Source organism: Triticum aestivum, chromosome 7A, assembly GCF_018294505.1.
Source record: "Triticum aestivum cultivar Chinese Spring chromosome 7A, IWGSC CS RefSeq v2.1, whole genome shotgun sequence".
Taxonomy (NCBI): domain Eukaryota; kingdom Viridiplantae; phylum Streptophyta; class Magnoliopsida; order Poales; family Poaceae; genus Triticum; species Triticum aestivum.
Window position 1 is genome coordinate 336,878,963 of NC_057812.1, and position 72,089 is coordinate 336,951,051.

The window sequence follows — 72,089 nt, forward strand, 5'->3', positions numbered from 1 at the left end:
CCCTCCGGCCAGTACTTGTTCCAAAACGATGCCCCCAGGAGGGAGAACAACACCGATGGCGGCGTCATTGTCTGATCCGGTAGACCCAGATCTAGGGTTTCCTCCGAAACATCCCGATCGAGTTGACGTGACCTGCAACAATGATGCCTCAAGAAGGAAACGACGTCAGAGGTGCCACCATCGTCCGCCAAGACCACAGTCAGACGCGGTTTTCACCGAAAGCCGTGTCGTCTCGATCTGAACGGCGCGGAGCTTCGCCATGAAGATGGATGCCGCCGCCGGTACTCCAGCGGAGATCCTCCATCCCCCACCGTAGCCCTCATCACACCGCTGACCATCCACATGAAGAATCGACAATGGATCTGGGTGAGATCCAGATCCGCGGCCGCCGCCATGCCCACCATCCCCAGCACCACCAACCATGGGGTTATCGATTGCCGCCGCACGACCAGAGAGCCGCCCTGGCTGCGGTGCGAAGCCCCCAACCCGAGGTGCCCCAGCCGCCTCGAGTGGTTGCCGCCACCTCCTCCTGCCTCAGTGCCTTGGCACCGGATGCCACTGCCACCACGGCCAATGCCAGCGGCAGCGACAACAGGATCTTTCGCTATGGGATGGGGGCTGGAGGCGCTGGGATCTGATCCCCCTGGCGCCGCCCTGGGTGGCAGTGCCAAGAGGTCTTTTCCTTGGAGGAGTAGAAAGAAGCAAGGTACCTCAAGCATAGGTTGTAGAAAACAAATACACATAATAACTAGCCAACTTGAGATAACTCTCCGTCCCGACAAGTGTCGTATACTAAATCAACAAGACTTATTTTGGGATGGGAAAATACAACCTATCAAATGAACCTAATCCTGATATTGAACGTGAACGAAACAGTCAACTAAGAAACTCTAAACAAACAGTCGAGTGGAGGGTGCGAATGAGTGGGCTTTCAGAAACTATATCTCATCTAAATGAGTTCTAAGCACTCCCTTTATAAGCTATATCTCCGGTCTTTTTTGTTTTTCTTTGGGTTTGTTGAGCCGTGCCCCCAGCAGAACCCCTTGTACCTCGTGTTGTGTGTGTGGTGTGAACCTTCCTCTATACTAGTTGCTATGTGGCGGTTTGCTTTATCTATAAAGCGGGGCGAAAGCCTTTTTCGGTATAAGCACCTAATTGTACATTTGTTTTGATACGATTTCTGTGAAATTGTAGGAAGCATCGTCTAGTTTATCTAGTTAACCCACACGACTCTCAAAGCTAACAAATGATATGTGTTTGATGTGTCAGCTGTCGTGGAATTCAATATGATCACCCGCCAGCAAGAGCGGCTCGCCGCCATATGATATTTAACAGTAAAATTGTTTATTCTGCATCTTTGTTCCGAATACTACTCCCTCTGTTCTGTAATATATGTCGCTGGAGAAAAGCAGTAGAAGTTTTGTAACGCTGCGATTTTTCTGCGGTTTTCATTTTTGCCCCCCCCCCCCGTCGCCACTCACTCGTCCCTCACTCACCTAGGGATGACAGTTTTGCCCATGGGTATGGGTACCCTGGGTACCCTACCCGAAAACAACGGGTATGGGCGGGACTTGAAGAGATTTTGTACCCATGGGTAATGGGTATCCATGCCCACAAAATATATGGGTAGGATATGGGTATGACATTGCACCCATGGGTAACCCAATGGATACCTAGAAACATTTAATAAATGAAAATAATTCCTATGACATGTGGGGTCATCATCCATCTCCTATGGTCCATCCTAAGTCTCAATTCCTTAAATTGGCCATAGCTCATAGGCCCGTAATCACCCGCTTGCCACTCCTCACGCGTCCTATGTGACTCATTGAAAAGATGAAATCTTGACTCTTTGCTACCAGACTCCTATCCAACGCTCGATCCAGCGATTCCCCATTCTCAGCATGACCTCCCACCGTACCGGGTTTCTACTAACCGCCGCTCATACTCCCTTGATGCCTCAAAGAGGCCACCCACCATAGTAGCATGTGTTGGTGATATACTACTCATCCATGATCACTTGAAGTTTAAACCCATTTCTCTACATTTTAAAATTTTAAATGCTATATATTATATCCACTGGATACCCATTGGGTATAGGATACCCGATGGGTATGGGCATGGGTGCCAATTTATCCCCATGGGTGTTGAAATGGGTGGGTATAGAAATTTTCTGTGGGTATGGGTTTGGGTAGAAGGAGGTTGTACCCACCCATACCCTACCCATTGCCATCCCTAAATAAACCAGGACGGAGGTAGACTGGTCCGTCACCATCATGTTTTGTGTCTAATTTTGACTTCAGCGACCCAACCTACATGGAGGGAGTACTGTATATATTGGCGCGACAACCAAACTTATATATTCGAAACTGAGTGTTACTTACATGTCATGAGTTCAAAATGAGAAAGTGGAACAAGTACAGCATGCCCAACACATGTTAGGATCCTCTGCAGTAGCGCACCATGCTATACGGTCACTGCCATGTGGACCCAGCCCCACATGTCATCCGCACTACAGCACCATATAGTACTGCAGACGATCCTAACCACAGGCCGTCGTTCGCGTCGCACCACCACATGATCTGTCCGGCATGCCGCTCAAGCTAGGGAGGAGTTCATGTATTCACTATGTGTTAATGCTTTGTTCCGGTTCTTTATTAAAAGGAGGCCTTAATATCCCTTAGTTTCCAAGAGGACCCCGCTGTAACGGGAGGGTAGGACAAAAGATGTCATGCAAGTTCTTTTCCATAAGCACGTATGACTATATACGGAATACATGCCTACATTACATTGACGAACTGGAGCTAGTTCTGTGTCACCCTATGTTATGACTGTTACATGATGAACCGCATCCGGCATAATTATCCATCACTGATCCGGTGCCTACGAGTTTTCCATATACTGGTTTACGCTTATTTACTTTTCCGCTTTTACTGTTACAATCACTACAAAATACCAAAAAGATTACTTTTGTTGTCTTTACTTTTGTTGCCGTTACCACCACTATCATATTACTGTGCTACTAAACACTTTGCTGCAGATACTAAGTTTCCAGGTGTGGTTGAATTGACAACTCAGCTGCTAATACTTGAGAATATTCTTTGGCTCCCCTTGTGTCGAATCAATAAATTTGGGTTAAATACTCTACCCTCGAAAACTGTTACGATCCCCTATACTTGTGGGTTATCATGCGCCCAGGCTCCTCGTTGCCTGCCACCCTCATCGGCCTCCAAGGTGACGAACTGTTTGAAGCACGGGTGGCCCTGTAGCTGCTAGATGTCGCGACGAAGAATGTGCACCTCGAGGCAGCGCTCACCACGCAGCGCCTCGCCATGCGAGAAACCGTCGACCAGCACATCCATGTCTATGAGGAAATCGTCTACTTAGGCCACTACAAGGCCAACGAGGACAGAAAGATGTTGGCCTTCTTCCAGCGGCTGGAATCTTTGGACGCCATTGTTCAGAAGCATGTCGACCTAACCACGAAAGCCGCTGCTACTTAGCCGCTTTCCGGTGGGCCGGCGCCCTGAGTCAAGGAGGTGGACGTTGTCGATGGATGCATCTTTCTTCTTGCCTCATGTAACCAACACTGCATCACCTCGTGGCCTTAATGTTTTATTAGTGTATGGCATTTTTATTGAAGTCGTAAATGACATGTGTGATCCCTTTCTCTTATTTGGCGTTAATTATATGTAGTATCACTGTCTTCGTCCTGGTGTACTATCTAGGTCCTGGTTTATTAGCCTCTTTTGTAATTTGTGCTAAATTTCGACAAAAGATTTAACTGACAAAATGTTAGTGCATGTCAACAAAAATTGTATCATTTGATTTGTATTTGAAAATATTTTTCAATGATATAACTTTGGTGACATGCATGAACCTTTTTTAGTCAAATGCATGGTCAAATTTGGCATAGATTACGATGGGGAGCAATTCCCATGGGTATGGGTACCCGCGGGTACCCTACCCGAAAACAACGGGTATGGGCGGGACTTGAAGAGATTTTGTACCCATGGGTAATGGGTATCTGTAACACCCTCGATGCGACTATATCTCCCACGTGTCGAGGCACGACTTAGAGGCATAATCGCATTGAAGGCATATGTCGCAAGTTAGGTAATCTTCACAACATCCCATGTAATATAATAATGAAAGGGTAGATAACATAGTTGGCTTACACTCGCCACGTCAATCAAGTACATTAATAACATTACATCATCCAAACACTCATGGCCCGACTACGGCGCCAAAATAAAAGATAACCCAACATGCGACACGGTCCCAATCAAACCCAACTGGGCACCACTACTGATCATCGGGAAAGGAAACAACATAAAGGACAAGATCTTCATAGAGCTCCTCCTTGAGCTTGGTTGCGTCATCTGCAAGAACTCATCGGCACCTGCAAGCTGGTTTTGGAAGTATCTGTGAGCCACGGGGACTCAGCAATCTCGCACCCTCGCGATCAAGACTATTTAAGCTTATGGATAAGGTAAAGGTATGAGGTGGAGCTGCAGCAAGCGACTAGCATATATGGTGGCTAACATACACAAATGAGAGCAACAAGAGAAGGCAAAGCACGGTCGATAAAAGTATGATCAAGAAGTGATCCTATAACAACCTACGTCAAGCATAACTCCAACAACCGTGTTCACTTCCCGGACCCCGCCGGAAATAGACCATCACGGTTACACACTCGGTTGATTCATTTTAATTAAGGTCTACTTTAGGTTTTCTACAACCAGACGTTAACAAATTCCCATCTGCCCATAACCGCGGGCACGGCTTTCAAAAGTTCAAATCCCTGCAGGGGTGTCCCAACTTAGCCCATGACAAGCTCTCACGGTCAACGAAGGAATAGACCTCCTCCCGAGACATTCCGATCAGACTCGGTATCCCGGTACAACAAGACATTTCGACAGGGTAAAACTAAACCAGCAACACCGCCCGAATGTGCCGACAAATCCCGATAGGAGCTGCACATATCTCTTTCTCAGGGCACACTCAGATGAGCCAGACATCGGGTAGGCCAGCCCAGAGTTGCCCCTGGTAGCCCCGGACATCGCTCAGTTGGACCAACACTCAGAGGAGCACTGGCCCGGGGGGGTAAAATAATGATGACCCTCAGGAGCGTGACTCCCAAGGGAAAAGAAAAGGCTAGGTGGCAAATGGTAAAACCAATGTTGGGCATTGCTGGAAGAGCTTTACTTAAGGCGAACTGTCAAGGGGTTCCCATTATTACCCAACCGCGTAAGGAACGCAAAATCCGGGAACATAACACCGATATGACGGAAACTAGGGCGGCAAGAGTGGAACAAAACACCAGGCATAGGGCCGAGCCTTCCACCCTTTACCAAGTATATAGATGCATTAATTAAATAAGATATAATGTGATATCCCAACAAGTAAACATGTTCCAACAAGGAACAACAACTCCATGTTCCAACAAGGAACAAACTTCGATCTTCACCTGCAACTAACAACGCTATAAGAGGGGCTGAGCAAAGCGGTAACATAGCCAAACAATGGTTTGCTAGGACAAGGTGGGTTAGAGGCTTGGTTCAACAATATGGGAGGCATGATAAGCAAGTGGTAGGTATCGCAGCATAGGCATAGCACAAGAGCGAGCAACTAAGCAAGCAAAGATAGAAGTGATTTCGAGGGTGTGATCATCTTGCCTGAAATCCCACAAGGAAGAAGAACGAGTCCATGAAGAAGACAAACGGACGTAGTCGAACGGTTCCTCACAAACGCGACGTTAACGGAACCAACCCGAAGAAGCAAACACCAGAAAAGAAGCACACAACATAGTAAACAACCAACACATGAACATGATATGATATGCGGGATGCGGTATGCGATGCATATGCATGATTTGTCAAGGAATGCATGAACCTGGCCTCAACTTGGAAATCCAAGCGTGCCACTGGAAAGATGAGATGAAATCGCTTGATAACAATATAAAGAACGCCGGAATCGGAGTTACGGTTTGGAAATGGCAAGCAATTCAAATATGACACCGGTCTGCGATTTACAGCAAGTGGCCATCTAAATGCAATGAGATGAACATGCTACAGCACTCAAGCATGGCAACAAAATACATGGCAGGGATGCATTCAAGATGCTTAACAAAAGTCTAGCACTGAGCTACGGCCAAATCATCCATTAACAGGTTCAAACAAGCATGGCAAAAATGCAAATGGCAAACAGATCTCAGACTTAGTGAAATTAACACTTGTCTGGAATTTTAGATCAGGTAGCCCTCTTCGGAGCAACAAAACTACATGCTACAAGACATGAACATGGCAAAGTAAAGTATGGAATGGAGCTACTCAAAGAGCTTAACAAAAGTCCCTTAGTGACCTTGAGCCAAAAGGGATCAGAAAATACAATTGCAAGCATGTGAACATAGCAAAAACATAAGCAGATCACAGACTTAGTGAAAACTGGAGCATGTTGAAAACAGATATCAAGTAGGCATGTTTATGAGCTCGATGCACTCACTATGGTGCAAGTCATGGCAAGACAAGCATACATCCCTCAAGAAGGCATAAAACGCAAGCGAGACATGCTAAGAACAGTAACATAGCATGCACGGATCAACTACAACATCATCGGCAAAATTGCAAACAAGTTGACAATCTGCCCAGATTCACAAAGTAGCAAAAGCAGAGCTCGATTGACTCAAGCTAGGGTGCTCCATAATTGCAAACAAAGACATGGATGGATAGAGCACTACAATATTAACAAAACATCCTTACTGATCATCCTCAAAAGAGGCACGGATCACTAGGAAACAACATGAACATATGGCATCATGAGATAAGCAGCTCAAGGACTTAGTGGAATTGCTAAGTCCCTGAAAACAGAATTAGCAAGTGCACCACTTTGCAAGCTTACACTAGTCACCACACACATCACAAAAATACATGGTTTGCACCTCTGGAAAGATGACAAAACCCTTAACAAAACACATGTAGAGCATCAGGGCATATCATGCACACATTAATCATGGCAAAAATGACAAAAGGCTAAATGGAGCAGCAGATCTGACAATTAACTCAAATAGCCCTCTTCTAACAGCATTTCGGGCATCAAGATGAACTCAAATGAAAATGATGCAATGGAATGAAAAGATGTACTCTCTGAGATGAACATTTTGATATGCTATATGCATGAATCGGAGCTACGGATGCAAAGTTACGGAGCTACGAACATGAGCACTTGGATCTGTGAATTTCGGGACTTAGTGAAATTATACCTCCGCGAAAGTCAACGCGGGACGGAGGGAACCGGGATGGAGCGGTGCAGATCTGAGACGGGACGTTTGGTTGGAGGGATGGATGGATCTGATCCATCTTCTCCGGATCTGACCGGAGAGGAGCTCCGGCGAGGTTGGAACTCCGGCGAGGTGGTGCAGATGGCCGGATCCGGCGACCAGCGGCCGGATTGGGGCGCGGGTGACGCGAAGCGGCGGCGAGGGAGGCGGGACCGGCGCGGGCGCGGCCGGTGGACGGGGCGGCTTACGCCGGTGGCAGAGCGACGCGGGGGCGCGCGGCGTGCTGGGTGGCGGCCGCGGCAACGCCGGAAAGGCGGCGGCGGAGACGGGCGGCGCGCGGGCGCGGGAGTGCGGCGGCGGCGGATCTGACGAGTTCCGGCGACGGGGCGGCGGGGTCGCGGCCTCCGGCGAGGTTCAGGTGGCCGGCGGGAGGCGCGGAGGCGGCGGAGCAAGGGCGGCGAGGTGCGAGGCGACGGTGCGAAGGGCGGGCCCGACGCGGCCCGGTTCGGCGCCGGGGCGGGCCGGATCTGGGCCCCGGGCGGCAGCGGCGATGTGGGGTGCTGGCGGCGGTGACGTGGCGCCCTGCGGTTGGCTCGGGCGGGCGGCGATGTTGATGTGCCGCGACGTGATTCGTCGGAGTGAGGTGGAGGGCGTGGCCGGACATGTCCGGCGGCGCGGGACGAAATGTCCGGCGACGCGCGGAGGAGTTTTAGGGTTTCATCCGCGAATATTTCGGAGGGGAACACATATATATAGGTAGAGGGAGCTAGAAGAGTCCAAATGAGGTGCGGTTTGCGGCCACGCGGTCGTGATTGAACGACCGAGATGATGGAAGAGGTTTAGGTGGGTTTTGGGCCAAATTGGAAGGGTGTTGGGCTGCAACACACACGAGGCCTTTTCGGTCCCTCGGTTAACCGTTGGAGTATCAAACGAAGTCCAAATGATACGAAACTTGACAGGCGGTCTACCGATAGTAAACCAAGGCCGCTTGGCAAGTCTCGGTCCAATCTGGAAATGTTTAATCCCCACACACAAGAAGAAGGTAGAAATGGACACCGGAGGAGAACGAAGCGCCGGATTGCAAAACGGACAACGGGGAAAATGCTCAGATGCATGAGACAAACACGTATGCAAATGAAATGCACATGATGACATGATATGCAATGCATGACACGCAAGCAATGACAACGCAACAACAACGAGTAACTGCACGACACCTGGCACATCGGTCTCGGGGCGTTACAGTATCCATGCCCACAAAATATATGGGTAGGATATGGGTATGACATTGCACCCATGGGTAACCCAATGGATACCTAGAAACATTTAATAAATGAAAATAACTCCTATGACATGTGGGGTCATCATCCATCTGAAGGAAATATGCCCTAGAGGCAATAATAAAGTTATTATTTATTTCCTTATATCATGATAAATGTTTATTATTCATGCTAGAATTGTATTAACCGGAAACATAATACATGTGTGAATACATAGACAAACAGAGTGTCACTAGTATGCCTCTACTTGACTAGCTCGTTAATCAAAGATGGTTATGTTTCCTAACCATGGACAAAGAGTTGTTATTTGATTAACGGGATCACATCATTAGGTGAATGATCTGATTGACATGACCCATTCCATTAGCTTAGCACCCGATCATTTAGTATGTTGCTATTGCTTTCTTCATGACTTATACATGTTCCTATGACTATGAGATTATGCAACTCCCATTTGCCGGAGGAACACTTTGTGTGCTACCAAACGTCACAACATAACTGGGTGATTATAAAGGTGCTCTACAGGTGTCTCCAAAGGTACATGTTGGGTTGGCGTATTTCGAGATTAGGATTTGTCACTCCGATTGTCGGAGAGGTATCTCTGGGCCCTCTCGATAATGCACATCACATAAGCCTTGCAAGCATTGCAACTAATGAGTTAGTTGTGAGATGATGTATTACGGAACGAGTAAAGGGACTTGTCGGTAACGAGATTGAACTAGGTATTGAGATACCGACGATCGAATCTCGGGCAAGTAACATACCGATGACAAAGGGAACAACGTATGTTATTATGCGGTCTGACCGATAAAAGATCTTCGTAGAATATGTAGGAGCCAATATGAGCATCTAGGTTCCGATATTGGTTATTGACCGGAGACGTGTCTCGGTCATGTCTACATTGTTCTCGAACCCGTAGGGTCCGCACGCTTAAGGTTTCGATGACAGTTATATTATGAGTTTATGCATTTTGATGTACCGAAGTTTGTTTGGAGTCCCGGATGTGATCACGGACATGACGAGGAGTCTCGAAATGGTCGAGACATAAAGATTGATATATTGGAAGCCTATATTTGGATATCGGAAGTGTTCCGGGTGAAATCGGGATTTTACCGGAGTACCGGGAGGTTACCGGAACCCCCCGGGAGGTATATGGGCCTTAGAGGGATTTAGTGGAAGAGAGGAGAGGTGGCCAGGGCTGGGCCGCGCGCCCCTACCCCCTAGTCCAAATAAGATAAGGAGAGGGGGCCGGCGCCCCCCCCCCCCTTTCCTTCTCTCTCTCCTCTTTCCCCTCCCGAATCCTATTCCAACTAGGAAAGGGGGGATCCTACTCCCGGTGGGAGTAGGACTCCTCCTGGCGCGCCCTCCTCCTGGCCGGCCGCAACCCCCCTTTGATCCTTTATATACGGGGGCAGGGGGCACCCCTAGACACACAAGTTGATCCACGTGATCATATTCTTAACCGTGTGCGGTGCCCCCTTCCACCATAGTCCTCGATAATATTGTAGCGGTGCTTAGGCGAAGCCTTGCGACGGTAGTACATCAAGATCGTCACCACGCCATCGTTCTAACGGAACTCTTCCCCGACACTTTGCTGAATCGGAGTCCGGGGATCGTCATCGAGCTGAACGTGTGCTAGAACTCGGAGGTGCCGTAGTTTCGGTGCTTGATCGCTCGGGCCGTGAAGACGTACGACTACATCAACCGTGTTGTGCTAACGCTTCCGCTGCGGTCTACAAGGGTACGTAGATCACACTCTCCCCTCTCGTTGCTATGCATCACCATGATCTTGCGTGTGCGTTGGAAATTTTTTGAAATTACTACGTTCCCCAACAGTGGTATCAGAGCCTAGGTTTTATGTGTTGATGTTATATGCACGAGTAGAACACAAGTGAGTTGTGGGCGATATAAGTTATACTGCTTACCAGCATGTCATTCTTTGGTTCGGCGGTATTGTTGGACGAAGCGGCCCGGACCGACATTACGCGTACGCTTACGCGAGACCGGTTCTCCCGACGTGCTTTGCACAAAGGTGGATAGCGGGTGACAGTTTCTCCAACTTTAGTTGAACCGAGTGTGGCTACGCCCGGTCCTTGCGAAGGTTAAAACAGCACCAACTTGACAAACTATCGTTGTGGTTTTGATGCGTAGGTAAGATTGGTTCTTGCTTAAGCCCGTAGCAGCCACGTAAAACTTGCAACAACAAAGTAGAGGACGTCTAACTTGTTTTTGCAGGGCATGTTGTGATGTGATATGGTCAAGACATGATGCTAAATTTTATTGTATGAGATCATCATGTTTTGTAACCGAGTTATTGGCAACTGGCAGGAGCCATATGGTTGTCGTTTTATTGTATGCAATGCAATCGCGCTGTAATGCTTTACTTTATCACTAAACGGTAGCGATAGTCGTGGAAGCATAAGATTGGTGAGACGACAACGATACTACGATGGAGATCAAGTGTTGTGCCGGTGACGATGGTGATCACGACGGTGCTTCGAAGATGGAGATCACAAGCACAAGATGATAATGGCCATATCATATCACTTATATTGATTGCATGTGATGTTTATCTTTTATGCATCTTATCTTGCTTTGATTGACGGTAGCATTATAAGATGATCTCTTACTAATTATCAAGAAGTGTTCTCCCTGAGTATGCACCGTTGCGAAAGTTCTTCGTGCTGAGACACCACGTGATGATCGGGTGTGATGGGCTCTACGTTCAAATACAACGGGTGCAAAACAGTTGCACACGCGGAATACTCAGGTTATACTTGACGAGCCAAGCATATACAGATATGGCCTCGGAACACGGAGACCAAAAGGTCGAGCGTGAATCATATAGTAGATATGATCAACATAGTGATGTTCACCAATGAAACTACTCCATCTCACGTGATGATCGGACATGGTTTAGTTGATTTGGATCACGTAATCACTTAGAGGATTAGAGGGATGTCTATCTAAGTGGGAGTTCTTTAACTAATATGATTAATTGAACCTAAATTTATCATGAACTTAGTACCTGGTAGTATCTTGCTTATTTATGTTTGATTGTAGATAGATGGCCCGTGTTGTTGTTCCGTTGAATTTTAATGTGTTCCTTGAGAAAGCAAAATTGAAAGATGATGGTAGCAATTACACGGACTGGGTCCGTAACTTGAGGATTATCCTCATTGTTGCACAGAAGAATTACGTCCTGGAAGCACCGCTGGGTGCCAGGCCTGCTGCTGGAGCAACACCAGATGTTATGAACGTCTGGCAGAGTAAAGCTGATGACTACTCGATAGTTCAGTGTGCCATGCTTTACGGCTTAGAATCGGGACTTCAACGACGTTTTGAACATCATGGAGCATATGAGATGTTCCAGGAGTTGAAGTTAATATTTCAAGCAAATGCCCGGATTGAGAGATATGAAGTCTCCAATAAGTTCTATAGCTGCAAGATGGAGGAGAACAGTTCTGTCAGTGAGCATATACTCAAAATGTCTGGGTATAATAATCACTTGATTCAATTGGGAGTTAATCTTCCAGATGATTGCGTCATTGAAAGAATTCTCCAATCACTGCCACCAAGCTACAAGAGCTTCGTGATGAACTATAATATGCAAGGGATGAATAAGACTATTCCCGAGCTCTTCGCAATGCTGAAAGCTGCGGAGGTAGAAATCAAGAAGGAGCATCAAGTGTTGATGGTCAACAAGACCACTAGTTTCAAGAAAAAGGGCAAAGGGAAGAAGAAGGGGAACTTCAAAAAGAACAGCAAGCAAGTTGCTACTCAAGAGAAGAAACCCAAACCTGGACCTAAGCCTGAAACTGAGTGCTTCTACTGCAAGCAGACTGGTCACTGGAAGCGGAACTGCCCCAAGTATTTGGCGGATAAGAAGGATGGCAAGGTGAACAAAGGTATATGTGATATACATGTTACTGATGTGTACCTTACTAATGCTCGCAGTAGCACCTGGGTATTTGATACTGGTTCTGTTGCTAATATTTGCAACTCGAAACAGGGACTACGGATTAAGCGAAGATTGGCTAAGGACGAGGTGACGATGCGCGTGGGAAATGGTTCCAAAGTCGATGTGATCGCAATCGGCACGCTACCTCTACATCTACCTTCGGGATTAGTATTAGACCTAAATAATCGTTATTTGGTGCCAGCGTTGAGCATGAACATTATATCTGGATCTTGTTTGATGCGAGACGGTTATTCATTTAAATCAGAGAATAATGGTTGTTCTATTTACATGAGTAATATCTTTTATGGTCATGCACCCTTAAAGAGTGGTCTATTCTTATTAAATCTCGATAGTAGTGACACACATATTCATAGTGTTGAAGCCAAAAGATGCAGAGTTGATAATGATAGTGCAACTTATTTGTGGCACTGCCGTTTGGGTCATATCGGTATAAAGCGCATGAAGAAACTCCATACTAATGGGCTTTTGGAACCACTTGATTATGAATCACTTGGTACTTGCGAACCGTTCCTTATGGGTAAGATGACAAAAACACCGTTCTCTGGTACTATGGAGAGAGCAACAGATTTGTTGGAAATCATACATACAGATGTATATGGTCCGATGAATGTTGAGGCTCGTGGCGGATATCGTTATTTTCTCACCTTCAGAGATGACTTAAGCGGATATGGGTATATCTACTTAATGAAACACAAGTCTAAAATGTTTGAAAAGTTCAAAGAATTTCAGAGTGAAGTTGAAAATCATCGTAACAAGAAAATAAAGTTCCTACGATCTGATCGTGGAGGAGAATATTTGAGTTACGAGTTTGGTGTACATTTGAAACAATGTGGAATAGTTTCGCAACTCACGCCACCCGGAACACCACAGCGTAATGGTGTGTCCGAACGTCGTAATCGTACTTTACTAGATATGGTGCGATCTATGATGTCTCTTACTGATTTACCACTATCGTTTTGGGGATACGCTCTAGAGACGACCGCATTCATGTTAAATATGGCACCATCAAAATCCGTTGAGACGACGCCTTATGAACTGTGGTTTGGCAAGAAACCAAAGTTGTCGTTTCTGAAAGTTTGGGGTTGCGATGCTTATGTGAAAAAGCTTCAACCTAATAAGCTCGAACCCAAATCGGAGAAATGTGTCTTCATATGATATCCAAAGGAAACTATTAGATACACCTTCTATCACAGATCCGAAGGCAAGACTTTTGTTGCTAAATTCGGAAACTTTCTGGAGAAGGAGTTTCTCTCGAAAGAAGTGAGTGGGAGGAAAGTAGAACTTGACGAGGTAACTGTACCTACTCCCTTATTGGAAAGTAGTACATCACAGAAACCTGTTTCTGCGACACCTACACCAATTAGTGAGGAAGCTAATGATAATGATCATGAAACTTTAGAACAAGATACTACTGAACCTCGTAGATCAACCAGAGTGAGATCCGCGCCAGAGTGGTACGGTAATCCTGTTCTGGAAGTCATGCTACTAGATCATGATGAACCTACGAACTATGAAGAAGCGATGGTGAGCCCAGATTCCGCAAAATGGCTTGAAGCCATGAAATCTGAGATGGGATCCATGTATGAGAACAAAGTATGTATTTTGGTTGACTTACCCAATGATCGGCAAGCAATTGAGAATAAATGGATCTTCAAGAAGAAGACTGACGCTAACGGTAATATTACTATCTACAAAGCTCGACTTGTCGCAAAAGGTTTTCGGCAAGTTCAAGGGATTGACTACGATGAGACCTTCTCACCCGTAGCGATGCTTAAGTCTGTCTGAATCATGTTAGCAATTGACACATTTTATGATTATGAAATTTGGCAGATGGATGTCAAAACTGCATTCCTGAATGGATTTCTGGAAGAAGAGTTGTATATGATGCAACCAGAAGGTTTTGTCGATCCAAAGGGAGCTAACAAAGTGTGCAAGCTCCAGCGATCCATTTATGGACTTGTGCAAGCCTCTCGGAGTTGGAATAAACGCTTTGATAGTGTGATCAAAGCATTTGGTTTTATACAGACTTTTGGAGAAGCCTGTATTTACAAGAAAGTGAGTGTGAGCTTTGTAGCATTTCTGATATTATATGTGGATGACATATTACTAATTGGAAATGATATAGAATTTCTGGATAGCATAAAGGGATACTTGAATAAGAGTTTTTCAATGAAAGACCTCGGTGAAGCTGCTTACATATTAGGCATTAAGATCTATAGAGATAGATCAAGACGCTTAATTGGACTTTCACAAAGCACATACCTTGACAAAGTTTTGAAGAAGTTCAAAATGGATCAAGCAAAGAAAGGGTTCTTGCCTGTGTTACAAGGTGTGAAGTTGAGTAAGACTCAATGCCCGACCACTGTAGAAGATAGAGAGAAAATGAAAGATGTTCCCTATGCTTCAGCCATAGGCTCTATCATGTATGCAATGCTGTGTACCAGACCTGATGTGTGCCTTGCTATAAGTCTAGCAGGGAGGTACCAAAGTAATCCAGGAGTGGATCACTGGACAGCGGTCAAGAACATCCTGAAATACCTAAAAAGGACTAAGGATATGTTTCTCGTTTATGGAGGTGACAAAGAGCTCATCGTAAATGGTTACGTTGATGCGAGCTTTGACACTGATCCGGACGATTCTAAATCGCAAACCGGATATGTGTTTACATTAAACGGTGGAGCTGTCAGTTGGTGCAGTTCTAAACAAAGCGTCGTGGCGGGATCTACGTGTGAAGCGAAATACATAGCTGCTTCGGAAGCAGCAAATGAAGGAGTCTGGATGAAGGAGTTCATATCCGATCTAGGTGTCATACCTAGTGCATCGGGTCCAATGAAAATCTTTTGTGAAAATACTGGTGCAATTGCCTTGGCAAAGGAATCCAGATTTCACAAGAGAACCAAGCACATCAAGAGACGCTTCAGTTCCATCCGGGATCTAGTCCAGGTGGGAGACATAGAGATTTGCAAGATACATACGGATCTGAATGTAGCAGACCCGTTGACTAAGCCTCTTCCACGAGCAAAACATGATCAGCACCAAGGCTCCATGGGTGTTAGAATCATTACTGTGTAATCTAGATTATTGACTCTAGTGCAAGTGGGAGACTGAAGGAAATATGCCCTAGAGGCAATAATAAAGTTATTATTTATTACCTTATATCATGATAAATGTTTATTATTCATGCTAGAATTGTATTAACCGGAAACATAATACATGTGTGAATACATAGACAAACAGAGTGTCACTAGTATGCCTCTACTTGACTAGCTCGTTAATCAAAGATGGTTATGTTTCCTAACCATGGATAAAGAGTTGTTATTTGATTAACGGGATCACATCATTAGGTGAATGATCTGATTGACATGACCCATTCCATTAGCTTAGCACCCGATCGTTTAGTATGTTGCTATTGCTTTCTTCATGACTTATACATGTTCCTATGACTATGAGATTATGCAACTCCCATTTGCCGGAGGAACACTTTGTGTGCTACCAAACGTCACAACGTAACTGGGTGATTATAAAGGTGCTCTACAGGTGTCTCCAAAGGTACATATTGGGTTGGCGTATTTCGAGATTAGGATTTGTCACTCCGATTGTCGGAGAGGTATCTCTGGGCCCTCTCGGTAATGCACATCACATAAGCCTTGCAAGCATTGCAACTAATGAGTTAGTTGTGAGATGATGTATTACGGAACGAGTAAAGAGACTTGCCGGTAACGAGATTGAACTAGGTATTGAGATACCGACGATCGAATCTCGGGCAAGTAACATACCGATGACAAAGGGAACAACGTATGTTGTTATGCGGTCTGACCGATAAAAGATCCTCGTAGAATATGTAGGAGCCAATGTGAGCATCCAGGTTCCGCTATTGGTTATTGACCGGAGACGTGTCTCGGTCATGTCTACATTGTTCTCGAACCCGTAGGGTCCGCACGCTTAAGGTTTCGATGACAGTTATATTATGAGTTTATGCATTTTGATGTACCGAAGTTTGTTCGGAGTCCCGGATGTGATCACGGACATGACGAGGAGTCTCGAAATGGTCGAGACATAAAGATTGATATATTGGAAGCCTATATTTGGATATCGGAAGTGTTCCGGGTGAAATCGGGATTTTACCGGAGTACCGGGAGGTTACCGGAACCCCCCGGGAGGTATATGGGCCTTAGTGGGCTTTAGTGGAAGAGAGGAGAGGTGGCCAGGGCTGGGCCGCGCGCCCCTCCCCCCTAGTCCGAATAAGATAAGGAGAGGGGGGCGGCGCCCCCCCTTTCCTTCTCTCTCCTCTTTCCCCCTCCCGAATCCTATTCCAACTAGGAAAGGGGGGGATCCTACTCCCGGTGGTAGTAGGACTCCTCCTGGCGCGCCCTCCTCCTGGCCGGCCGCACCCCCCCCCCCTTTGATCCTTTATATACGGGGGCAGGGGGCACCCGTAGACACACAAGTTGATCCACGTGATCATATTCTTAACCGTGTGCGGTGCCCCCTTCCACCATAGTCCTCGATAATATTGTAGCGGTGCTTAGGCGAAGCCCTGCGACGGTAGTACATCAAGATCGTCACCACACCGTCGTGCTGACGGAACTCTTCTCCGACACTTTGCTGGATCGGAGTCCGGGGATCGTCATCGAGCAGAACGTGTGCTAAAACTCGGAGGTGCCGTAGTTTCGGTGCTTGATCGGTCGGGCCGTGAAGACGTATGACTACATCAACCGCGTTGTGCTAACGCTTCCGCTGCGGTCTATAAGGGTACGTAGATCACACTCTCCCCTCTCGTTGCTATGCATCACCATGATCTTGCGTGTGCGTAGGAAATTTTTTGAAATTACTACGTTCCCCAACACCATCTCCTATGGCCCATCCTAAGTCTCAATTCCTTAAATTGGCCATAGCTCATAGGCCCGTAATCACCCGCTTGCCTCTCCTCACGCGTCCTACGTGACTCATTGAAAAGATGAAATCTTGACTCTTTGCTACCAGACTCCTATCCAACGCTCGATCCAGCGATTTCCCATTCTCGGCATGACCTCCCACTGTACCGGGTTTCTACTAACCACCGCTCATACTCCCTTGGTGCCTCAAAGAGGCCACCCACCATAGTAGCATGTGTTGGTGATATACTACTCGTCCATGATCACTTGAAGTTTAAACCCATTTCTCTACATTTTAAAATTTTAAATGTTATATATTATATCCACTGGATACCCATTGGGTATAGGATACCCGATGGGTATGGGCATGGGTGCCAATTTATGCCCATGGATGTTGAAATGGGTGGATATAGAAATTTTCTGTGGGTATGGGTTTGGGTAGAAGGAGGTTGTACCCACCCATACCCTACCCATTGCCATCCCTACACTCACCGCTCGCTTCTCCCCGTCGCCTCCCTCTTCTCGCCCACCTCGCCGGCACCGCCTCGCCCACCTCGCCGTCCACCATCTCTCCCTGTCGCCGTCATATTTCTCCCGCCTCCACTCGCACCCACTCCACTCACACCCCACTCCACCCACGCCCCACATCCGAGGTCAAAGCTGGGAATTTTGCTCCGGTGGCGAGCTTCTGGGCGACGGAGGAGCCGGATCTGCGTGCGCCATCGCTTGATCTGCGTGCACCTGCTCTGGATCTGGTGAGGGAGGTGGTGGATGCCGTGCGGAGGTGAGCTACTGGGCGACAAACGCGGTTGGTTGGTGAAGAAGAAGGGCAAAGGGGATGGCCGCCGATGCCACCTACGCGAAACGGGTGCTGCTCGCCTGCAACGGCGCTGGCGACGCCGTCTCGCGGGGGGTCGCCGTCGGCCTCGTCAGGCACGGCTGCAGGTACTCCCTCTCACCTCGCCGTCGCTTCCCTTCTCTTCCTATTGTCAGCATTATCTGCTTTTTTCGCGTGGATGTCTGCTTTGTTTTCTAACGAAACGTGTTGCTGATCTTACTGGCTGCCATGGCAGATGAGCGTCTTGAGCAAGGAGGAGCTGATGCAGGTGCCAGGTGCTCCAGGAACTGAATAATTTGAAAATATTCAGCTCATGATACCTTTGATAACAAAGGTAAGACTATGTAGTTCATGAAAAACAACATAAAATTTTCTCGCTACTGTCAGCATTGATGCTTTCTTCGAATTTATGAGAAATTAAGATGCATCATTAAATTAACTGAAACATTTCTGTTAATTAAGATGCATCATTAAGCAGAGGAGTACTTATTTGTAATCTTGCATTTTCTTGATTTTTTTTTTGAGTAAAATCATCTTGATCTGTTTTTGCTTCATGTTCCAGCTGTAGATGGATTTTTTTTACTGCGTGAGTAGATGGATTAGCTGTAGATGGAGTAGATGAATGTTCTCTTTCAGCTGCAAAGACCCTGCTGAACAAATCGCAGATCGTTTCCATTGCCCTGAAGATGTAATTTCGCCTTTCTCATGCCTTTTGTGTTTTGCCAACTTCTAGTCCTGTACTCAAAATTATTCAGCACATGGCAGTCAATGATAGAGCACTTGTAGCTTGTGTTTATACTGAACTCTGTTTATGTTTATATTGAACTCTGTTTCTGTTTATACTGGCAAATTAGATGCAGAGCATTAGAGTGTTGATTTGTGCTGATTTCCACACAAATTTCCAGGTCTTCAGCGGCAAAGGGAGAGGGGCATCAACAGAGGATTGTGAGGAGCGGAGCAGCAGAGGGTCGAGAGGAGCGGAGCAGCAACAGAGGATCAATTCGAGATGGATGCACAGGCGGGGACGGACATGGGGCTCTCGATCGGAGCGGAGGAAGGCGGCCGGCGAGAGAGCTGTGGCCGACGGGACGGGATCTGGCGAGAGAGCTATGGCCGACGGGACGGGATCTGGAGCTCTCGATTGGAGCGGAGGAAGGCGGGCGGCAAGGGAGCTGTGGCCGGCAAGGACGGACGCCGGAGCTGCGGTGGAGGATGTGGGAGCTGCGGACGGCAGAGGGCGGAGCCTGGCGGAGGAGAGGAGCGGAGGAAGAGGACGATCCTAGCGACAATTTTTTTTTTCAAATTGAGGGTAGTTTGGTACTTTCCCCCCTTTTCACCTGGTCGGAAAGAATGCCCCAGCGACAAATATTACGGAACAGAGGGAGTATCATTTAATGTTTTAACAATGATTGAATAAATAAACAAAAAATCTGACTAGGGCGATACAACAACTACGTAACTATGCTCTGCCCCCACAGCTTTCACACAATCTAATTTCATTGCGTCCTACGATCTTCCCACATTTCACGTTAAACTTCACTGAGTGGCAACTACAAAATCAAGGACAGTAGTTGTCCAAACTTTAGCCAAGCAAACATGAATATCCGCTGTTGGGATCACCGTTGGAACACAGCAAAGCCCTCGGAAAATCACCCCTTGTCAATCTGGGATTCAGTTCAGCTCTTTGAAAAAAAAGTTCGTCTCATCTTTGCAAGATATTCACTTGGCTCGCTTTGCACGGCTCATCCATTTCTTTATAGGAAAAACAGACAGTCTCGGTCTTCCTGCTTCCCTTGGAGGTGGTGACTCTGGTGATAATTCCTTCTGCTCATCCGTGTCCTTCTGATCAGAATATGGTAGCAATTCAAATGCACCCCGTGTAAAACCTCGAGCAATCTGGATTGTTTTCATTAGCAAAATGAGTTCGCTTACGTTTATCATTATTGAAGATTCATGGAGGGTGTAAATGGATAAAGAAACGCATGACATGTTATACCTTCAACAAAACCCAAACTTTGAGGGAGCTACTAAGGATCCCTAATTTAGTCCTTTTGCCTGACGTCAAGTACGTGCACATCTCATGGTCCACCCTAAGCAAAAATCTTGGCCACAATTTTGGTTTTTCTGGATCTGGATTATGACCAGAGACGGCCTGTTCATTGGAAAAGATTTAAGACAAACATTCCTTGTCAATAACTGTGACTAAAACACTGAGTACATCATGACCTGAAGTTCTATGTCTGGAATTTTGGCTATATAAGGAGATCATATGTGCATCCAGAAGAAAAAGGTTTATCATAATGCCAAATTATCTAAACAAACATGCGATTTCAATTCCATGGGTCATCAGTATTGTATCAAATTATCTCTAGAAAATTAGCTACATCCAGTGTGAGCATTCATTTCGATAGTGTAACACAAACTAAAGCCATAAACTGAGGACGGACAACAAACAAGCATTGTCTGTAGGACTTACCAGGCGTCGACAGATTTCACGTTCTATCTTAGAAAAGGACGTATCAAGAGCTTCAACACGACCAATACCATGGCAACATGGACAAGGCTCGCTGATCATGAAAGTAACACTTGGTCGAACCTGCATACCAACCAGGCATATCAACATTACTGGCAACATGATAATTTAAAGGAGGGGTGTCGGGATGACTCAAAAGTAATAAACAAATAACAGTAGTAAGTACTCCCTCCGTCCCAAACTTCTTGTCTTAGATTTGTCTAAATACAGATATTTAGACAAATCTAAGACAAGAATTTTGGGACGGAGGGAGTATGTTGCTACACGAACATAATTTCACCATTAAAATAAAAAACAAGAACATTCAGAAACTACTGATGACTAAGCAGTTACAACCTTATTTTCAAAGAGAAAAGACAGTTGATGTTAGCTGTAATCTTTATGTTGTATTTACTTGGCTATTATTAGTGTAGGTCCGCTCGAGCTTTCTTAGTATGTACTCCCTCTGTCCCAAAAAATATGCACGCAGGCAGCTAGTAGTCAATTTGCTTTCTGCATGTACTAGCAGCTGCTAGAGTTGCATGGTCGATTTAGCATTAGCAATCGACTTGCCCATTATCTATAGACCCCAGGGCAGCAATACAAGCAACAGCTTCAGAAAAACACTATCCTGTGTTCAGCCCCAGCTTCCCTCTGCCTCTCTATCTCAGCCTGAGTTCTAACATTCAATATGAAAGCAAGGTGCTGATCCAAGACCATGCTAGCTTCAGTGGGTGGCCGCATCGGTCGCAGCACACAGCAGCATGTCTATAGTCGTCGTTCGCCTTCCACGCAGCCAAGGCGCAGGGGGCGCCATGACAGACCAGAGGTTGCCATCCAGCGCGGGGTGAAGGAAGTCAACGGCGCGGTGTTCCTGCAGCTGACTCAGGAGGAACTATGAGGATTGGAGCCTCCTCATGAGGGTGAAGCTGGAGGGCCATGATCTGTGGGAAGCCATCGAATTCGGCGACGCGACCACCAGGAAAATCGCATGGCGCTTGAGGCCATGGGTGTCTTCCGCACCGAGAACGGTGGCGAATTCACCTTGCTGGAGTTTGCACGCCATTGTTAGCTTCCGCGGGGACCGGACTATCCTGGTCAAGCTGGTAGTTGGTGACTTAGTTCTCAATGTTATCAGCGCGTATGCCCCGCAAGTAGGCCACAATGAGAACACCAAGAGGGAGTTCTTGGAAGGCCTGGAGGACATGGTGAGGAGTGTACCGATTGGCGAGAAGCTCTTCATAAGAGGAGACCTCAATGGCCTCGTGGGTACATCTAACACAGGTTTTGAAGGGGTGCATTGGGGCTTTGGCTATGGCATCAGGAATCAAGAAGGAGAAGATGTCTTAAGCTTTGCTCTAGCCTACGACATGATCGTAGCTAACACCCTCTTTAAAATGAGATAATCACATCTGGTGACTTTTAGTAGTGGCCAACACTCTAGCCAGATTAATTTCGTCCTCTCGAGAAGAGAAGATAGGCGTGCGTGCCTAGATTGTAAGGTGATACCTGGAGAGAGTGTTGTCCCTCAGCATAAGCTGGTGGCTGCTGACTTCCGCTTTCGGATTCGTGTCCAGTGGGATAAGTGTGCCAAAGTTGCTAGAACGAAGTAGTGGAAGCTCAAGGGGGAGGTAGCTCAGGCGTTCAAGGATAGGGTCATTAAGGAGGGCCCTTGGAAGGAAGGAGGGGATGCAGACAATGTGTGGATGAAGATGGCGACTTGCATCCGTAAGGTGGCCTCGAAGGAGTTTGGAGTGTCCAGGGGAAGGAGAAGCGAAGCTAAGGATACCTGGTGGTGGAATGATGATGTCCAGAAGGCGATTAAAGAGAAGAAAGATTGTTTCAGACGCCTATACCTGGATAGCAGTGCAGACAACATAAAGTACAAGATGACGAAGAAGGCTGCAAAGCGAGCTGTCAGTGAAGCAAGGGGTCGGGCGTATGAGGACCTCTACCAATGGTTAGGCACAAAGGAAGGCGAAAGGGACATCTATAAGATGGCCAAGATCCGAGAGAGGAAGACGAGGGATGTTGGCCAAGTCAAATGCATCAAAGACGGAGCAGACCAACTCCTGGTGAAGGAGAGGGGATTAAGCATAGATGGTGGGAGTACTTCGACAAGCTGTTCAATGGGGAGAATGAGAGTTCTACCATTGAACTGGACGACTCTTTTGATGAGACCAGCATGCGTTTTGTGCGGCGAATCCAAGAGTCTGAGGTCAAGGAGGCTTTAAAAAGGATGAAATGAGGCAAGGCAACGGGCCCTGATTGTATCCCCATTGAGGTGTGGGAAGGCCTCGGGGACACAGCGATAGTATGGCTAACCAAGCTTTTCAACCACATTTTTCGAGCAAACAAGATGCCAGAAGGATGGAGACGGAGTATATTAGTACCAATCTTCAAGAACAAGGGGATGTTCAGAGTTGTACTAATTACCATGGAATTAAGCTGATGAACCATACAATGAAGCTATGGGAGAGTCATTGAGCACTGCTTAAGAATGACAAGCGTGACCAAAAATCAGTTTGGTTTCATGCCTGGGAGGTCGACCATGGAAGCCATTTTCTTGGTACGACAACTTATGGAGAGATACAGGGAGCAAAATAAGGCCTGAGTTCTAACAGTTGATGCAGTCGAACTTCTGATTTTGACAGTATTCAGATGCTGACATACAGTGTTTTCTGCCAGAATCCCCATATACTGGAAATTCAGTATAAACCATGACCGTGGGAGAGAACAGAGAAATCTTGAGATGAGAAGAAAACGTTTGTACGTACACTGACAACATGAACTTCTGAATCACACTTCCATCTTCACAAATTTCAATATAGAGAGTATTCTCATTAAAACGATGTCATTTTTAGTCAGAGTTTGCACCCTAGCAAGCATAGGTCAGGCAAATCGTGGATCAGAACGATGGGTGATTAATCAGTTCAGGATACCTCACCTAATATGTCTTAAATTTTATAAGGAAAATGGACAATAAATGTGGCAATAGTGATTTCTCAATATTTTTGTTTATTTAGCCTTCTTTGGATACCCTTGGGTTTCATCAACTTACTATTGCTCAATACGTACTATATAATCAGATAAATATGTGTTCATGTTATTGTGAACCTCTTGGATAACTGTCAGCATGCTGGCAAAGTGATTCAAGCAATTACGAGTTTGCCACTGATAACTCCAAGTAACAACCAACAAGATTTATTGCGCTCTTATGAAAATTGAAGTTTCCAGTATACAAGAACATAGTGTCAGCATGCTGGCAAAGTGTCAGTAGCACATTACCCTTTTTCTAGTTATTTCCATCAAACCTAGCTTTGACAATTCTGAAACACCAACGGTTGAGCGGTCCTTTTCTACTGCTTTCTTCATTTCTTCATAGATTAATCTTTTGTTTGCTGAGGGAAAATGCTAGATTAGATCAAGGCTAAAAAAAAAGGAGCAGCAAAATACGCATAATCTGATGGACATCATTAAGTGCAAGAAACATTGATTAAATAACCAGGAAGGAATTTGTCTCAACCATCAGAAGAAAAATGGGAATGCCATAACAGATTGGTCACGATGTCAACTAACAATTTAACCAACTCTGCAGGATGCCCAAATGGTAGTACAAGTAAAAGCGGTGTTCTCTATTACCTGTAGTGGCCTTAATTCAGAGCATAAGCAAAGCTCTTAAAATTCCATGAAGATTCAGTTTTGAACAGAATGCACTTTTTAAATTACAAATCGTGAATTTCCTGTCAGAAGAGAAATGATGGCACACACAAAAATCTAGCCAAACAATTCCTAACTTTTGCAAAGTATCCAGATCAGATGCCAAATATTCTTATAGAGATACTGAGCAAAATTTAATCATTTTTTTGTTGAAAATCCAACCAAATTTACCAGCATCCAGATACATATAACAACTTAACAGGTAAAGAAGAAGAATTTGTAGGACAAACACCAGACTGAATCTTACTGGCAGGAGTAATGATATGCAAGTGTTTGACTACAAAATGTAATATACTGTTCACTAATAAAAGAATGCCATTAAATGAAATCTTATACTTGATTTTTTACAAAACAATCTAGCAGTTTAACATCAATAAGCAGCATCATTTGCTAGGTAATTTTACCCTAGCATGTGAAAACATGAGAAGGTACAGGTCACAGAATGATATTCAATGAGACTGCATTCTAGTAAATTCTAAAACATCAGGCTGCACAAATGATACTAGTATACGATATAAAATTGTACAAGATAGTCAAGTATCAACGGGTTGGCAGAAAAAATAAATAAATAAAGCAAAACATAAATGCAAGTTTAGTGAGAATATGTAAAACAAATGCACAATCCTGGATATGCATTTACATGACATTATTACTTCTACGAGAGTCGAAACTATATCTTACAATCGTCCGTCATGTCGATAAAATCAACAACAATGATGCCACCAATATCCCTCAAGCGCAGCTCACGAGCAATCTGTGTTGAAGAAATTTCAAGATTAGCAATCAAGTCCAGTACTTTAATAATCTTCCATACTTCAAATATACAATCAACCTATGCAAGCCAGATTTATTATCTTGCTCCATAGCGTGTGTATGGTTGCTGGTTACACAAAACACAAGTACCAGTTGCAGGTATGGTATCATTGTGCAAAGCAATTTTCTAATAGGGATATCAATGCATCAAGTATAATTTGAGTAATAAATGGTACTCCCGTTCCAAAATAGTGTTTACTAGATTTTTCAAAGGCATACTTTTAAACTTTGACCAAGTTTATAGGAAAAAATTATCAGCGTCTAGAATTCCAAATCAATACCATTATTTTAATCATGATTATATTTCATATGGTATATATCCGGTATAGTAGATATAGATAATTTTCTCGGTGAACTTGGTCTAAGTTTCTGAAATTTAACTTCTGAGAAAACCAATGTGCACTATATTATGAACGCAGGAGTACAGAATATGCTGATGAAGGCTGATTGTCCCAGCTAAAAAAAAGAGAAATATGCACTATTTAATCTTAAAAAGCAGAAGGTTATGAAGTAAAATGTGTGCCATCAGACAGTGAATTTTTTATTTAGTACTTGAAATGAAATAAGTAACAATTCCTTTGTGAACCATACACAGATATCACTTCTCAAAATACAATCACCTAAATGACAGTAAGTCAACAACACTCATAAAATGATAAAATCCAAATATTACGCTATTATTTGATGTTACATTCTACCAGAAGGGATGCATTTATTTTTGAATGTGCAATAGCTACGTGTGTGTGAGCAGCCCACTCATTAGGTCATCCTGCCTTGGGATTAGATAACCAACATATAAAAGAACTAATGAAAATTTGTGATATGAGCATGTGATACACTGATGCTAATATATAGCTAACAATATGAAATTAATAGAATGGCCAAACAGAACCAACAGCCCGGACAAACTGACATACTACCGCTATTCAAAACATAAGGCACATAAGTATACATGTGATCAACTTTTTAAAACTTTGACCACTAATGTTGTTGTATTTGTCTTGCAAAATATTTGCATGTCATATTTGCATGTCATATATCATTTTACTAAAAAAATTAAGCATATTATAAAGTAAAAATCGTACTCAAGATCATGCATTGGAGACTGAAAAGTCAAACACCCCTTATATATAAACAGGGGAGTAGCAGCTCTAGCACATACACCAACTGCATCCCTTAAGTGCTACTGCAAAGTCGATAGTTTCATCATAAATATGTTCACTCATAACAAGAAGCAAGAGCAATATTTTCATAGCAAACCTGTGCCGTGCAAGACAAAGTGCAATGAATTGCATCTGTAGCAATTAATAAAGCAATGAAAGTGAATCACGACAGAAGGATAAGTTCATGACACAGATAGATTCTGAGAGACAATTTGGAAGCAAATATACTGTTTTCCTGCAAAGCAAAAGCATAAAGCACATACTTGCTTTGCAGCTTCAAGATTGACATCTAAAATAGCCTTCTCCTGCGACGTCCCTTGACCAAACATACTGTGGCCACCATTCACATCAATGGAAACTAGAGCTTCAGTCTGTTCTATAATTAATGAACCCCCATTCTGTAGCACAACCCTGCAACAAAGGAAACACTATCATATAATAAGGCAGAAATTTATAAGCATCTCTAATATCAATCGGCGTGGCTCCTTCACCAGCTCAAGTTGCCGCGGGAGCTGCTAAAGCTTGACCTAACCAAAGCGTTTGACTCGATCTCCTGAACATTCGTCCTCAAGGTTCTTTGTCGCTATGGTTTTGGCAAGAAATTCTGCGGTTGGCTGTGCATATTGTGCTCCTACGCCAATACTAGGGTCCTGATCAACGGCATGCCCAGCGCACCGATTTGGCACCGGAAGGGCATGTGGCAAGGGGACCCGCTTTCCCCGCAAATCTTCATACTGTCCGTCGACACCCTCTGCCGCTTGGTTCAGCCTACCCTGGACTTTGGCTTCTTTACCCTCATAGGCAAATCCTGGCTAAATCCCTGCACGCTGACGACGTCATTGTCCTCTGCCATCCTTTCAGGCAAGAGTTGTGGTACAGACATGCGAAAAGCTGGTGACTCAATAAGTGGTGGCTGTTGCAGGCGAACTGAATACTCGCTGGTCTCCAATCGCTTGGCGTCCAGCTGTGTACTAGTATGCGATTGTGGATGGCGTCGTGACGAGCGGTGGAGGCAACGGTAGGCCTCCTAAACTCCCTGCAGCGAGACGTGGTACACCAATCGATCAGATCTATCACATTGACCATTGGCACAGCCCGGGGCAAAACAAACACATGGGCAGGCCACAATGTTACATGGGCTGGGCTTCTTTACTTTGGTGCATTAGCTTGATGTGTTTATTACCTAACATCCCGTCATTATCAGAAGGACACTAGTGTTTGAACCCCTGAAAACCAGCCGCTGAATGAAGACATGGACGAAATATACAAGATGAAAAAAAGGGCAACCTGGTGCATGTAGCTCCCGCTTGCGCAGGGTCCAGGGAAGGGTCCGACCACTTTGGGTCTATAGTACGCAGCCTTTCCCTACATTTCTGTAAGAGGCTGTTTCCAGGACTTGAACCCATGACCTCATGGTCACAAGGCAGCAGCTTTACCACTGCGCCAAGGCTCCCCTTCACGAAATATACAAGATGACACCTCATAATTCCGTCGATAATCATCCATAGATGTTGTGCCACCTAACTTCTGGGCAGTTTTAGTCTGTATAAGTGGAGGAAGCCGACTTATGGTGGATTTCGTCGCCTCTGGCTCCCAAGGATGGCCGAATTTCCCCTTCGTCCCTCCATAAATACCGCCCTAGGACATTGCTGCAACTTCGTGTAAACTGATGTGTCCAACGACCGCCGGTGAACCGCTTTTCAGAACCCCAACTCATATTCGCAATACTCACATTGCTGTTCATAGCTTGGTCAATAACAACTCTGGAGTTGGTTTAGCGATTGCATGGCACAGCGTCAACACACATTGTAGTCCGATCGTCAAAGTCAACTCCTATAAAATCAAAGGAGTACCTCTAATCGGAAGATCAGGACACCCAAGTGCCTATCATTGGCAATGGGCAGTCTTCTTGCCAGTTTTGGTCTGACCGCAGGCTTGGCAGTAGCGCGGTGGCAAAATTATCAACTGACATCCTCGCCAAGATCCCTAACCGTCGAGGTGAAATTCGCACCGTGGCCCAGGGGCTTCTCAATGGTGCCTGGATTGACAACATCCTGATTGAGCTTTCCTTGTTGGGGCTCTGAGAGTTTGTGACGCTCTGGCGAGCCTACCAACCCTTCGATGAGCCTGAATGCCTCGTCTGGAGGTGGACTAAGTCTGGTGTCTACTCTGCCAGACCAGGCTATAGGGCAACCTTCCATGGGTCTGTCGCTGTTGTGCCTGGAAACATACTTTGAAGACATGGGCTCCTCGTAAAGTCAATTTTTGGCTGGCCGGTCTGATCGTTGTTGGAATGCGCAGCGCCCTTGCCCACAAAGCGCTGCCACATAATCCTGCTTGCCTGCTCTGCGTCCAAACTTTGGAGACCATGCAGCATCTCCTGGTCCACTACCTGTTCGCCAGGGATATTTGGCATGAGGTCATGCCTTGGTTCCGTACCTCCTCCAGGGGGCCTGATCCTGGCGAGACCCTCATCGACTAGTGGCTGGAAACCAAGCAGAGAACCTCCAAGGAGCGGCGAAAAGGCCTCGCTAGTACTGTACTCCTAACATCTTGGATGATCTGGAAGCACAGGGATGCCTGCACCTTCGGCAACGCACAACCGAACGATCGCACCCTTCTCAGTGATATCCTTCTTGAAGGTTGTGCCTGGGTCAGAGCCAGAGCCGCCGGGCTGGCTGCTTGCTGGCCAGAGGGTTGGGACAGTTCACTCATTCCCGAGGGAACCTCCTTTTTCTGCCATTTTTCCTTCTTTTTTTTCCTTGGCTCCCTTGGGTGCCAATGTCAATTCGGTCATGGGCCAATTGACTTGTTTGGCCCATGATGGATCAGCTATTACAAAACCAACTTCTAAGTTAACTTAACTCTTTGAGCTAGTTCTACGCAGAAATACCTACGACACCAAGCCACTGTAGTTGTTGCACTCTGCTCTTTGGATTGGCTTTTATTAAATTAATTTATTCTTAGTTAGGAAGTGATAAAAGTTATGGTAGCAGCAATGCAGAGATAACATCCACACTACTCCACAAAAGCAGCTCCTTGGTCCAGACGTACTGAAGCTACTTATCAAACTCAAATACACAATTACAGATGCAATTTTGCTCTCCAGTAGAATGGCTCGCAGATACTACACACAGGAAGCAAAAACATTAGCAGCTGTAAAACGAACATCAGTAATGCAGGAAGAGATATCATACCTTTTGCAGAGAATATTGTCGATCTCCTTTTCGATCTTATATTCATCGAATATGGGAGTTCTTTTCTCGTAGAGGTCGACTCGATTGCAGAGCTCAGGTGCAACCTCTTGGAGATAGCCCGTAACCTAGAAACGAAAGAAGAAAAGCTTTTTTTTTACATCAAGAGGTCTGGAAAATGTGATTTTCTACTAAGAATGGACAATATCCCTCAATGTAAGGTAGGGCACACAATACATGTTTTGCTTTTATATCCATAAGAAACACTAATATGTTGACAGTAAAATGTAAATTGTACATTTTCACTTTAAGGTTGTTTTAAGGTACACTAATATGCTAACAGTACAACTATCCATATTTAATTATTATGCTTTGTAGGACAGTGGAGGCACACCTGTGGTCGAACCCATAGATTGTTCTGGCGACCCACTCCTTTGCTGCCTGGAGCTCTACCTCAACTAGGTCAGCCATAACTTGTATTCCCATGAGGCCATAGGCCAGTATATATACATGTACAGGTGTAGGATATGCAGAAAACCCCTTATACAATGGGGTAAATGCAAAAGGCTACATGGCTATATAAATAGTACTCTAACACCCACCCTCAAACTCATGGTGGATAAACAACACCGAGTTTGAAGAGATAGAAACCATGCTGCACCCTAGTCTGGGCCTTCGTAAAGAAATCCGCCAACTGTAACTCGGAAGGCACATACTAAAGAGCAATAACCTGATCCTGCACACCAACGCACACATAGAAAGCATCAAGACCAATATGCTTGGTCAGCTCATGCTTCATAGGATCGTGCACGATGCTAATAGCGCATGTACTGTCAAACAATAGCAGGGTAGGTGTAGTGACAGAAACACCAAACTCCTAAAGTAACCACTGTAACCAAGTCACCTCTGCCTTCAAAAGAGCCATAGCTCGCAACTCAGCCTCTGCACTTGAATGGGAAACTGCAGTCTGTTTCTTCGTCTTCCAGGCAAATGAGAGAACCACCAAGAAAAACAAAGTAAGCAGAAAGTGAACCGCGGTCTGAGGGATCACTAGCCCACGTAGCATCCGAATAAGCCTGAAGCTGCAAGGAACTAGAGCAAGGAAAGAACAGACGGTGAGAGATCGTGCCCCGAAGATACCGGAGAACACGACGGAGATGACTATAGTGAACCGAAGTGGGAGCAGAGACAAACTGACTCAGAATATGGACCGGATAAGAGATATCTGGACAAGTGACAGCTAGATAGACAAGACTACCAACAAGATGATGATAACGTGTTGGATCAAACAAGGGGACACCGTCAATATCACGGAGGTGGACATTGAGCTCCATGGGAGTCAACAATGCGCTCATTTGTAAGAGCAACACAAGCAAGATCCTGGATATACTTTTCCTGGGAAATAAAAAGGCCATCGGTGGTAGAAGAGACTTCGATTCCAAGAAAGTAGCAAGGAGGGCCAAGATCAGACATAAGAAACTGCTCACTAAGACGGGCCTTCACAAAGGCAATATACTCGGGGTCGTCGCCAGTGATGATCATGTCATCAACATAGAGAAGAAGAAGAGTCCGACCATGAGCAGAAAGGTGGACAAACAGCGCTGGATCATGAGCACTCGCTGAAAAACCAGGGGCTGTCACCACAGAGGCAAAACACTCAAACCAGGCGTGAGGAGCTTGCTTAAGGCCAGAAAGAGAGAGCGATGAAGACGGCAGACCATGCCATCAGGAATAGAATACCCAGGTGGTGGCTGCATGTAAACCTCCTCACGCAGCTCACCATTAAGAAAGGCATTCTTAACATCAAGCTGAGACACAGACCAGTGCCGAACAAAGGCCACGGCAAGAAGTGTACAAATAGTGGTCATCTAGGCCACAGGAGCAAAAGTCTCATCATAATCACGACCGTGCTCCTGTTGAAAACCACGAGCCACAAGACTAGCTTTGTAGTGCTCAAGAGAACCATCGGAACGAGTCTCAACCTTGTAGACCCACTTACAAATGATGTGACAGACACGAGGAGGAAGAGAAACAAGATCCCACGTGTCGGTGCACTCAAGAGCAACAAGCTCCTCAGCCATCGTAAACTGCCATCCAGGATGAACAACAGCTTCACGATATGAAGTCGGCTCAAGAACAGCAGCGCTTGCGCTTGGAAAACCAAGTCGATCAACAGGCGGAAGCGAACAAGGACGCAAGCCATAAGTAGGTTGATGAGATGGGGAAGATGGCACATCAATAGACACATCCACATTACGCGGACGACGAGTATAATACCGAGGAAAAGATAGAAGAATACGAGGAAGAATCACTGAGATAGGTGAGGGTGACAAAGAAGACACCGGGGATGAAGGAGCAGAATCATGTGACGAGCGAGGTGAGGAAACCGTGGGAGATGGCGTTGGATATGCATCAGTCGGAGAAGCAGGGGCAGTAGGACGGACGGACAAGGGCTAAACAAGAGTGATAGGTGTGTCAGGAAAAGTGAGGAAAAATATATCCTCCACTGAAAAGGTCGAGGAAGATGGACGCGGGTAGAAGGGACGAGACTCGTCAAAAGTCACATCCCGAGAAATACACATCTGGCGACTAATTGGATCCCAACAACGATAGCCCTTATGCTCATCATTATAACCTAAGAAGACACACTCAACTGAACGGACAATTTGGTGTGTTCATGAGGGGCAAGAACATAGCAAACACAACCAAACAAATGAAGCACCGAATAATCAGGAGAACTATCAAAGAGATGCTCGGAAGGAACGCCACCCTGCAGAGCAGTGGATGGCCAAAGGTTGATGAGATAGGTGGAAGTGGAGACAGCCTCAGCCTAGAAGTGGGGTGAAAGAAGAGGCGGCAATCATCAATGCAAAGCCGTCTCAAGAAGGTGACGATGCTTGCGCTTAGCCACGCCATTCTGAGCATGAGCACCAGCACATGGCAACTGGGCAAGAGTACCCTGCTCAGCAAGGACTCCATGCAACATCTTGGAGATATACTCTCCAGCAAAGTCAGCACAGAACACACGAATAGGCATAGTGAACTGAGTGTGAACCATGGCAGCAAAATGCTTATAGATGGATAACACCTCACTATGAGAAGACACAAAATATATCCAGGTGTATCGAGAGAAATCATCTACAAAGATAATATAGTAGCGATGACCTCCTTTCAAGGCAAAGGGAGTTGGACCCCGGACATCAGAGTGAACAAGGTCAAAAGGACGTTGAGACAGTGTCGCTATGAGGATAAGGTAATTGGACCTGTTTACCAAGCCGACAACCCTGACAATCTAAAGACACACCGCCGGAAACGGATCCAAGAAGACCACGTCGAACTAAGGATGAAAGACGAGAGCCACACAAGTGACCAAGGCGAAGATGCCACTATTGAAAAGAGCTGGTAGACAAGGCAGCAGAGGGGGGAGACTCGCAACGGACGGCAGATGAAGCCAGTCAAACTCCCAGAGGCCCTGAGAGTCATGATGTCGAGGGCCAGCACCAAGGAGAGCGTCAGAATGACGGTCCAGAACGGAACAATAGTGAAAGTCGAGAATGACACGACAACCAAAATCAATAATCTGGCCACCAGAAATGAGCTGCATGGTAAGTCGGGGAACATGAGCAACATCAGGAACATGAAAAGATGAAGTACCAAGAATGCCTCGACCAGTAACCAGGAGAGAGGTACCATCACCAGTAAGAACATGAGCAAAAGAATCAAGAGGTCGAGTAGAGGACAAAGTGGATGAATCATGAGTCATATGAAAAGATGCTTCGGTATCAAGAATCCACGAAGATGTACCTGCTTGTATAGAAGGTGGTCTCACAATGCCAAAGAGTCAGTAGCAGAACCAGCAGAACCTGTCGATGGAGAACCGGAAGATGGAGCTAGCAGGCATCGAAGTAGCACCAATCTCCTGCTCGGTCAAGGACTCAACTGAAGAGGTCGACGTAGATGCACCCGACAATAGAAAGTCGGAGGCAATCAGCAGGGCATGAAGTTGCGCAATCTCCTCAATGAAGTACACAACTGAAGTAGTCGACATAGTAGCACCGGGAAAGGAGCGGCCACCACCACTTGTGGAACCCGCTAAATGTGACGGTGTAGCATGACCAGTAGCACCGGCAAAGGCCGATGGTGGAGGAGACGAGGCCATATGCAGACAAGCACCAAGGGCCAAGGGAAGACATGTGTGTGAGGCACGGTCGATGGAGTCATGCGCACTAGTACAGCCGGTGAAAGTCGCAGAGGTGTCGGGGAAGAGCAACATTCACAGGTGAAAGTCGCGAGAGTCGTCAGTGTAGAGCAACAATCACCATATGAGGTCACAGGAGGAGCCGCAGAAGAGCGACCAGCACAACCTGCGGAAGACGCCTAAGGGGACGACGTTACAGGTGAACAAGCATCAAGCCCCGAGAAACGGCCCATGTGCAAGACAGGGGCAGTGAAGAAAACAACGTCAAGATTCATCGGGCGGCGAGGGACATACAACCCCGATGAAAACATCTCTCTCTTTTTTCTCCTTTTTTCACGACCGACCGACAGGCAGTAGCAGCCCTCACGGGCTACCACCAGAGGGTCCCGACGGGACCAAGGGGCAACAGATGAGCCGGAGATCAATTCCAGCCGGAGGTGGCCGGGTCCGGCGGCCAGCATAAGGAATCAGCGGCCGGTGGTGACAAGAATCGATGGCCAGCAGCAGAGATCGGCGAGGAACGACAACTGGGGTCAGAATCGCGATCGAGAGCCCACATGACGAACCGGCGGGGCCATGAACTAACAAGGTGACGACCTGGGCGGCTCGCCAGAATCAGGAGGCAATCCAGAGGAGGGAACCAGGGCAGGCGACGCGATCCAGAAAGCTGGACCTGGATGACTCAATCTAGAGGAGTCTCGCGGAAGTCTGCGGCTCGACCCAGAGGAGTCCCGCGGCGTCTCGATCTAGAGATCAGGACACGGGCGGCTTGATTCAAGACGAAGCAGGCGGCTCGGGGCAGTGGCGTTGACCGGAGTATTGGGAGGGTGGGCAAGCAGTTGCCAAAGTAGAGAATCGAGGCGGCGACGAAACAGCGACATCCTGTCACAGCAGTAGAACACACCACCGTGTGACTGCCAGTTGGCATGGCCAAGTGTAGGCGTGCGTGGGTTCCACCTGTAAGCGTGTAAGAGGCAAGGGCCAATGGCGTAGCGTGTGTACTTAAACCCTGGAGAAGGGATGTATCGGCATGTTGGTTGAAAGTAATCTGAATTCCCCTCACCTACTCCCCCTTCGCTCATCCCCTTTCCAAGTCTTCGCACCTTTTCCCTCCCGATCCAATCCGTAGCCTACTCTGGTCGCCCCTCAACCAGATAGGGGCGTTACACATCCAACAAGGAGAACACGATGACGCCAGGAAAGGATCAAGCACGAGTTGTGCGTGCTAAAAAAACCTGAGATCTAATACCATGTTAGGAATATGCAACTTGTATTCCCATGACGTCGTAGGCCAATATATATATACATGTACAGGTGTAAGATATGCAGAAAACCCCTTATACAATGGGGTAAATACAAAAGGCTACATGGTTATATAAATAGTACTCTAAGAAGCCACTCTCTGGTATGGGCCTGGGCCTCCTAGGCCAGCAATACATGGGTCACTCATACAACACTCGCCCTCAAGTGGGGTGATAGATATCATTCATTCCCATCTTGATGCGGAGCATCCCACGGACATCACCATGTCAAGTGCCCCACCGTCAGGAGACACACGCATCTCCCACATCATACATATGAAGGTGAATTTCTCTCCTTTACGTAGTGTTTACTTGCCCCTTCGAGGATGGTATACTACTTGACCCTCCTTCCTAATGCATGTATAGGTTTAAGCTGAGCTTCGCGCATGTTGAGGGAGTGCAAGCACAAGAGTACGACTATGCCATCCAAGAGGGAAGCGTGGAAGCAATGACGGAAGAAGAGGTGCATCCGGACGGCTAGCCGGACAGTCCGTGTGGGTCTGCACAGCTTCAAAACCTTCTGTTGCCACCAGACTGTCCAAAAGACTCGCCACCGGACTGGCCGGTCCAACCGACCAGACTATCCAGTCCTGCGCCGAAGCCTCCGAAGATTTGCACTACCGGACTGTCCAGTCCTCCGCGACCAGACTGATCGGTAAGACTGACTGCGCAAAGTTTTGGGCCCACGAGCCATGTATCCCCTCCTCACTTACCCATTTGTGGGTGGACCTATATATACCTCCCCCCCCCCTTACCCAAAAAGGTCAACACCGCAAACACACACAAACACAGGTAGCACAACCAAACCTCTCCCCCACCTTAGATCCAGGGTTAGCTAAGATTAGAACTCATTCCTAGTGGGATTCCTCCATTGTGGAGATGACTCCTGATGGAGAACACGACCTCCCGAGGGAGAAGACTCACGCAATATCAAGGCCACGTGAAGATTCCTCTACGAATTCAAGCCCTCCTTGTGTTAGGACTTGGGGAAGAACCCTATCTTGTTTCATCTCTCTCTTGTGGATGATTTGGATCAAGGATCTATCTGTGTGTATCTTTATTGCAACTTGTGTGTTGATTTGTACTAGTTCCCATTGTGTTTCCCCTCGTGTTCTTCGTGTTCTTCCTCACATCCACCTCCACTTCGTGAAGATTGGACCACTCTAGTATGGGCCTAGCCATCCTGGGCCAGCAGTACGTGGGCCACATGGGCCACTCATTCAACAGGCTTATGTGACAACAAAAAATATGCAGCAAATTTTCAGAGAATATATTTTCAAGTGTTTACTTCTTGGATTACAGAAAAAACAGGCATATAGAAGTCAACTTCTGTCTAGAGGTACACACCATAAAGCATGCATCGGTGTGAAGGAAAAATATTTTACAAAAAATATTTCTTCAAGAGTTTAAATGACTATAAACGTACCTCATGGTAGGTGCGAGGAGAATCCACAACCAACCTCTTGACCTATATTTAGAATACCAGTTAATCGGGATTCGAGTAAAGCGTTTGAAAAGAAATGTACTCGTGACATAATTTTATTGGTTCTGCTGTGTTTTGAACAGTATGCAAACTTAACTCACCTTCTCATTAAAATCATCTTGAACAATAGATAGAGCCTGGCCCTTTGATCTATACAACATAACAGGAATAGCACCTTCCACACCCTCCTCGGCAGCTAGGGCAGCAGATTGAGCATGTTCAGTTATTCCTTTCCAGGTAGATAACAACCGATCAAGGTCCTTGTTTAACTCCTCCCAAGAATGGCCAGCGGCAACTGTACGAGCTGTCAGAGTAAATCCAGGAGGTCGTAATAACTTCGTAATGCCCTTCAACCGGGTGCGTTCTATCCCAGTAATCTTTTTTGAAACTCCAACTTTGTTGCCACGAGAGACCAATATCTGCAATTCAAAATGGAAGGCTCATTCCAAAGTTAAAAAAGTTTCTACCTGAGCACCTATGCACCATACAATGCGGGGTCTGTCAGAACAAGGGCATTCTTTCAAAAGTTTTGGTACTTAGATCAGAATGTGCCTCGAATAGTTAGTCGTCGGTGATATCATTAACATGTTATCATGGCAAATGTCCGTAAGCGACATATTCCAGGTAAGTTAAGATCATTGCTTTGTTCAAGATCAGAACTCAAAAAGGTTTCTTACATAGTGAAGCATGAAACAGCTTGTTATGGCATACTTTGCAAATGCACGTGCTAAGGATGTTGTACATCCCAGATTTTTCTTCACATTTTTTTCATGTGCGTAACATGCGTTTTTGCAACAGGGTGCAGACACAAATAGTGGTGGTTCCGTGAACTAACCAAGCCGCATTTAGCGGTCAGAGATATTCCTTTTGTGCGACTGTTGTACCAATGGCAAACAAGACCAAACAAGTTGGGGTAGGCTAGAGTTGAAACCCATAAGATCTCGAAACCAACTCATGGTTCTGGCACGTGAATAGCTAACACGCATCCCTGTCCATTCCTAGTTCTTTGGTGATAAACAAGAGATTATGAAGCATTAATTTTTTTAAACAAGAGATTATAAAGCTCTAAAAATGTAATGCTCGAAGAGCATGAGAGCTAATGAACTATGTTAATCTTACGCACCCAAAATCGGCTTCTTAAGCATGGAAAGGGACTCAGTGTTGGACCTTTCGTGCCCAATCCCTCCTTGACAACTTGAACCATGATTTTTGTGCCCTTGCGAACTTGAGACCACCTACATCCATTTGTATCATCGTTAGATTCCCTCAAAGCATGCTGAATGGAAGATAATGTCTTAATATCATTGCAGATCTCTGACCGATCTCCTGGTGAGTGATCATCATTGTATTCATCTTCCACGTGATCATCAATTTCATCATCCCAACCAGAGACATTTTCAAATTCAGCACCATCAATCTTCTTCATATTAGAATGGGACACAATGTCCAAGCCTTCTTCATTTTCCTTAACATTCTGAGCCAGAAATGTTGATGAATCATCGTCATTTTCTTCATCTGCAAACTCATTGTCAGCCATATCATCATCAACATCATCATCATCATCGTATGTCAGAAGGCTCTCATCGTTATAACCAGAATCATTAGCAGAACCTCCTTTAATATCCTTGACAATTTGAGGATACACAAATGGATCACGGTTTTGCTTTATGCTCATAAGTGAAGGTCTCAAAATTCCAATGTCGACAAAAGCACCTCCCATGTGAGGCACAAGTTTTGTTATTATACCTAAATAAATACTGTCACAATGTACATTGTTCTTTATGGGCTCCAGCAAGAGTTCAACTAATTTCCCATCTTCCAATACTGCAATTCTCTGTGTACTGCAGATAGAGGAGTTAATTAATATGACTCTTGGTGGTTCACCACTGGCAGGCATATCCTTCTCAGAAGCTGCTGAGGGTTTATCAAATTCTTTTAACCTTTTCATAATGCCCTTTGCTTCTACTTTCCGTTTTGATATAACACCAGCTCTGTTTGCTGTCACCCAAGACTGAAATAACCATGGCTCCTCCACAGGCTGATCCTGTTCAGGCATGTTTTCAGTTATTTCACCTGAATCCTTTTCCGTATTCAAAAACTTCCTTCTGTCTTTCTTGCGTTTCACTTGTGCAACGGAGTTCTTTAATGAGACGATAGGTCCAAGAACCCATGGCTCCTCAACAGGCTGATTTATCTCATGTTGGTTTACACTTACTTTAATTGCATTTGGTTTATCAGCTGCAGCAAAATCATCATGCACACTGATGGATGGACTGACTGAATCTAAAGGTGTGCCATTCCAAAGTCTCATTATAATATGCTCACCTGCCAATCAACTGAAAACATTTAAGTGTTCAGCAACTCTAAGGGCCTCAGTCAATACTAATTAAATGAAAATATGTGGTAGAGCAACATTACCTACAGATGAAGCTCCGTCCACCATATCTATAACAGAGTGGGCTTTCACAATGCTCTCACGCTTCCCTCTCTCAGCAATTTGAGCTTCAACAGAATCAGCTTCCATCAGCCATGATCCCCAGGAAGGAGAGGAAATACCTGCCACACTGGTTTCCATCCACTGATCTTTTACAAGGATGACATGATTTTTCTGGCTAACAGAAGGTATCGATAAGGAGCACTCAGGTCCAGGCCTCCATATGATGTCATTAGAGGAATTTTTTTCCTCTCGAACAAAATAATTATACTTGAAATGCACACCATATGGTACCTGAAAGTGTGTAACATGTCAAAAGAATGATATCATTTTCTAACAATCATAATAAGCAACTGTTGTGTTTCTGATAATAACCATGAATAGGCAGGCATGTCAATTAAATCAATTACCCATAGCATTTGACACAAAAACTGTTTGTAAAGTTGTGAATTTATAATGTTTCTCAGGTGTATAAAATACAGGAAGATGTGCCTCATCCTCCCAATATAGGTTCCATATAACAATGTTTCTTATCACAAATCCATAAACAAAGGAATTTGTGAAGTAAAACCTAAACCGAGCAACCCAAAAAGGAATGGAAATTCTACTTTGCGTAAGTGTGCATGCGTGCACTTCAATGGGATTTTTTACTATACTGAGAGCACATGCAGGCATGCAAGAATCTTACACATCATGCTGACATCATCACATTAATTGCTTTTTGAATTTTTTAAATGATTTATCTCACAAACCAGTAATCCAATAACGATCAGTCTTAACCGATGGGTTCACCTCGGCGAGGGCTATGAAACAAGATCCCATGTGACATGTTCCGGTGAAAAAAAAACGCTGCCACGAATTGCCAGATTATGTCACCATAGTTGCCATCACGGTTGCCACAAGAATTATGAGTAGTTACCAGACAATAATTTTGTATATTTTTTAACTTTGCAATGTTATATTTTTTAACTTTGCAATGTTATGCAAAGCTAGATAGTGATTATTCAAGTGTTAACGAGTAAGAAGCATCAGCCTACACTTCAGTTGAGCAATCTGGCAACTAAGTTAATTAAATCCGGTAACTATCTGACTAATAACATGGCAAGTAAGTGATAGTAATCTGCAAGTATCGACAACAAAAAGTTGTCGAAACATGCCGACATGTGATCTAGTTTTGAAGATCTCGCCACGAGAAAGCTAAGGTGAAAGTGGATCGTCAATCAGGTTAACAATTCAGGAGATAGAACTTTTTTTAAGTTCAAATCTGAAAGAATCTTTTGATGATGTCATGGTTGCATGTGTTATGATGCAACTTGTATTATTAGGAGGCCAAAGCCAGCATATATACATGTACAAGGGGATGCCAAAAGACCAGAATACATCATCAATATAACTATAACCCCCCCCCCCCCCCAAACAATGAGTTTGGAGAGGTGAAATCTATGTTGCGCTCTAGTCTGGGCCTTCGTGAAGAAGTCCACTAGTTGTAACTCAAAGGCACATACTGAAGAGCAATAACATCATGTTGCACAGGCAGCGCACACATAAGAAGCATGAACACCAATATGCTTGGTAAGCTCATGCTTCACGGGGTCCCGCACAATACTAATAACACCTGTACTGTCTGACAAGAGGGTGGTAAGCGTAGTAACAGAAACACCAAAATCCTCCAGTAACCATCATAACCAAGTCACCTATGCCGTCAGAAGAGCCATAGCTCTCAACTCGGCCTCTGCGCTCGAACGGAAAACTGCAGTCCATTTCTTTGCCTTCCAAGCAATGAGAGAACCACCAAGAAAAACACAGTAGGCAGAAAGTGAACGGCGATCCGAAGGATCACTAGACCATGTAGCATCCAAATAGGCCTCGAGCTGTAACGAGTTGGAACGGGAAAAGAGAGACATGAGAGATCGTGCCATGAAGATATCGTACAACATGAAGAAGAAGGTGACTAGTAAACTGAAGTGGGAGCGGAAACAAACTGACTCGGAATATTATAGGATAGGAGATATCCGGACGAGTGACAGTAAGATAGACAAGACTCCCAACAAGATGACGATAACGGGTCAGACCAGACAAGAGCTCGCTATCAGAAGCGCGAAGGTTAACATTAAGCTCCATAGGAGTCTTAACAGTGCGCTCATCACTAAGAGCCGCACGAGCAAGAAGATCTTGGATATACTTCTCTTGGGAAATAAAAAAGCCATTAGAGATGGAGGAAACCTCAATCCCAAGAAAGTAACAAAGAGAACCAAGATCAGACATAAGAAACTGGTCACTGAGACGGGCCTTGACAAAGGCAATGTACTCAGAATCGTCGCTTGTGATGATCATGTCATGAACATATAGAAGAAGAGTGCGACCACGAGCAGAAAGGTGGACAAATAGCGCTAGATCATGAGCATTGGGCGAAAAAACAGCTGCAATGACCACAGAGGCAAAACGCTCAAAACAAGCATGGGAGGCTTGCTTAAGGCCATAGAGAGAGCGACGAAGACGGCAAACCATGCCATCAAGAACTGAATACCCAGGTGGTGGCTGCATATAAACTTCCTCACGCAACTCGCCATTAAGAAAAGCATTCTTAACATCTAGCTGAGACACAGACCAGTGGCGAACAGAGGCCACAACGAGAAGTGTGCGTACAGTGGTCATATGGGCCACAGGAGCAAAAGTCTCATTGTAATCACAACCATACTCCTGCTGACAACCACAAGCCACAAGACGAGCTTTATAGCGCTCAAGAGAACCATCAGAGCGAGTCTTAATCTTATAGACCCACTTACAAGTGATGGGACGAACACGGGGAGGAAGAGAAACCAGATCCCATGTGCCAGTGCGCTCAAGGGCGGCAATCTCCTCTACCATCGCAACTGCCATTCAGGATGAACAACTGCATCTCGATAAGAAGTCGGCTCAAGAACGGTCGAAAGACCATAGCGAGAAGGAGAATATCGGTCAAGTGGCCGACAAGGCCGAGAACGAAGACCATAAGTCGGCTGAGAGGAGGAAGACAACACAGGAAGTAGAGGGTACATCATTAAGACTTATCTACAACACGTGGACGACGAATATAATGGAAAGGAAAAGAGGGAAGAGGTGGAATCACTAGAGGTGGAGACGAGGAATGTATCGGTGATGAAGGTGGAGAAGCGGAAGGTATCGGTGATGAAGGTGGAGAGTCATGTGATGAGGGAGAAGAAACCATAGGAGAGGATGCCATCGGATCTGCAATAGCGGGACGAGTAGGAATACTGAGCACAGAGGGAGGTGTATTCAGAAACATAAGAAAAGAGATGTCCTCCGTGGAAAAGGCCGAGGAGGATGGGCGCAGGTAGAAGGATCGAGACTCATCAAAGGTCACATCCCGAGAAATACGCATCCGGCGACCGACAGGATCCCAACACCGATAGCCCTTATGCTCATCACTATATCCGAGAAAGACACACTCAATAGACTGAACGGTCAGTTTGGTGCGTTTACAAGGGGCAAACAAAACATAGCAAACGCAACCAAACAAACGAAGCGTCGAATAATCAGGAGAACAGCCAAAAAGGCACAAGAGAGGAATACCACCCTGTAGAGCAGCAGATGGTTGAATGTTGATGAGATAGGTGGAAGTGGTAACAGCCTCAGCCCAGAAGTGAGGTGAAAGAGAAGGGGCGATCATCATCACACGCACCTTCTCAAGAAGGTGATGATGCTTGCGCTCAACCACACCATTCTGAGCATGAACACCAGAGCGAGAGAACCGAGTAAGAGTACCCTGCTCAGCAAGGAATCCTCGCAGCGCATGGGAGATATACTCACCAGCTGCATCTGCACGAAAAACACGAATAGGAGTGAAAAACTAGGTATGAACCATGGCAGCAATTTTTTTGTATATAGATAAGACCTCACTACGAGAAGACATGAAATAGATCCAAGTGAAACGAGAAAAGTCGCCTATAAAGATAATATAGTAGCGATTACCCCCTTTCGAAGCGAAGGGAGCCGGACCCCAAACATCAAAGTGAACGAGATGAAAAGGGCGCTCGGACATTGACTCATTGTGAGGGTAGAATAGTTGAATCTGCTTACCAAGCCTACAACCCAGACAATCTAACGAAGCGTTATCAGAGACAGACCCCAGAACACCACCATGAACCAAAGATGAGAGACGAGAACCACATAAATGGCCAAGACGATTATGCCACTACTGAAAAGAGCTGGTAGATGCAGCAAAGGGGCTGCGGGACTAGTGGCGGTGGCAGCGGAGGGAAGACGAAGCCAGTCAAGCTCCCAGAGACCATCAGAGTGTCGAGGGCCAGCACCAAGCAGGGCGGCCGTGCGACGATCCTGAACAGAACACAAATCAATGTCAAGAATTACCCTACAACTAGAGTCAACAATCTGACCACCAGATATGAGCTGCATGGTAAGTCGGGGCACATGAGCGACAGAGAGAACATGAAATAAAGAAGTGCTAAGAGTGCCTCGACTAGCTACAGAGAGTGCCATCAGCCGTAAGAACACGAACAGGAGACTCGACAGGTCGAACGGAGGTCAAAGTGGAAGAATCATAAGTCATATGAAAAGACGCTCCAGTACCAAGAATCCTGGAGATGTACCTGAATGATGAGAAGGTGGTTTCTCAGTGCACGAAGAGTCAGTCACAGAACCTGCCGGTGAAGAATCCCAAGCAGCAAACAGGCATCGCAATTGCACAATCTCACACGCAGACAGGGACACATCGGAAGAGGGTCGAGGTAGAAATACCTGCCGACGATGAGCAGTCGCCACCACCCGTGGAAGCCGCGTGTAGAGTCGACCGAGAGTAGCGAGCAGACGTAGAGCTGCATGTGGAAGCCACTGGAGGAGTCGACGTAGAGCGATCACCTCCGCGCCCGGAAGCCACTAGAGGAGTCGATGTAGAGTGATCACCTCCGCGCCCGGAAGCCGCAAGTGGAGCTGACGTACAACGACCATCACAGCCTGCCGAAGACGTCATAGGGGACAGCATCACAGACGGACGAGAACCAAGCATCGAGCGACGACGTATGTGCGAGACGGGGTCAACATAGGGAACACCAATGAATATCACCAGATAACCAGGATGCGAGGGCTTTTTTTTTGCTCACGGTTTAACCAAATACTAACTGAACCAATCTGCTGCTCACCCTCACGAAGGAAGCCCGGGGGATAAAACAACGGACGCTCAACCGTCACGCGCTATCCAGATCAGAGTTTGGCAGCAGCAGAACACGCGGGCTTGCAGGAGACGCAGCCAACACTGGAGAAGCACCACGCGAGGTCGGGCACGTCCAACTGGCGAGATAGAGCGAAGCCGCCGCCGGCCGGAGGAGCAGCATCACGCTGGCTCGAAAACAAGCACACGCACACGATGCAACGAGCGAATATTCAGCGCGGTCGGCGAAGCAGCCAGACGGGAGCAGGCACTGCCTGGATCTGATGGGCCAGGGCCGGTCAGCATGCGATGGCAGGGCCACGGCCTGGAGGAGGCAGCTGCCGGCGAGCAGTCATGGTGGGGCCATGGCCAGGAGGAAGCAGCTAGCAGGGCCTGGTGAGCCGAGGTGGGTGGCGCTTGGAGGAGGACGAGGGAGCCGCCGGATCGAGACGGGAGTGACAGCGACTGAGTCCTCCAACCGAAGACACCAGCGCCAGATAGCAGATCGGGTGAATTGGGCGTTTGGCCTTCAGATGCAGTTGTAGATTAGGGGTTGAGGAAGCCTGCGACCACCGGCAAAGAAGGCAACGGCGATGCGCGAGGTTGGATCAGAGGCGAGTTGTGGCGCCAAAAACAAATCTCTAAACCTAGGCTCATGATACCATGTTATGATGCAACATGTATCATTAGGAGGCCAAAGCCAACATATATACATGTACAAGGGGATGCCAAAAGACCAGAACCCCCCCCCCTCTCTCGGCCCTCCCTCCCGCCCTAAAGCCAAACCCATTGTGTTCAATCAAACTTTTTTTCATATACATTTTGCCTTTTGTGGAGACAGGTGCCTACTCTCTCTCTACCCCTCCCTCTCCCCCCCCTCTCTCCCGCCCCTCCCTCTCTCTCTCTTATGGGGGGTGCGTGCTCGAGAAGAGCTCCGGTCAACTGATTTCCGGCCAACAAAGTTGTGCGCGCGGCGCAAAACACTGCTCCCTCTCTCTCTCCGCCCCTCCCTCCCTCCCTCTCTCTTTTGGGGGGTGCGTGCTCAGGAAGAGCTCCGGTCAGCTGATTTCCGGCCAACAAAGTTGTGCGCGCGACGCAAAACACTGCTATCTCTCTCCCTCTCTCCCTCCCCCTCTCCCTCCCTCCCCCCTCTCTCTCGTGTGTGTGCGTGTGTGTGTGTGTCCATGCTCAGGAAGAGCTCCAATGAGCTGATTTTCGGCCAACAGTTCGCATCAGACTTGTTCCGAGGAAGGGAGGAGGCATGTGAGTGGCGGAGGATTGCCTCGTCAGGCTCCAAAACCCCACCGCCGTTTGCACTTACCAAACCACGGACGCGGCAAGATGCAACACAGTGGAGGAGATATTATGGTGCAGTAAGTGGTGCACAATCCCAGCGACGGCACCAACCTCTCCTTCCCGATGATCACCTGCTCGAACTACTCCGACTGGGCGCTGGTAATGGAGGTCAACATGCGGCCGCAAGCCTGTGGGATGCCATCGAGGACGACACCGTCTCCTGAAAGGACGACCGGCGGGCCATGGCGACGCAGATCCAGTCCACCCTGCCAGAGAAGCATAGCATGCTCGCAGCGAAGAACCAAGGAGGCATGGGACGTGACCAGGACGCAGCGCGGCGGTCCCATGCGGGAGGTGAATGCCCAACGCCTCCGTGCTGAGTTCGAAACGATCGCCTTCAAGGATGGCGAGCGGATCGACGACTTCACGATGTGTATCACTGGACTAGTCGAAATGATTGCCTCCACACTTTGTTGTCCTAGCTTAGCTATTAAGTATTGCTAGCATAGCCGGTTTGGCTAGTCTTATAAAAGGACATGTACTCCTGTTTGTAGAAGTAAGCGTGTGATATTGGTATAAACCTATAGAGCTTCATACTACTTCCTTGTGTGCATGTGTGTTGAGAAAACGGTGAGTGGATCCTGGTTTGAGAACCTAGCAGTTCTAACAGACATAAAGAGAAGGTGTTGGAGCGGCTCAAGCCAAGAAAGGGCTCTTGCCTATGTTGCATGGCATCTCATAGTCCCGTGAGTCATGATGAGCGAAGTTGCATGGATGCCATTTTGTATGCTTCAGCTATCGGGTCCAGCATGTATGCAATGTTATGTACTCGACCAGATGTTTCCTATGCTCAAGTGTTACGAGCAGATACCAGGCTGAACGAGGTGAGAATCATTGAACAACAGTTAAAAATATACTTGAATACTTGAGAAGGACTAAGGATATGTTCTAGTTTATGGAGGTGAGGACGAGCTCGTTACAAAGGGTTACACTGATGCTAGTTTCCAAACTGATAAGGATGACTATCAATCGCAATCTCATTTTGTGTTCTTTCTAAATGGAGGTGCAGTGAGCTGGAAGAGCTCCAAGCAAGAAACGGTTGTTGATTCTATAACGGAGGCCCAGTACATCACGGCTTCTGAAGCTACGAAGGGAGATTTTCGGATTAAGAACTTCATTTATGCACTCCATGTGGTTCAGGGCGCGTCCAATTCTTTCGATTCCTATTGTGAGCTATCGCACAAGCCAAGGAACCAAGGCATCACTAGAAACACAAACACATACTCAAGCGATATCATCTCATATGAGAGATTGTTGAGAGAGGTGATGTAAACATATGCAAAGTACACACGGATCTAAATATTGGTGATCCACCGAAGAAGCCTCTCCCGCAGCCAAAGCATCAGGCGCACACAAGGGCCATGGGCATATGATGCCTAAATGATCGACTCTGGTGCAAGTGGGGGACTGTTGGAAATATGGCCTAGAGGCAATCATGTGATGATGTTATTTCCCTATGTATTCATGACTTATTTGTATTGTCCTTGCACATCATCACTGATATGTATCGATAATTATGTGACTTGTTTGTTAGACTATATATTGTATGATAATTATTCTAATGTTCCCTGGTTGATAAGGTTATACAAACACATATCCTTTGACTGGTATATGATTCGGTTAATGACTATGTTTCGCAAGCCATGGGCATAGACATGCTGCCCGATAGTATGAACTCGCGGATGGGGATCACCGAGTCAAACATATCCACTTCAAGACGCGTCAAGATATTGTAATTTGTTAGTCTCAAATACAACTTATATGTCGTGTCCTAGACTTGAGATCTTCGCATGTACTCAGGATGTCAATCGACTTGGGATCTATCAAACTCTCCTCCATAACTAGGTAGTTATAAAGCTAGTTTTGTTTTAGTCATAAAACATGCCACGAGACATGGTTGATTGGTTGGTCGATGTAATAGCCCAGGAGTAGCACATTTTATTAGCCACTGAAGAAAAGAATAATATGGTCTCGATGCCAAACCATAAAGGAAATGAAAGGAACTGGAACAAAATAAAACATTTGAGTGGGCAAAACACTTGAAATGAACAACAGGATATAATCTAATTGTTGTAATAGGCTGAAAAAGCGTAACTAAATGTTTTAATTGTTCCCTTGGAAACCATCATATGTTTCAAGCATATGCGTCACTTTTACACAGAAAAGGTAGAACACATCCATAAATAGGCATATTTTATTTACTAAGCAAGATCTCTTCCAGAATGCTTAAGTCACTTAGTTTGCGCCGGTCCAGTTTGTTTTCTAGTTTACCTTGACCAGACCAACCACAGCATGCCTTATTGAATATAATTTGCTCGTTATTAACTTGCTTAGATGATATTATAGCAAGTTTAGGAAACTGTCCAAGGATGTACCATCTCACTTGACTAGTTTGGCACAAAGTTATTTCGGTTGGAAGAGTTACCTTGATTACAGCCGTCCATTTATTGCTACTTTTAACAGAAGGATTCAACTGAACAGCCATATCAGGTTCCCAACAACCCAGGGTAACTGGATCACCTGTTATGAAGATAATGTAACCATCCATAACATCTGCTTTAACGCTCCATGATATCGTACAGAATCCTTTACATGTTATGGCTGAGTCATCTGTAAGAAACCAACTGGGGATGACATAAACTTCAAAATATCCACAATGTGATGAGATATTTTAGGTGCACATGCTTTTAACCTTAATATTAACACTAAAACAAAAATGAACAGCTTTACTGAAACAGAAAAATCAACCAGTCTACTGGTGCTACACAAACATTCTCGATTGATGTTGGCTATTGCCTATTTGGCTTTGCTAGTACAGATTAGAACTTCTGGATAATTTTTCTTGTTGTTTTGGTGTTCTTAACCTTCCCCCACTGCTCGTACAGAGCCAGACAATGACATCACATGGTTTCAAAATTATCGATATCCAATATTTATGCATTGAAATATACAAAGAAAACTAAAAGGTTGTTACCTCATTTCTAAATTCACGTCAATTTTGGTTAGTTTGGTATGTACCAAAATAATATGGTATATAAAGAAACCGAACCATATTTTGATTTCATATTGTATTTACTTAAGTATTGACACAGTATATACCAGAAAACATACTCCCTCTGTTCCATAATTCTTGTCATGGTTTTAGTTCAGATTTGAACTAAACGAATATGAATGCAGAGTTAGCCTTTATGTGACAAAATATATCAAATTTTCTAATTTGAAGGCAAAGGAGAAATTCTGTATTGATATACACTCAATCACAGTCATAAAGGATACGGAATAAATGTGAACCTAGACTAATATTACCTAGAAATCATAATTAATGTACAACTTTGTATTAGCACAACAGATTGTAAATTCAGATAACCAAACAATAAAATACCAAAGTTACAGACTAACATACAAAAATTGACTGACTGTCCATAGAAGTGCCAAGTAACGTATCCATATTTTCTCATGTTTTATCACATGGTACCTAAAAGATATGAAGGCATTCAACCTAAGCTAAAGAAATTACCATGTCCTGTAGACATCAGTTGAGTTGGGGAATGAGACGAGTTTGCTTCCACCTGAAGATTGCCACTGGGGGATTCTGTCAATTGCACTGAACACAAAGTGTGCCTGAATAAATATGAGTTGCCAATCAACCACGGGATCAAGTGGCACAAGGGAAATTGAAGCTCCGTTCATCTAAGCAGGCAAAGATACTGTTCTACTGCCCACTAGAATCAGAAACAATCCAGGAACTCTTCTTACTGCCTTCCATATTATTATTATTATTATTATTATTATTATTATTATTATTATTATTATTATTATTATTATTATTAGCAAACATAAGACTAATCCAAGAATTCACTCACGATGATTTCACGATAAATACATGAACTCTGAACTGTTACTTTAATAATGTGCGAGAAGCAAGTCACTAAGCAAAACCACACAAAAAAGATTCGGTATCAGCAGGATATCCACACAACCAAATGAGGATGAAATCCAGGAAGGGACCTTCCCCGGTGGCCGGTCAGCGCTGAGCTGAGACCGGCGGCGACGCGCGGGGTTGCCCGCATGGTACCCAGAGGGGGAGTTGGAGGCAAAGGGGGTGCGACCAGCGCGCGGGCAGCCATGGCAGGGCATCACAGGGACGAGGTCTCTCCTCCGCGTGTACCCACCACCACCACCACCACCATTTGCTGTGAGGATAGGGGGATTGGAGGAGGGCGTTGGGGTTTTAGAGGGGAAAAAAGTGGAGATGGGAGGACACGCTGATGGACACTAGATTGAGAAAGCTGGAGGAGATTGAGAAAGCTGGAGGAGATAAGAAGAAGGGCTTTCTCGTTATTATAAGGTGCGTGGGGAAGCCGAATTTTGGAACCGGATACACGCTCTCTAATTTTTTTTTTTTAAAAGGGAAACGATTGGGCGCGGTGCGCTGGCCGAACTTTGGGCCGGTCGCATCCACGCGCGCTTTGCTCCAGCCACCCACCAGGCGACACGTAGACATGGGGGCCACCAAACGTTATCCTTTCTGCTTTCTTCCACCTCGCGCGGATCTCGCCCCACAACGCATGCATCTCTCGCCTCCCCTGATGCAGCACGTGAGCAGCTCGCCGTCGGCCATGGATGAGCTTGGAAGATCGAAGTCCCCGTCGGGCCATGGTTGCAGCCCCGCTCGTGTTCCCACCTCCCCCTCTTCCTTCTTCCTCACTTCCTTTCTCCTCTTTTCCCCTTTTTTTTGCTGCAACCGGCGGCAGGCAAAACGTCGTGGAGGGGACCGAGGTGCCCCGTGCTACGACCATGGCGACCGGGGGGGAGCTGCAACCGCGGCATCGGGGAGAGTTGCGAACAGAGGAAAAAGCTACAACCGTGTTTCCCCATGCTACAACCGTGGACGCAAAAAGCTACATCCAACAGATAAAAAAGCTTCAACCAAACAATGGAACAGAGGAAAAGTTACAACCGTTTTGACAAAAGCTTCAACCCGCAGATGAAAAAGCTTCAACCAGAGATTAAGAAATCTTCAGCTGGGGGATTTTTTCGCAACCAAAATGTTGGACACAGAAAAAGCTGCAACCCTTACAAAAAAAGCTTTAACCCTGGGTGAAAAAAGCTTCAATCGGCATGGCGGAAGTTTTTAATGTGCGAAAAAAGTTTCAACCGGCATAGAGAAAAGCTGCAACCGATGATAGAAAAAGCTTCAACCCGACTCACCAATGGTGGCAAGCGGCGAAGTTGAGAGCTGCACGGCGACACGACAAACGCAGCGATGACGGCGGCTGATAGGTGCTGCAACGACAGAGGGGCTTCGGCGTGCTTCAAGGCGGCGGCGTTTTTTGCTACGAGGGGGCAGCGACTTCCTGCTGGGAAACGCGAGGGGTGCTGCGACGGCGACCGGCGGCGATGGGGACGAAGAGCGCATCCAGCAACATGGGACTGCGAGGGGGGGAAGAGGTCCAGGTGAGGGGAGGAGGGGTGGGCGGCGGCAGGAGGCGGCCGGGGTGGGCGTGCGCGGAAGAAGAAGAAGAGAGAAGTCAACGCGGAGGGGAGAAGGCAGATCTGACGGCTTTGGTTGGCTGCATCGGGCGGCTGGGACGCGACCGGCCGAAACGGTTCGGCCGGCGCGCCGGCGCCTAGCATCGCCCTAAAAAAACTTACAATCTACTACTACCTTCGTCTAGATTTATTGGCCTTCTTCTTATTTTGTGTCAAATTTTGACAGTAGATGAAAAAAATGTATATTGTTGGATTCATATTCAAAAGAGGTTTTCAATTATACTAATTTTGTACTGGTATTTATAAAAATGTCCTAGTATATAACTTATTTTTTGATAATTAAATCAAAGGTCAAAAATTGACTTAAAATACAACGGGACTAATAAAATCAAAACAAATAGTACCTGTGATGTGTATAAGTAGACGAACTAATAACGACTACAAACACTAAAGCAAGACGAAACCTTGTCGTGTCATTGCCCCTTCCTCACTATAGCCGGTAAAATCTTATTGTAGTAAACAGTCGAAAGCTGTCCGCTAAAAATCCAGAGGGCCAACGCACCAAAATAGCAACCATAGCAGATAAAGATAAGCTTAAATCGGAAGAATCAAACATGACACTACACAAACGGAAGACTATATCCAAACAGATTCACCAAAGATCAACCCCGTGAAAATCACCGAGCGTGCCTCCACATGGCCTCTAACGACGCTTAATGCACCGTCGAGATGGCGGCTAGGCGGAAAGGACCGTATTCCATTATCTGTAAGATGGTGCTGCCTCGCTTCCCTGGTAAGGGCACAAACCCTATAATCGAACTGAAAATTGTAACTAAAAACGAAGTTCGAGCCCTCCCGTCAGCAAAGGCAGGGTCCACTACACCTGCATGGCCCTAAAGCCACCAGGTGTGGCAAACCGAAGACAGGGAAACCCTAATCGCATTGCCACCCAGAGATGCAAGACCAAGTGGTACAATATTTGATACGTCTAATTCTCATCACACGCACATCCTTTATGAATATTAAATCAAAGAAAATGGTAGAATATCAAATAGTTCTGGATATTTTTATATACATAGTCAAGTGTTCTACTCACGTGTAAAGTTTCATGGAGAAATAATATCAATGATATTTTGGGTAAAAAGGACAAAAATGATGCTATAAAAACCTAATGTTCAAAGCAATTTGGAGATATGATTTGTTTTCTTCGACAAACTTCACATGTGGGTACAACAATCGACCAGGTTTGTTGACCTAAAATTTTAGAATTGTTTGATTTTTCTATCGTTTAGATTTTACTATTCATGAAGTTTGTCCATGTACCCATACCCTGAGAGCTAACGGTCCGAAGTCGAGTTCGCCAGCTTGGTTGTCCTACATGCATATGCAAACCCCATTGCTCTGTTAACCATTCATAACAAAGCAGCTAAGGTTCCGTAACCTGGGATCTAATGCCAACTTGTAGGCCTCGGGGCTGACACTATGCGGATCTAGCAACTTCACTAGCCTCCGCATAATACTGATTCTAAGATACCACCTTCACAAAGTGTAAGCGTTGGAAATGTGCACACTCTGTGACAGGATGGTCGGTATCACACGTATTACAAATATTCTTCAAAAACAACAACAACTTCAAAAAGTCAAATAATGAATAGATACAACAAGGGTCTCTCAACCAAGAAAGAGCTCATGCAACCTAAGCGAATAAAACTATAGACAGTTAAGGAACAACAATTACCTTAATAAGACTTAAAGTAAAGCAAATGATGTCCATATCTCTGCCTAAACCGTTGTCTGAAGGCAACCAAGCTAATGTCATCCATCACCATACTTGTTCTAAATAAGTTGCAAGGATGGTTTAAGCAAGGTGAGTGCATGACATACTCCGCAGGTCTTATTACACAGGGTGACTAGACAAACTAAGCAATAGGTATGAAAGGGATAAGTGGTGAAGCAGGTGCAAGCTCGCACATGTGGCGACACACTACAACTATGTTGATCATAGGCTAGGAAAGAGAGAACATCTAAAGAGGTAACCCGTCGTTGGTGTCAAAACTGGCAGACCTCGGGTAGGGGGGCCGAGCTATTAGATCGGATCGATGGGTAACAAGAGACAGGGTACAAGGTGTTTTTACCCAGGTTCGGGCCCTCTTTGAGGAGGTAAAACCCTACGTCCTTCTCTTGCTTATATTGTGGGTGTATCAAAGTATAGAGTTGATCTACCTCGAGATCGTAAGTTGTGGACTAACCCTAAGGGTAATGGTGATGATGATCAATGTGTCTCTACGGACTAAATCTTCCGGTTTATATAGGCACCAGGGGTATCTAGGGTTACACATGGTCGGTTGCCATGTAGGGGTTACATGTCGATCCTAATAGATATACTTGGAGTACACGCCAAGTCCTCGGTGAAGCCTGATACGCTTACACCACAGGTTAGAAGCCTTCGGAGTCCTTCCTCATCAGCAGAGGTTCAATCCGTCCCATGGACTAGACCGGCTAGGCTGGGACCCCCTAGTCCAGGACACATCAGTAGCCCCGGAATTGGCCTTTGATGCCGAGGACGACAGTCTTCTATGGACGCACAACTTCGGCTAGGAGCCTTCGGCTCGACAGGCGAGTTCCTATTCATGATTTGAATTCGACTTTGAAGTCTTTGCTTTGAACATATGAGTTCTCTTTGGCCCTGGTCCCATCGCATGTTGTCTTGAGTGTTGTGTAGTTTGGGGAATCGAGACGCTTTTACAGCCAGACGTTGAAGCATCGCTTTTTCTCGCCTTATTTAACAGGTACCTGGCCCAAAGCACGACCAAGCGCATATTGGCCTTCCCCTCTCACGGTTCAGCGCCAACCTCCAAAGTCTAGCTTCAAGAGCTCCAGTAATGGCGAATGACACGGGCTCTTCTAGGAGCCCCCATGGTCCCCTCAAGGGAAACTGGGGAAGCTGCTCCTTCTTGTGTCTTCAACTAAATTGGCTTTCCACCCAGGGCTACCTGTTGGATCCAGATTCGGCCTCCACCCACCCGGGCTTAATATCCGTAGACGAGTAGACGCATGCCGACAGCCATCCCATCCCTCACGGGGATGAGCGGGTATGCTTTGTTTCTTTCCTCCTTCATGTCATGTGATTTGATATGCATACGTTCCTCCCAGGCTTGCTTGAGTTCTATGGGATCCAACTCCACCACCTGACCCCCAGTTGGATCCTACACATCGCAGGGTTCATCGCCCTTTGCAAAATGTACCTCGGATGCGCGCCACACTTCGGGATGTGGAGGAATTACTTTTGTGTGATGCCCTGTTACCGAGACGGGAAACTGGCTGAAGTGGTAGCCGCCAAGGTATGCTGAATAGTCGGGACTGGCTACCCCGCTGGAACAAGAGGTGGCCCACACGGCCTAACTACACTATTTGATGTGAGATATGACTTATGAACAATGTCTGTTGCTCATCAATAGTGCTCCGCTGTAGAGCATGGTCGTCTCATCCCCGCAGGTCCGATGATATGCCTGAGGTTGACTTTGCCGGGCTGCAGCCGGACGGGTTCCAGCCGAACGGGCTCCAACCGGACGGGCACCAGCCGGCCAGGCTGCAGCATGACAGGGGTTGCTCCCCTGGAAACTTTTTGAAATGGTTTCTTGTCTCCTTGAGCCTACCCGAGGTTCATCTCCCCATCAGTAGCCTCCGAGCCTCCGGGCGACTCGAAGAGTTGAGCGGAGGGTCTCCATTGCTTCGTCTTTGAGGTTGCTGATGGCAGCCAATTGCAGACCTTGGTCAGCGTAGCTGACATATCTTTTTTGTTGACCCAGAAATGGAACTAAAAGAGTATCCCGCACATATTTCCCTAGAGGTGACCATGGGCTATCAAACCCACGAGAGAAAGATTCCCTTGAAGCGATGGTCTCTAGCAAGCTTTTGCTAAAGTGTCAAATCCAGCTTTTTACCGGATCAGCAAGCAAATAGTGATTCAAACATTTACAATAAAAAGAAGGTACGGGGATGAGGTCTTAATGCTTACAACCATGTATTGTTGTTGGGATAAAAAACGATATTAGTTTGTGCTCGGGAAGCCATCCATCAAGAGATCCTTGCTTCGTTTGGAATGGGGGATGTGTCCAAATAACATCCTGATCAGCACGAGTCTTGTATCAAGAATTAGTTGTTCTACTGAAGGCCATATTCAACTCGCGGGGTTTCCCTGATAATTAAGATAATAATATCATACAAAAGCTTTGGGTGTTCAATGACTAGACCTCATGAATCCCCAAGGATATTATCCATGTTACCCTACTGCACCTTACTGTCACCGGTGTTCGGTATAACACTTCATGGTCCCCTTGCTCCTAGCCTCTCTGGTGCTCGATCTCCATGATCCTAGGTACCTGCAGGGATGAAGATCACGGACGAGACAATAGAAACTCCGCAATGCAATTTTATTTTATACATACAAAACATTGTGTCAAAGGCTTCTGTTGATCCCTTCACGAAATACTTGGGGCTGCAAGGCTCATGCCTCACCCCATACCTTACCGGACCACTCACACAAGGAGATCAGATCGCGAGAAGAAATCATTGAAGAACGCATCTTGAGATTGATTGACTGCAATATGTCTTACAATAGATGCCTTGTGCGATGCACATATAGCAAATCCTTCACCAAGAAGGTAGTCCTTGGATCTTCTCCTTCAGCCAATAGCTTCATCAACACTTGCATCAGATGATGTGGCAGCTCAGGTTCTTCATAGATCTTTTTAGCTTCTTCAAGGGGTGGATCTACTGGAAGAGCATGAAGAAGTTCATTCCAATAGCAAACGTCAAAGCAGAAGCTAAACAACCTGGCATCATGAAGAACAGACAACACTGGGCGAAAATATGGAATGGATTCCATGTCCACATGAGGAATATGGCGATGCGGGAAGATCTTGTTCTTATCAAACAACAATGAAGCATGGTAGTTCATTTGTGTCTTTGTCCAGAAGCACAGACGCATGATCTTGGCTGAGTCATATGGTGACTCGCCGATAAATAAGTTCTTTTCTTCACAGAATTTGGCTCTATCAAATTGTGGTCGTCTGAGGCTTATGTCAATCTTTGGCATGACCGGAAATGGTTGAAGATTTCTTTTCTTCGGCCTGACATCAAATACTAGTCTAGGAGATCTAGTTGAGTCTTGTGGGTTAGTAACTACAAGTGACTTTGCAACTTCCTTGGCAGTGGCAGTTGGAATAGTACATGTATCTGCTGAAGGAATTGATTCATCGTGCGTGAGGGGATGCATTGACGACATCCACCATCAGGTCATCTTATGCAGTCTCATCAGCTATTGCAACCGGAATTTCTTCATTAATGGTTTGAAGAGAAGGTTGCCTTTCTTCAGAGCCAATATGAATTTCTTCGGAGCACGCAGGCGACTGAGGTACTTGCGTCAGAGGTGTGGTGACAGGGGAATTGGGATGATCTGCGTCCAAATAGTCATCATGGAGCATGGGCATTATAGCGCCGTCAATATCCACATCCTTGTAACATCCCAAATTTTCAATTTGGAATGTTATACGTAGGTCATTCATGCATATCATATTTTATTGCATATTTCGTTTTTGTGATCCTCGAAATTCTAAGCAACTCAAGGACCCATGAAGAGAGTTGGGGATTTCACGATTTTCATATTTGAATTTTGTCAAATATTGAAACAAGGATCACTTTGGTTTTAATTAATTTTTCTCTCCGAAAATATTTCATATTAAAATATATGAGAGGAGATAATATGACTTATCCAAAATAAATGAAATATTGGAGGAAAAATATTAAAATCAAATAAATAATTTTTATTTCGATTTTATTGCAATTTTATTTGAATTAAGAAAAAAAATGTGTTTTTCAAAATTGCATTAGAGGCCCAAATAAATGTTCGCTTTGTCCGCTATATTTTTAGAGGACGGGGAAGATTTATTTCAGGATTTTTAAAGATCGTTTAGTATATCTTTTAATCGTTTTTCTGCGTGTCGGATTTTTGTTAAAAAAACGAGCCGCCTTACCGGGTCGTGTCCGCCTGGGACACTGACCCGGCCGGCCCTTTAAGAGCCGCAGCCCCGAGCAGCCAGCCCACCCCACCGAACCCCAAACCCTAGCCCGATCCGCGCCGCCGCCACCGGATCCGCCGCCGCCGCCTCGTGTCACCCACCGCCGCACCACCCCGCCGCCGTCGCCGGAGCCGCCCCGCCGGAGTTCTTGCCGCCGCCGCCAATGCGTTTGCCGAGGTTGCCACCGGTTTTATTTAAAAATTGTTCGGTTTTATTTCGAAAACCTAGATTCGTTGTTTTTTTATTAGATCGGTTCAGTTTTCTTGGTTTAGTTAAATAGCGGACGTTCGTCCATATGTTCGTTTTAACGAACGGTGTTCATCCGTTAGCCGCAGAGAGCGAACGTTCGTTCGTTAGCCTGTTCGTCAGTTTTTCTTTTTGCAGGTTTTTTCCGCGATTATGTTCGATCACGATTTCTGCCCTGATTTTCGTTTTAGTTTATCTTTTCTCTCGTTTATCGGAAGCAGGCGATTCAAACACCTAGATCTTCGTCTCGAAACCCTCTTTCTGTTTAACCAACTTGAACAAGATTTGGGTACTGTAAATTTTGACTTTAGTCCAGATTAGTAATCGGACCTTGTTTCTTTTGCAGTTTGAGTTTCGTTGCTCCGTTTGATTTGATTCTTTTTGCAAACCGGAGTTCTTAAGTTGAACTTTCTGGTTAGATCCTCTTATTTGAGTTTTACCCGTGCATCTTTGCTTGATTGCTTATGTATGCTATTGTTTATTTGCGATAGAACACCCGGAGTGTGAAGCGTGCTACTACGAGTCCCTAGGTTTTGCGGATCGTCTGCAAGGCAAGTAACACATTGATCATAACCCTTTCATACCCAGTTTCATGCATTAGTTACAATCCTCAAAACACTGCATGATTAGGATATGATTAACTTGTGGGTATTGGGAAGTAGATGATGAGGTAGAACCTATTACTTGTTTTATTATCAAACCCTTGGGAGTTACTTCTACGTTATGCTTTTATCGCTATGCTATGCTTGTAGACGTGGATTGGGTTTGAGTGTATCCATGATAGATGTGAGTTGTTAATTAATGGTTTAAGTTAAGGTGGCAACTTTAATACACATCTGGGTGGATTGTTGGTTTTGGGCACCTGGGGTTATACCATTGTTGTCCTAGGAGATCCCGGGGTTATACCGTGTGATCCTCCTATAGTCCGCCACCCATGCTCAAAGGGATCATAAGATTATTCATGCTAGAAACTTCCGTGTGCAGCCACAAGCCATTACGGGCTCTGGCATAGTTGAGTATGTTGCATGACCTCTTCAAGTGGTAGGCTAGCAGATGTAGGGGATGTAGGTTGGTACTGTCTACCCGGGGTTAGAGTTAATGCTTCTGAAAGACTGTGTCTCGGTCATCCGTTTCTCAAACACCATGTAGTGCGAGAAATCCAACGGAGGAGATTGACTCTTGTGGGGAAAAGTGCGCAAACCTCTGCAGAGTGTACAAACTAATCATGGTTAGCCGTGTCCCCGGTTATGGACAATTTGAGTATCTGGTACCTGAATTATTGATTTGATCTCATCACTCTAAATTAATTTGCTGGGTTGTTAATGATTACCTTTTTAATTGGGATTGAGATGAGGATACCATTCTCAATGTTTCAACTACCATGATAGTTAAATAAAATATATTCCTTTGCGGTAGGGAAAATTGGCTTTTCGCAAAACAATGTAACCGTAGAGCCTCCACCGGCCAAATATGCATGTAGTGATAGCATTTACCTGTTCATTGCTCTACTGTGTTATATTGCCAGCATATTCCATGTGCTGACCCGTTTTCGGGCTGCAACTATCATGTTGCAGACTTTTCAGACGAGGAGTAAGGTGCGCTAGGTCGCTTGTCGTGCACTCAGCTATGCCTTTAGAGTTGATGGACTCACTTTATCTTCCAAGCCTTCCGCTGTTATCCTACTTAGATGGCCTTAAGCCATATTTATTATAGTAAGTTCTCTTTTGAGACATTCGATGTAATAAGTGTGTGATTGCTACTCTGTTATAAATCCTTTGAAGTACTGTGTGTGTCAGCATTACCGATCCAGGGATGACACTGAACACAGAGATTTGACCGTCTGAGGTCGGATCACTACAAAATGGTATCAGAGCACACGCTGAATGTAGGACACGGCCACTAAGATGAGCCATAGGTCACTCTTTTCTACTCATTTCTGACTCCTCTCCATTTTCTACTCCTTAGGATGGCGGACTCAAGGAACAAGTTTGCACAACCGGATGATGACACACCCTTTCGACGACACTTGAAGGAAGTCACTAGGTACCTGAACATTGGAATACCAAGCTTCACCGGGACCTACACCGCCACTTTACCAGAAGAGGAGCATTGGTTGATTCAAGTTCAAATACCAGGAAGGATGTTCACACCAGTCACTAAACCCATATAGTTTTCCTTTGACGCACCCACCTGGAGTCTAGGAAAGAGCATCACAGCCTACATTGCTATGGGACGAATTGGAGAAGTCTACAAACAGGAGCTAAAGGACACCATCTACCAGATATGTGGGTGCCGAGATGAGCAATGGGAGATGATCAGCACCAGGAAGGACAGGTCCATTGCAGCATTCATCCAGGAGTTAAACCATCATATCCATCGCCAGGAGAACCAGATGTGTGCAAGCATGATAGATTTGAAGAAGGCGATGACCAGTATCACAGAGCTAGAAGAGGAGCTTAAATCTACACGCGATGGATATGAGGAGGAAATGATGATACTTGTGGAGAAGAATGACGACATGACAAGGAAGCTAGGAGTTTTCATGGGAGACCCCGCGCCAGGAGGAGAAGACGACGAACCCAAGGAGATTCGTTCTGAAGACTACATCATCATCGACGACACCGACTCCGAACCTGATGATAGTGATGATGATTATGAAGACGAAGCCAGAGCGGATATCATGGAGTCTTCCACCGATCAAAACTTCTAGTAGACCACCATATGATTAGTAGTGTTTTCCCATGTATATAGTATAGTCTGAGCACTGTAACGATAGTTAGATCGATTGTATGCCCTTGCTTGATTGATTGAGTGATATGGTATGATTGTGTTTGTCTCATGTGCATATGGGTAGTGATTTCTCCTTAGATCTCATTCTATTCTAATCTCTCCCCTCTGAAACCCATCAGATGCCTCTGAGACGTGACCCCGGTTTTGTTTTCCCACCGGAGCTCACCCAGTTGATCCAGCAGCAGAATACACTGATGCAGTTACTAGTTTCGAATCAGGGCAACAACAACAACAATAACAACAACCCACCGCCACCACCACCAGTTGACAACTTAGCCCGTTTTCTTAGGCTACAACCACCGGTGTTTTCTAGTAGCACCGAGCCAATAGTTGCGGATGACTGGCTATGCAAGATTGGAAGGGAGTTGACCACCACAAGTTGCATAGATGTTGAGAAGGTGCGTTTTGCCGCACACCAATTGGATGGACAAGCAGCTTCCTGGTGGGAGAATTACACATCCACTTTCCCTGTAGCCAATATCACTTGGGATCAATTTCAGCAAGCTTTCCGCACCGCCCATGTCTCAACTAGAGCTATGAACATGAAGAAGCATGAGTTTCGCAACTTGCGCCAGGGAAATCATACTGTGGCTCAGTACGTAGATGAGTTTAGTAAGCTGTCTTGTTATGCCCCTGATGATGTGGCCACAGATGCCGCGAAGCAGGAGAAGTTTATGGAAGGGCTGAATGATGAGATAAGCAAGCAGTTGATGGTGGCAACATTTAACAGCTACCAGGAGCTGGTAGACAAGGCTCTTATGATTGAAGGGAAACATCATCACATTGAGAGCCGCAAAAGGAAGTATGGACAAGGGAAGTACAATTCAGGAGCTCAACAGAAGCCTCGTTTCACCCTGAACTCGGGAGGATTGACCCATAACCATGGAGGCCACACCCACAATGGAGGGAGTTCGCATAACCACAGTGGCCCCAAGAATGGAAACGGGAATGGAGCAGGCAGCAATCAGAACCGTTCTAACCCAGCCACACCCGCCAAGAAGGATCAAAGTCACACTACCTGTTTCAAGTGCGGGAAGACTGGGCACTACGCCAATGACTGCCCGGAATTGAAGAACAGAAATGGAAGCGCTAGGAAGAAGCCCAACCCTTTCAACAGGGGACAAGTGAACCACGTGAACGTGGAGGAGGTTGAAGAGCAGTCCGATGCAGTTATCGATAAGTTTTTGGTTAAGTCATTTACCGCCCTTGTTTTATTTGATACTGGTGCATCACATTCATACATTTCAAGGGGATTTGTGGACAAGTTTAAGTTACCCACCTTAGCCCTTAGGACACCCTTGCTAGTAATCTCACCCGGTGCAGAGTACATGGCCAATCGATGGTGCGATCGGTTACCCTTAACCATTGGTAGCCATGTTTTCCCCTCGGACCTAATAATTCTGGAGTCACAAGGATTGGATGTGATACTAGGTATGGATTGGTTATCGAAGTATGGAGGAAACATTGATTGTGCTAGTAGGTCTATTCTACTCACCACCCCGGAGGGAAAAAAGGATCAAGTATGTATCTAGGCATGCGCCAAGGAGAACCCAAGTAAATTCTCTCACGGGAGTTGTTCAGGAGGAAGTGCCTGTTGTGAAGGATTACCCAGATGTATTTCCATAGGAGTTACCAGGCATGCCGCTAGATCGAGACATTGAGTTTTTGATAGAGCTCTTGCCAGGCACCGGACCGATATCGAAGAGACCATACCGGATGCCTGCAAATGATCTGGAGGAGATTAAGAAGCAGATTAAGTGTAACATCCCAAAATTCTAAATTTTGGAATGTTATAATAAATAGATAGATTTGATTGATTGTTTGATTGATTGTGTGAGATTGAGTGAAATTCGAAACCTTTTTGAAAGTTAAATGAGAGGGAATAAAAAGACTTTCCCAAACTTTCATTTTTCATTCGTGATCTTCAAGAATTCAAATTCTTTTCACCACGAAACCCTGGAGAGAAGATGACATGACTTCTTCCATTTATTTAAATGACAAGGGGTGTTGAAAATATTTGAATTTCATTTGGAAAATATTTCCAATTCTGAAACTTTATGCAACTCAATGATTTTCACGAGAGGAGATAAAATGACTTCTTCAAATTATATGAAATATGAGTTGGGAGTTTTAAAGGATCAAATTCAAAGTCTTTTTGGAATTATTTTTCAATTTGGAGTTATTTGGATTTTTTTCAAATCATTTTTCTCCAAAAATAAAATACATGGAAAATAGGGTAACATGATTCCCTACAACAGAAAATTGGAGAGAAATAAATTTGATTTCATTTTGGTATGTTTAAAATGATTTTTGTTGGATCTTATTAGAGCAGAAGCACTGTTATAATTATTAGAATTTGTGTGTATTTTATTTAATGTCAGAAAAATGTTCATGTCGTAGAAAATCTTTTTCTAAAAATTTTGATATATAATATGCCTATATAAATTTTTTATTTTATTTTGTTATTCGGTTTTCCTTCTGTTTCTATTTTTAAAAAAAACTGTACGTGCGTCCCATATTTATTTATCGCCTACATGCGCAGTATAGTAGCTTCTGGCGCCCCATTGTTTTTCTCTTAAATAGGCCAGGCCCAGCCAGCCTTTTCTTTTTTTTCTCTTAGGCCGAATTTTGTAAAAAAAAAAACTGCACCGCAGCACCGGCCAGAGGCCTTTAGGCCCATCAGCCTCTTTTCTTCTCTGTTTCGTATATTTTCATCTCCGTTTAGTCCCACATTGCCTAGCCCTTAACCCCTAAGCCTCTTTTTCACCAATAAATATAGACTCATAGAGCCTCCAAAAATCATCCGATTCGGGTTAAATCAATATTTTGATTTGACTAGATTCATTTAAGAAAAATATATTTCTCCTCTCCGACGTGACTTTTGGAAGTTGTCTCCTCTCTCTAAAGTTGTCTTTTCTTTGCCTTATAAATGTATCTCTCTTTGTTTTTTTTCTTCTTCTTATACTTTTGTAGTTTATTATTTTTTTAGGCTAATACGATAAAATAATTAGATTATCAATTAGTCTACGTATTTATACATTAGACTCTAGTCCGTATCTATTTTTTTCTTCCGTAAAACAGCTTGGGCCTGATTTTTCAAATAGCCATAACTTTTTACTCGTTTGTCCAAATCCAACGAAACCAACGCCCACTTCTTCGTTATGATCCCCTCTATCCAGTAATCCAACCGAAACATGTTTTTGAAATTTTCAAATTTCGAATTTTGTTCAGATTTATATTCAAACTTCTTTTGAACATAACTTGAGTTTCGTAACTCCGATTTAGTTGATTCTTTTTGCAAATCGAAGCTCTTGACCTAAACTTTCTGATGAGGCCAAATTCATACAATTTTGGTACTGTTAGAAATTGTTTTATGTTGCAAGAGTTATTTGCTTGGTATTGACGTTTTCTGAATTGTCTTCTTCGTTCTTCTCGATCTTTTGAGTGATTGCTTATGTGTGGTTACTATTGCTTGCTTACGATAGATTGACCGGAGTGTGACGAGTAGAACTATCAAGAGTTATGAGTGCGAATCATCTTCATCAACATTGCAGGCAAGTTCACACTTTGATCATATCTCCTTTAAGAGCCGCCAGCCCACCCCACCGAACCCCAAACCCTAGCCCGATCCGTGCCGCCGCCGCACCAAACCCCCCCCCGCCACCGTCGCCGGAGTAGCCCGCCGCCCCGCCGGAGTTCCTGCCGCCGTCATCGACGTGTTTGCCGAGGTAGCCGCCGGTTTTATTTAAAAATTGTTCGGTTTTATTTCGAAAGCCTAGATTCGTTGTTTTTTTGATTAGATCGATTCAGTTTTCTTGGTTTAGTTATATAGCAGGCGTTCGTCCGTACGTTCGTTTTAATGAACAATGTTCATCCGTTAGCCGCAGACAACGAACGTTCGTTCGTTAGCCTGTTCGCCAGTTTTTCTTTTTCCAGGGGTTTTCCGTGATTATTTTCGTTGGAGATATGTGCCCTGATTTTCGTTTTAGTTTATCTTTTCGCTCATTTATCGGAATCAGACGATTCAAACGCCTAGGTCTTTGTATCGAAACTCTATTTCTGTTTAACCAACTTGAACAAGATTTGGGTACTGTAAAATTTGACTTTAGTCCAGATTAGTTATCGAACCTTGCTTCTTTCACAGTTTGAGTTTCGTTGCTCCGTTTGATTTGATTCTTTTTGCAAACTGGAGTTCTTAAGTTGAACTTTCTGGTTAGATCATCTTATTTGAGTTTTACCCGTGCATCTTTGTTTGATTGCTTATGTATGCTATTGGTTGTTTGCAATAGAACACCCGGAGTGCGAAGCGTGGTACTACGAGTCCCTAGGTTTTGCGGATCGTCATCAAGTCAAGTAACACATTGATCTTACCCCTATCATACCCAGTTTTATGCATTAGTTACAATCCTCAAAACACTGCATGATTAGGATGTGATTAACTTGTGGGTATTGGGAAGTAGATGATGAGGTAGAACCTATTACCTGTTTTATTATCAAACCCTTGGGAGTTACTTCTACGTTATGCTTTTATTGCTATGCTATGCTCGTAGACGTGGATTGGGTTTGAGTGTATCCATGACAGATATGAGTTTTTAATTAATGGTTTAAGTTAAGGTGGCGACTTTAATACACATCTGGGTGGATTGTTGGTTTTGGGCACCTGGGGTTATACCAGTGTTGTCCTAGGAGATCCCGGGGTTATATCGTGTGATCCTCCTATGGTCCGCCACCCAGGCTCAAAGGGATAATAAGATTATTCATGCTAGAAACTTCCGTGTGCAGCCACAAGCCATTATGGGCTCTGGCATAGTTGAGTATGTTGCATGACCTCTTCCAGTGGTAGGCTAGCAGATGTAGGGGATGTAGGTTGGTACTGTCTACCCGGGGTTAGAGTTAATGCTTTTGAAAGACTGTGTCTCGGTCATCCGTTTCTCAAACACCATGTAGTGCAAGAAATCCAACGGAGGAGATCGACTCTTGTGGGGAAAAGTGCGCAAACCTCTGCAGAGTGTACAAACTAATCATGGTTAGCCGTGTCCCCGGTTATGGACAATTTGAGTATCTGGTACCTGAATTATTGATTTGATCTCATCACTCTAAATTAATTTGTTGGGTTGTTAATGATTACCTTTTTAATTGGGATTGAGATGGGGATACCATTCTCAATGTTTCAACTACCATGATAGTTAAATAAAATATATTCCTTTGTAGTAGGGAAAAATTGTCTTTTCGCAAAACAATGTAACCGTAGAGCCTCCACCAGCCAAATATGCATGTAGTGATAGCATTTACCTGTTCATTGCTCTACTGTGTTATATTGCCAGCATATTCCATGTCCTGACCCATTTTCAGGCTGCAACGTATCATGCTGCAGACTTTTCAGACGAGGAGTTAGGTGTGCTAGGTCATTTGTTGTGCACTCAGCTATGCCTTTGGAGTTGATGGACTCACTTTATCTTCCAAGCCTTCCACTGTTATCCTGCTTAGATGGCCTTAAGCCATATTTATTATAATACGTTCTCTTTTGAGACATTCGATGTAATAAGTGTGTGATTGCTACTTTGTTATAAATCCTTTGAAGTACTGTGTGTGTCAGCATTACCGATCCAAGGATGACAGTGAACACGGAGATTTGACCGTCTGAGGTCGGATTGCTACAATCCTCTTGAGTTTCTTCACTACTTACAGATGAAGCAACGGTATTTTCTTCAGTCACGGGAGCTTGAGAAGGCTTCCGTGATGATACTTGATGAAGTGAAGCATCAACTTCCACTTCAATTTCTTCATCCATCTGCTTTGTGGTAGCAGCAGAATGTGTATGATATTCAGCAAGTATCTCAAGGGTAAGCCGGACTACAGTATTTGTTGGATTCGGTACAACACATTTACGAAATTCAAAGTACCAGTTCATTTATGGTTAAATGAACCGGCCCTTGGGGACTATAGATGAAGCTTTGTTCAAATTTTATTGGATTTCAGGAAAATCTAAAGGTACAGTCTTAGCCTATATCATAAAGTCTACAGATCATTCCGGTTTTCTCATAATCTGAAGACTTGGGGGCTGGCAGAATATAAGTAAGCCGGAAGAACATACCTCATACTTTAGCTGCAACTGCTTGACCATTTCGATCTCTGAGTCGCGGATGGAGTGCACATGGCTGAGATAGCCGGATAATATATCGTTGGCATTCAGATGGCCATAATGCGAAATATCAAAACACACTTTCTGTCTCTCCAATGCCTCTTGTTTCGCCATGTGACGAGCCAGCACAGTGGGATTCCCCGGCTCAATGAAGCGGCTCCCAGTGATCAGAACGTCTTGAGCAGACAGTGATGGCGGGTTAGCCGAGCTGGATGGTCCAGTGGTAGAAGGGTTAACGGTGGCATTGTCGGCTAACGGCTCAGGAGGATTTAATTCAACATTGGCGGCCGGGTCCTCTGGAGTTTCAGTAGGAGGGGTAGAAAGTGGCATGGCCGGTTCAGGCGCCAGGACTGGCGGGTCTTCCACTGGTTTAGCCACCTTGGCCTTCTTGGACTTAGCTTGACCACTAAAAGAAATGTTATGACACTATCAATATAAAGATACAATTTGAAAAACACAGAGAAAAAAGGGTTCTTTCTTACCTAGGGGCGGTCTTAAAAGCCGGAAATTGGGTCGGAGAGAGTCGCCAGAAGAGCGAGACACCTCCTGCAAAGATAAAACAAAGTAAGTAATGCAAGGGAGATGATCCATTAACAGAAAGTCAAAGACAAGAAATAAACCTCATTCTGGCATTTTTGAGGAGTCTGTTGAAGAACAACAGGCGGTTCATCATCATTCCGGGTCTGAAGGCAGCTCTCATGTTGCTGCTTTTTCAAAAGAAAATGAGGATCCAGATAAGCCAAAGGGTGTGAAAACCTTACTTTCCGGGTTACGACTCGAAGTTTCTGTCTTGGCAAATGGGCTGAGTCGAAGGAAATAGTTACCTCTTCTTCCACGGCCTGACTGGCCCCTATGTCGTCTTGGCAATGATCAGTGTTAATAAGATTATTAAAAAGTTGGCCAAGGGAGTCAAGGGCTACCTCCGACTCAGAAGTATCATCAAGCTTCATCATATCCTTAGCGGTACTTTTCTTCTTCTTGGACCGCCGAGTCGTTTTCTTGGTGTTGATAGCAGCGGCTCTAGCCTTCTTGGCGGCTTCGTGGTCGTACTTGGCTTTCCAGAAATCAGATCTGGCCTGTAGATGAATAAACAAAGATAAAAGATCAAGCAAGTACTTAAGACGGCTGGGAAAATACAAAGGAATCAAAGGTTCTTTACCTCTGGCGTCGGGTTAAGTTTGCAGAAGGGGTTTAACCCGACCTTACTGCAGTCTTCGTATTTGCCGTTTACCAGAAGGGTTGACATTGCAACAATATCTTCTTCAGGTAATTGGATGGAGCTGTGACGAAGAGAATCATTTGGGCCTCCACCATATTCACACATCAGTTTTGATCGGCGGCTTAGAGGGATAACCCGCCATGAGATCCAGCAGCGGGTCAAGTCAACTCCAGTTAAACCGTTCCCTAATAAGGCGTTAATCCTTTTGATTGATGGGATCATCTTCTTGCGTTCGGCAGCAGTAAGCTTGTTAGGGAGCACGAATTTGGAGTCAAGACGCTCGGCGTGATAACCCGACAGTGGCTTCTCGTTTGCTAGTGAAGTGTCTTGACAATAGAACCAAGTCTGATTCCAGTCTTTTGGATGACTCGGCAAGACTATGAGGGGGAAGACAGCGCCCTGAGGACGCTGAATTGAGATGCCTCCAAGCTCCAAGCTAAGGCCGTTGGTGCACTTGTTTTGCCGGTTTAGATAAAAATACTCTCTAAACAGTTCCACGATCGGCTCTTCCTGAAGGTACACCTCACAGAGCACTTGGAAGTTGCAGATATTGGATATGGAATTGGGCCCGATATATTGAGGGTGGAGTTTGAAAAAATGGAGGACATCTCTGAAGAACTTTGAGCTGGTGTAACACCCTCGATGCGACTATATCTCCCACGTGTCGAGGCACGACTTAGAGGCATAATCGCATTGAAGGCATATGTCGCAAGTTAGGCAATCTTCACAACATCCCATGTAATATGAATAATAAAGGGGAGATAACATAGTTGGCTTACACTCGCCATGTCAATCAAGTACATAAATAACATTACATCAACCAAACACTCATGGCCCGACTACGGCGCCAAAATAAAAGATAACCCAACATGCGACACGGTCCCAATCACCCCCAACTGGGCACCACTACTGATCATTAGGAAAGGAAACATAGTAATGTTGAGAGTCTTCGTCGAACTCCCACTTGAGCTCAAACGCGTCTCCTGGAGCGGAATCATCGGGCACTGCATCTGGTGTAATAGTGATCTGTGAGCCACAGGGACTCAGCAATCTCGCACCCTCGCGATCAAGACTATTTAAGCTTATAGGTAAGGCAAGGTAAAATATGTGGAGCTGTAGCAAGCGACTAGCAAAGTATGGTGGCTATCCTGTTCGCAAAAGAGAGCGAGAATAGGAGGCAAAGCGCGAGCGAGAAACTAGAGAACAACCTGCACAAACATTACTCCAACACCGTGTCCACTTCCCGGACTCCGCCGAGAAGAGGCCATCACGGTAACACACTTAGTTGATTCATTTTAATTAAGTTAAGGTTCAAGTTATCTACAACCGGACATTAACAAATTCCCATCTGCCCATAACCGCGGGCACGGCTTTTGAAAGTTCAAATCCCTTCAGGGGAGTCCCAACTTAGCCCATGAAAAGCTCTCACGGTCAACGAAGGAATAGACCTCCTCCCAAGACGTTCCGATCAGACTCGGTATCTCGGTTCTTCAAGACACCTCGACAGGTTAAAACAAGGGGTTAATTATCCTTTTGCCCTCAGTGGTGTCCATGTGCTCAGTTTTGCCCTCAGATGCAAATTGTCCTCAGTTTTGCCCCTAGTCCGTGCACAGCAACTACGACGAGGCCAAACGGCCATATTTGAGTCCATTCCGTCCGCCGGCGTTAGTAGTTGTGGGTCCGGAGCTTACACGTGGGACCGCGTGGACGTGGGTCCGGAGCTGACATGTAGGCCCCTGCAACTAAATCCCCAAATCATTCTAGCTCACACCCATCCGCCCGGCCGGCTGTCGTGCGCCGCCGCCGCCGCCACCTGCGCCGCGGCCAGCACCTGCCCCGCCACCAGCTGCACGCCCTGCTCCGCCACTACCTCCCTGCGCCTACGCTCCACGGCTCATTGTGACGCCCACCACCTTCCTGCGACGCCACGGGTGGGGCACCCACCACCTGCTCGACCCGCGGCGCGGCCTCCTTCCGTGCGCCCGGCCAGAGCGCTCAAAGGTGGGGGGCTGCTGGAGCTATTTGAACTAGGAGGAAGAACCCTAGGGCGAAATGGAGAGCAGCGGCGACCCCGGAGTATTTGGCGAGGCAGGCATCGGGCCGGAGATCCGCCGTGTCCACGACTGGGTTCCCGAGGGGTAAGTCTCGCCTCTTGTTTAGATTGAGCTTAGTTGTGCATTTGAACACTCGATTCGAGTAGGTTTGCCCAATTAGTGTGCTGATTGCGTCTCTGTTTTTCGCCGGTTAGGATGGAGTTGCGGTTTGCTTTCATGGTGCACATTAGAAGGGACCGGTACATGTTCGATGCAAAGGATAAGAAGAAATACCAAGGAGGTTTTGATTATCGGTTGCCAATGGCTAGTAATTGGAGTTTCAGACAATTTGGGGAGGTAATTTGTAGCCAATATCCTTGGGGTTTGCTTGATGAAGTGGTTTACAAATACTATGATGGGGGAAAGAATTGGGTGACAGTTAGTAATGATGAAGAGCTAGCTACCATGTTTGTTAGGCATAAAGAGAAAGATAATTTCCATGTGAGGCTGCAAGTTGATGTGCTTGAGCAGGCATTTGGACCTAGGATGGCGGGTGCAACATCTTGGGGAGAATCAAGTCGTCGTAATAGCATCTCTAGCCAGAACAGTTCAGTTGGTGCACGGCGACGTGGTGGCTCGACAAGTGTGGGCAACAGCAGTAGGGTCCCCCTTGAAGTGGAGCCTGATGGCTACAATTCTGGGGTTGATGAAGAGAAATTATATTCTGATGTTATTCAGAATTTACGACAGGCACCTAGGGCTAAAAACCAAGATGAGGCTCACAATGCAGTCCGTGTGGATGATGACGCGATGGGTGAGGACGAAGACCTTGCAGCTGTTCAATGGGACCCTTTGAACCCTCAAATGGAAGAAGGTACAGTTTTTGCATCCATGAATGAGTGTAGAAATGCACTTGTGACATACTGCATCAAGGTAGAATGTACTTTCAAAGTTGACAAGAGCGATCAAGTACATTACAGAGTGCACTGTCCGACTGAGGGTTGTCCATGGAGGCTGCTTGCAGCTAAAATGCGGAATAGCACTAATGTTCAGGTCAAAGTGAATCCTTTTAAGCACACATGTCAGGAATCAACCCTTAGGAAGGATACAATCAGTAGAGCCAAGTCAAGATGGGTGGCAGAAGAAGTAAAAAAGTGGGTGAAAGAAAACCAGCAAGTGGGTCCAAAGGAATTGCAGAAGAACATCAAAGATAAGTTCAAGATAGATTTACCATACATGAGGTTGTTCAATGGTAAACAACATGCTATGGATTCTATTTATGGTAACTGGCAGGAAAGTTTTCAATTGTTGTATTCATTCAAAGGTGAAGTGGAGAGGACAAGCCCAGGTAGTATTGTAGATATTGATCACCACACCGTGGAGTACACATTCAGGGGAGTGACAAAGACCAAGGAATGTTTTAGAAGGGTTTTTGTCTGCTTTGAGGCTTGTCGCCGTGGTTTTTTGGCAGGCTGCAGGCCTTATTTGGCTATTGATGCCACTTTTCTCACAGGAAGGTTTAAAGGACAGTTAGTAGCAGCTTGTGCAGTTGATGCACATAGTTTTGTATTTCCAGTTGCCTATGGTGTGCTAGAGACAGAGTCTGAGGAGAGCTGGACTTGGTTTTTGCATAATCTCCGCCGGGCTATTGCACATCCCAATGGGTTGGTCATTCATACAGATGCCTGCAAAGGTTTAGAAGTGGCCGTGGACAATGTGTTCCCTGGAGTAGAGCATAGGGAATGCATGCGTCACCTTGCTGCAAATTTCATGAAGAAATTCAAAGGAAAGGTGTATACCGACAATTTATGGCCAGCATCTTTGACATGCAGTGTGAAGAAGCACAACTACCACTTGAGGCAGTTATACATGAATCCCAAAGTGAAAGAATACTTGGAAACACACCACTCCAAGTTATGGGCCAGAAGCCAATTCAGTGAAGTGAGCAAAGTTGACTATGTGCACAATAATCTAGCAGAGTCTTTCAACTCAACAATCCGGAAACTAAAGGGTCATTATGTGGTGGATTTGCTTGACAGAATAAGGATAGAATACATGCAGAAATTTCATTATCGTGCAGGAATAGCCGAGGCAAAATTCATGGGCCACATTATCATCCCTGCCGTGATGAATGAACTGAAGCAGAAGACAACAGGCTTGGAAATGAACATGACGCTTTGCTCGGGTACCACAGCAGAGATATCATATTTGGATAAAGAGAAGAGGGAATGGAGATATCCAGTGGATTTAGAAGCTAGAACTTGCAGTTGTAGGCAATGGCAGATAACTGGGTTGCCATGCATTCATGCCTTGTTTTTCATCACTTCTCTCCCAGGTCCAGCAGGGAACATACAGCAGTATGTGCATGATTACTACTCTGTTGCAAGGTTCAAAGCCACATATGCTTATGCCTTGCCTGCTATGGAGGGAAAACAACAATGGGACATGGTGGACCCTGGATTCAAGCTTTGCGCTCCAGTTCTGAAGAGAGC

General features: G+C 45.5%; 1 protein-coding gene across 4 annotated transcripts; it reads right to left on the minus strand.

Annotated features, from left to right (window-relative positions):
- Positions 1-19,604: 19,604 nt before the first annotated feature.
- Positions 19,605-49,917, minus strand: LOC123154389 (ribonuclease E/G-like protein, chloroplastic). Of its 4 annotated transcripts, none has more exons than XM_044573143.1 (15): positions 49,603-49,917; positions 49,112-49,215; positions 48,020-48,204; positions 39,056-39,365; positions 37,957-38,962; positions 37,761-37,872; positions 36,739-37,056; positions 36,581-36,622; positions 29,659-29,783; positions 26,725-26,872; positions 25,167-25,239; positions 24,054-24,166; positions 20,730-20,849; positions 20,250-20,405; positions 19,605-20,149 (listed from the first exon to the last, which is right to left on the minus strand). In XM_044573143.1, exons 1-15 carry the CDS (start codon positions 49,719-49,721, stop codon positions 19,973-19,975), a joined length of 3,108 nt encoding a protein of 1,035 aa, XP_044429078.1. In that variant the 5' UTR covers positions 49,722-49,917; the 3' UTR covers positions 19,605-19,972. The 4 variants fall into 4 exon arrangements, with proteins under 4 accessions (XP_044429078.1, XP_044429079.1, XP_044429076.1 ...); XM_044573144.1 differs by adding an exon at positions 42,754-42,890 and having other exon boundaries at positions 37,761-38,962; positions 49,603-49,791; XM_044573141.1 differs by having other exon boundaries at positions 37,761-38,962.
- Positions 49,918-72,089: the final 22,172 nt, after the last annotated feature.

Coding starts and splice junctions, on each gene's coding strand:
- LOC123154389 (XM_044573141.1), bottom strand. CDS start 49,721: ATGGCTGCCCGCGCGCTGGTCGCACCCCCTTTGCCTCCAACTCCCCCT. Junction 48,205..49,111: donor ACTGATGTCTACAGGACATG/GTAATTTCTTTA, acceptor GGTTTCTTACAG/ATGACTCAGCCATAACATGT. Junction 24,167..25,166: donor TATCGACATGACGGACGATT/GTAAGATATAGT, acceptor ATTTTCCCTCAG/CAAACAAAAGATTAATCTAT.